Genomic DNA, 60,948 nt, shown 5'->3' with positions numbered 1-60,948 from the left:
CATCATAGTTTTGATTTGTATTTCCCTGATTACAAGTGATGTTGAACATTTTTTCATATGTCTATTGGCCATTTGCATTTCCTCCCTGGAGAAATTTCTTTTTAGCTCTTCAGCCCATTTTTTGACTGGGTTATTTACTTTGTTTTTGTTGAGTCTCATCAGCTCTTTGTAGATTTTTGTGATCAGTCCTTTATCATTAGTGTGTGTACAAAAATTTTCTCCCAGTCAGTGGGGGTATCCATAAGATTATTCACCATGACCAAGTAGGATTTATTCCAGGGACACAAGGCTGGTTCAACATCCTAAAATCAATGTAATCCAACATATCAACAAAAAGTAATATAAAAACCATATGATAATATCAATAGATACTGAGAAAGCTTTCAACAAAGTACAACACCCATTTATGATAAAGGCCCTTGAAATTCTCAGGATACAAGGAACATACCTCAACATCATAAAGGCCATCTATGACAAGCCCATAGCCAATATCATTCTCAATGGTGAAAAGTTGAAAGCATTTCCATTAAGGTCTGAAACAAGACAAGAATGTCCACTCTCACCATTGCTTTTCAATATAATACTGGAAGTTCTAGCCAGAGCAATAAGAAAAGAGAAAGACATACAAGGAATCCAAATAGGGAAGGAAGAAGTCAAACTATCACTATTTTATATGATAATATGATAATATACATAGAAAATGCCAAAAACTCCACAGAAAAACTAATCAAACTAATCATCCAGTTTAGTAAAGTGGCAAGATACAAAATCAACATGCAAAAATCATTAGCCTTCCTATACACAAACAATAAATCTGAAGAAGAACAAATCAAGAAAACCATTCCTTTTATTATTGAACCAAAAAAATCAAATACTTGGGAATAAACCTAACAAAAGAGGTAAAGGACCCATACAAAAAAAACTATAAAACAATGTTCAAAGAAATAAAAGAAGACACAAAGAAATGGAAAGACATACCTGCTCATGGATTGGAAAAATTAACATTATCAAAATGGCCATCCTACCAAAAGTAATTTACAGATTCACTGCTATTCCAATAAAAATTCAATGACATTCTTCAAAGAAATAGAACAAATATTGATGAAATTCATATGAAGCCACCAAAAACCACAAATAGCCAAAGCTCTCCTGAAAAAAAAAAAGAAGGGAATGGAGGTATCACACTCCCAGACTTCAAACTATACTACAAAGCCATAATAATCAAAACTGCATGGTATTAAAACAAGAACAGACATGCAGAGCAATGGAACCAAATAGAAAATCCAGAAATGAATCCACAGATTTGTGGTCAACTAATCTTTGACAAGGGAGCAAAGAATATGCAATGGAGCAAAGAAAGCTTGTTCAATAAATGGTGCTGGGAAACCTCGGTCGCTACATGCAAAAGAATGAAGTTTGACTATTACCTCACACCATGCACAAAAACCAACTCAAAATGGATTAAAGAACTAGACATAAACCTGAAACCATAAAATATATAGAAGGAAATATAGGCAAAACACTACCCGACATACACCTCAGTAACATCTTTAAAGACATATCACCCAAAGCAGTGATAGTAAAGGAAAAGATAAACAGATAGGACTACATCAAATTAAAGAGCTACTTTACAGAAGAAGAGACAGTAACCAAAACAAACAGCCTGCAGATTTAGACACATAAAGACAGCAGGTAAGAGTGACAGAGCCAGAAATCAAGCCGGGCAGGACCCTGTCCTCCCCAACCCCCCAGTGTGAACATCTTCAGTGCCATCTCTGTCCCTGCTTCCAGTCCCTCACTCAGGGTTTGGCCCTGAGTAAGCATCACCAAAATACACTGTGGGGCTTGCTGGTGGTGGTGCAGGGGCCCTCCACCCTCTCCCCTGCCTGCTGGGTCAGCCCACCCCTCTGGGGGTCCCCTGGCTGGCAAGGCTTTGTTTTCTGTCCACATCACCTGCTGGAAATAGGAGACCCTGTGGGTGATGCAGGGGTTAGGGGTGCACTCCCGGAAGTTACTCCTCTCCAGACCCCAGGTGAGGGGAAAGTCCCAAGTAGAGAGGGGGAAGTGGGTGCAGCCCAGACAGCCTTGCCTATAGGAAGGGGCCAGAAGGAGATGGGTGAGCAGTAAACAGCGCTCTACGTGAGGGCAGGCTGCCATAGCAGAGTTGTTTTATTAAGTATTAACAAATGAGGCCAGGTGCAGGTCATGAGCAGTTCGCTCCTACATGTGCAAAAGGATGCAGGGATGTGGATGTGCCCACTGGAGTGACTTGCTGGCATTGGTGCTGGCTATCTCTGGAAGGACAGCTGGTCCCCCACTTTGATTTTTTGACTTTGCAAAAACCGGGGCTCTCAGCAGAAGGCTAAGCTCAGGTGGACAGTAGGTTAGGCATATTAAGTGCATTATGACTTAGATGGTTTCAGTTTACGATGGGTTTCTCAAAACAGAACCCCATGGGGAGTAGAGGAAGATTTGAGCACAGCAAAAATTGTATCAGATTCCCCTGGGGAAGGGGAACTGGGTGCATAAGGGAAGGGTTAAAAGGATACTCATCTTCACCTTCTTCTGTGCCTTCTTGAGCATGAGCATGTGCAGATAATATCTATTCTAACAAGAATTACTGCTTTTATTTTTTTTAAAGATTTATTTACTTATGCATACAAGAGCTGGGGTACAGGCCAGAGATGCGGGGGTGGGGGGTGAGAGGATTCACCAGGGACAGAGCAGGGAATAGAACAGGCAGACTGACTGAAACACACTGCTGAGGGAGCAGCGGGCAAGACAGGAGAGTCTTCCTCGCCATGTGGGATGCTCTGTGGCCGGCCGGGGATTGAACTCGTGCTGCAGAGGCTGCAGATTGCTTCATAGTGAGGTGCTTAACCCCTTGCACCACCAGGGAGAGCCGAATTACTGCTTTTAGATGAAAAAGTTTACACCTTTTCCTATACGATGTGGATCAATTCCTTCCCTCTCTTCTCTGGGCTGGGCCGAGGAGGCCTCTCCCTTAAGGTCAACAAAGCCACCTAGAAGTGAGTTAGTCCTCGTCCCTGTGAGGTGGGAACAGCCACATCCATTGTGTGTGACTGCTTTCCTTTTCTTCTTCAGTAATAGGTTTCCAACTACAATACTGTAGAAATGGAAAGACCAAGGCCCAGTTCGTGAAATCCTGTGTCACCTTTGAGCTTCTGCTCGTGCTTTGCTTCAAACGCCCTTCCCTGACAAGTTTATTCTTTCAGTCCTAACACACTGCTGCCAAGAAGCTTCCCAGATGTCCCAGTTGGAAATGACCTCTCAGCATGCCTGGGGTACCCCTGCAGTGCTGTACACATTCCCTGCCCTCTCCAGTAGATGGGGGGTGCTTCCTGAGAACAGGGATGTGATCTTCTCTCAGACCCCATGCCTACTTCAGTGTGAAGCCCAGAATAGGAGTCTGATGTTTAAGAAGTGGATGAATATGGGCCTCCCGAGCAGTGGCACAGCGGTTGAGGCTGCACTGCGAAGCTGGCCGCAGCCTCTGCAGCGCCGGTTCAATTCCCCGCCGACCAGGCAGAACCCCACATGGCGCAGCAGACCTCTCCTGTCGCGCCCGCTGCTCCCCTCAGCAGTGTATTTCGTCAGTCTGCCTGCTCTGCTCCCCACTCTGGCTCTGGTGAATTCTCTCACCTTCCTGTGCTTCTGACCTGTACCCCAGTTCTGGTAAAAAATAAATAAATAAATATTTTTTTTTAAAAAAAGAAAGACAAAAAAAGAAGTGGATGAATAATGAGTGTGTTAATTCCTGCCTCTTCTGTGCTTCACTGAGACCTCTCACCTCATTTAGTACTATCTTCTGTATAGTGGACTTATTTGTAGGCATAGCTGCAGTGCACGTATCTCTTCCTCCTTCCCTCCTTCCCTCCTTCCCTTCTTTTCTTTTCCCAGAATCCATCCCCAGAGAGGCAGATTCCAGGAATCTTGTTTGAGCCCCTGGATCCAGTTGCACCTGAAGCTGAACTCTCTGTGATTCATCCATTGGATTATCTATTGATTCATTTATGAATCAGTAAATTCCCTTTTGTCAAGTTTCTACTCTTCTCCCAAAAAGTGGTATATGAGAATACCCTTAATTCTTTCAGAATGATGTGATTTCCTTTGCACGGCACATGCTACAATTGACTTGAACAATGCAGACTAGACTGCATTGGTCCACTTACACATAGATTTCTTTCAATAAAATATTGGAAAAGTTTTTTGAGATTTGCAACAATTTGAAAAAACTCGTAAACCATGCAGACTAGAAATAGTGTAAAGAAGAAAAAGTATGCCACGAATTCATCAAACATATGCAAGTAATAGCCCATTATATCATTTGCTACCATAAAATATGCACAAATGTATTAGAAAAAGTTAAAATGTATTAAAATTCACACACACAAACACTTAACGAACACATCTGGCTCCATTTGTTGTCAAGAGAAATGTAAACATTTTCAGTAAAACTTCTGGTCAACAGCAAGCAATTAGTTGTTAATTCTTGGGAGTCAAAAGTTATACTTGGATTTTGAGTGTGCTGGTGATGGGCACCCTCACCCACACGTTGTTCAAGAGCAGCAGAAAACCTGGGGCTGGTGATGGAGGCGAACAGACCCACGCCACACCATCTGTCCCCTAAAGCTCTCCAGGACCCTGCCCGAGTTCTGCCAGGTTCACAGAGCCCAACCCCCCTGCTGCCAAGTTGGGAAATGACAGTCGCTGCCACCTAGCTTGCCACTGGCACAGCTTGGTGAGGAACTTCACCTCCTGGTTCAGTTCCTCCCAAATCAATTACCTGCCCTTAAATGAGGATGCTGGGTTTGGAGTTCACCTACAGCAAGCACTTCAAAGGGAAACGATGGTGGCAGGAAATTGGTCATGACTGGGAGGTAGATAAATAGATAACCTCAGGAGACCAGGAAATAATAAAGAAACAAATTTGGCTGAGACAGGCTTGTGTAAGAAATGGATCCATGTAGTCACCAGTGTTTGGCACAAGGTGGTAGCATGTGGCAGTGACAGTGAGCACCTCAGTGTTTGTTGAGTGAATTGCAGAGGGCAGGATTTTTTGTCAGGTGGGGTTTGATTTTCTGTGGTTGTCAGTCGTGGGTTAACAAGTGGACCAGAGTTCCACTCCTATGTCTTAGATTTTGCCAGGTGCAAAATGCCCAGGAATGGGTGTGGGGGTGGCGGGGGCAGACGGTGTTGGACTTAGATGGAGGAGGGTGGGTCATGGATTTGCAGAACACTGCTTCCAACCCACTTCTAGAGTAGCTTCATCACGGCAGAGTCTAACAAGCTGAGAATGTTTCACAGGCTTCACAGGGTCCTTTCTGAAGGTCATCTGCTTGCTTCCTCATAGTAGCTAAGGGCGAACACCAGCATGTGGGTTTTCCTTCAGTAATCTTCATCACTCATATCATGGGCAGAATCATATCCCCTTCAAAATTCATAGATTGAAGTTGCAACCCCCAACACCTCAGAATTCTGCCTTATTTGGAAATGGGGTGATTGCAGATGCAATCAGCTAAGATGAGGCCACACTTGAGTAGGACGGCCCCAAATCCATCATGACGGGCGTCCTTATAAAAAGGGGAAATGTGTACATAGACACAAACAGAAAAAGGCCATGTTGACATAAACCCAGACGCCAGGATGCTGCATCTACCAACTAGAGTGGCTGACAAAACTGCAGGAGCGAGGAGGGAGGCCAGATGCTCCCTCACAGCCCTCAGAAATCAGCCCTACTGACACCTTGATCTTGGACTTGAAGCCTCCAGGGTGTCAGACAATAGTATGGTTCAAGCCCTTCAGCTGTGATGCTTTGCTACAGCAGCCGCAAGAGACTCACCTAAAGCCAGTGACAGTGGCCCTTGGCTGCCCTTTCTGATACCACCCCCTCCTGACTGCAGTAGTGCCCGGAGGGTCCACTCTGTGGTGGTGTCCCCCAGTCGTTTCCAGGGTCCCCGCCTAGAGCCGATCCAAACTCCCTACAGTTGTGTAAACTCCTCACTCCTGGGGCCTCCCTGGTGGCACAAGGGGTTAAGACACAGCTCTGTGAAGCTATCTGCAGCCACTACAGCACGAGTTTGATCCCCAGAGCCAGGGAGGTGACCCACATGGCACAGCAACCCTCTCCTGCTTCACCCGCTGCTCCCCTCAGCAGTGTGTTTCAGTCAGTCTGCCTGTTCTGTTCCCCACTCTGTCTCTGGTGAATCCTCTCACCCTCCGCACATCTGGCCTGTACCCTGGTTCTTGTAAGCATAAATAAATAAATCTTAAAAAAAAAAACTCCTCTCTCCTGGTAGAAAATATCTTTCTGCTTAAAATCACATAAATGCTTTCCTATATGTGAGCCCTGATGGCCCCCTCATATAATACTGCTCACTTTTTAATTTTGCCTGTTTGGCATTTGTAAGTTTTTTTTTTTTTAAGATTTATTTATTTGTGCACACAAGAACTGGGGTACAGGCCAGAGGTATGGGGAGGTGAGAGGATTCACCAGAGACAGAGTGAGGAACAGAACAGGCAGATTGATGGAAATACACTGCTGAGGGGAGCAGTGGTGAGTCAGGAGAGCATTTGTAAGTTCTAATGCAAAGTCAGTGGTCAAGAAGTTGTTGTTTATCTTTCTCAGAGTAGTACTGTCCCCTTTCCTGCTGACAGAGAAAATCAACAAATCCTCAAGGTAATTCAGGAAAAAAATCAGATGCAGAACACTACAGGGAAGTTCACCTAAATCAAGCACGTCCCGTCAGACACCGAGCAACATCTCCACACACCTGTGCACTCACATGCACACCCATCGTGTGTGACCGGGGTGTTCCTTTGCACAGTTCAGAGTGAATTGCACCCTGTGTGGCCCGGCTGATCCTAGAGTTCAAATGTTCAAGGCCACGTGCTGGTAAGAGCAGAGAAGAGTCAGGCCGAGCAGCCTCTCCTCGCGGTCCTCCTCCCTCCCTCTGCTAAAGCCAGGGGTCCTGGGTGGAGGGTGGCGTGCGGTCCCCTCTGGTGCTGTGCCAACTCCATGTGGAAGAAGGACGCCAGTGTTTGAGCAAAAGCAGGCCTTGATGAGTCAGATCCCCAGTTGTGGGTCAAGTTCACAATTTCCAAAGTGGCCACAGGGGAAGAAACTAATATTGTCTGTGCCCAGAGCAGCAAAGGGCTCCACATCAACCGCCCAGGGCCCCTCCATGCAGGCCTGGCCTATCCTATCAGCATTTGCCTGCAGGGGTCTACAGAGGTTGGCAGGACTGTGCAATCCCTCTTTCCCGACCCCACAGTCACCCGTCCTTCCCTGGTGAGCTTCTCCCAAGACAACGGGAGGCTCAACCGCAGGCCTTTCTCAGAGACACCCCCTTCAGGCCTTCCTGGGCACCTTGCCACATGCACAGCTACCCCCAACATGTCATTTTTTGAAATGATGGTAAAATATGCATAACATAAAATTGTCCGTTTTAATGATGTTCAAGTGTATGATTAAGTGGCATTAAGCACATTGCCCACGCTGCACAACCATCACCACCACCCATTTCCAGGACTTCATCATTCCACACAGAGACTCTCCCCATTAAATAGGAACTTCCAATTCCCTTTCCCCAGCTCCTGGCAACCACCATTCTGCTTTCTGTCTCTATGAACTTGTCTGCTTTCAGCGCCTCATATAGTTGGAACCTTCCAGAGTATGTGTCCTTTGTATTTGACTGCCTTCACGTAGCATGTTTTCAAGATTCATCCATGTGGTCACCTATGTCAGAATTTTAGGGCTAAATAATATTCCATTGTATGTATGTGTCACCTTTTGTTTCTCCATCCACCCACTAATACACAGTTGGCTGTTTCCACAATTTAGCTATTGTGAGTAACATTGGTATGAACATCAGGCGCTTGTTATTCTTACTGCTGTGAACACCCTAATGATTTTGAAGTGGCATGTCATTGCAATATTATATTATATAAGATGTTATATTATGGGCCTCCCTGGTGGCGCAGGTGGTTGAGTGCAGCGCTGTGAAGCTGTCCGTGGACTCTGCAGTGTCACTTTGATCCCGGCCAGCCGGCAAGGGTCCCGCATGCCGCGGCAGACCTCTCCTGTTGTGCCCACTGCTCCCCTCAGCAGTGTATGTCGGTCCGTCTGCCTGCTCTGCTCCCTGCTCTGTTCTGGTGAATTCTCTCACCCTCCTGCGCTTCTGACTGTACCCAGTGCTTGTATAAATAAATAAATCTTAAAAAAAAAAGATGTTATATTATATCAGATATCTTCTTCTGTACCAGAATTTTCAACCTCAATATTATGCCATACACAATGTTCTGAAATGGAACGTTGTTTTTGAAAAATTGATTTGATTAGAATTGTAAGCATTTCTTCATTAATAGTCAACCTCTCAGAATCAAACTCAATAAAATGAGAAGTCTTATGCTTATTAGAGAAGACACATGGAATTTGATTTTTAACTCAGAGGTTATAGCCCTTGTCAATATATAAGTGTCTCCAAACTGATCATGTCTGAGCTGTCTTTTGGGTCAAAATGGTATGAAGTCAGGGTTGGAGGTTCGGGACAAGCTGGGGGTAAAAAAACAAAGTGTGAGATAAAATCCTGAGATCTCCAGCCTCTGCTTATCTTCCTCCAGTGACAGAGAGCTCACCACTTTACCAAGACAGCCCATTAGCCTGTCTCATCCATGAGTAACTCCACTGATTAACAAGACCCTTCTTCTGTATTCTAAGCTCGTCATCCTGAAGGTTCCAACTGAACCAATTCTTCCTTGATCTCTCTCAGGGGTGCGGCAGCTCTCCCGGGCCCCAAGAATCCCCCTCAACCTCCTGGCTGGGGTGTCCCTTCCCAAGACTGCACACCCCCTCTGAGGACACAGAACTCACCAGGCACACTCTTACCCAGCTCCTAGCCAGCCCCCCAACCCCCCACCTTCCAAGAAGCCTTACACAGATGAGGCCAGACTCTCATTGATCTGCTGCCTTTGGGAGAGGAAGGATTTCAAGGCTGCCTCACCACAGTCTGAAACCAAAGCCACTTCACACGCTGGGTCGTGAACACAGAGCACTCATAACTCCCAAGAGAAGACATGGGAGGAAAAAGAAACAGCCTGGAAATGTTGAGACAGATTTATGGAGACTGAGTCATAAGGGCTGCCCTGTCTTTGGCCTTCAGAGAGACAGTGTGGGAGGACCTTTCTCCAGGTGGCTTAATTCCTTGTCTTGGCCTCTGGAGATGGGCTTTCTGATAGCTGAGCCGGTGGGTTCCCAGACAGCACCTCCCTGAGCGCCAGGCACAGAGTTCCTGGGTACTGAGATGATGGGTGTGTCTCTCCACAGCTTACACCACTAGTTTTTCTGTTATTCTTTTCTGTCTTGATAAAATAAAAAAAAAATCTCTGATGTTTATACAATAGCAGAAACAACAGAAGCATAATACAAATTTCACAATCTCCAGAGCAGATTTTCCATAATTTTGAAGGCTCCATGGGGCTGCCTGGGCGTGCTTTGGTGTGTTAACTGTGGATACTAAGAAGGGTGGGGAGTGGGGAGCGGGGGGGCATAGCCTGCCCTGCCCACCATCCTACCCCAGGGTTGGGCGGAATGGAATCCTCCTTCTGGGCTCAGGAAGGAAGGGGTGACAGTAATGGCACACCTGCTGTGCGTCAGGTCTGGAGCCATAATCTATAATCCTGTCTAGCGATTACTCACTTGTTAGTTCTCAAGCCAGAGCAGCCACCCTGTCCTAAGCGGCGTCTCACTCTGTCTTTATAGCACTCCTGGAAAGCGGGTGCTGGTTTGCATTGTCCTCTCCTAGGAGAAAAATGAGGTTCATAGACATGAAGTGCTTTCCAAGGCCCATCACGGGAGGTAGCAGAAAAAGCCCTGCCCAGTCGGCGCAGAGCCCGGCCTCCCCTGCCCCTTGACCCCTTGACCTTGGGGCAACAGCGCAAGGCTGGTTCTGCTGTCCCCATTTCACAAATAAAGAAAATGGGTCCGTGAAGTGGTTAAATGACTGCCAGACCGCAGAGCTAGGACGCATCCGGGGCGGGAACAGGCACCGTCTCTGGACCTCAAGAGAATTCTTTCTTCAGAAAGAATGTAGTGGAGGTGAGGATTCTCCAGCGACCATTTCAGGTTCAGCATCCCGTGCCCTTCTGGGTCACCTGGCCGGGCCCCACGTGGACCACACAAGGCCACACGCCCCGGGAAACCGGCCCGCGGGAGGTCCCGCAGCCTGGGCACAGCGCGCGGCTCGCCACTAGGGGGCGCCCTCCCCCGCGGGCGGCTTTCCGGCCATTCTGGGCGGCCACCGTGGGGAGCCTGGGGACCCAGACCTTGCCCGGGAGTCGCTCTCCTGGAAGAGCTGGTGGACAAGCGAGGAAACCCACGGATATGGAAAAATAATCGCAGCGCGGGGAACTCCTGGAGGGTAACAAGCAGGGAGAGGAGAGAATAATGGTGGACGGTGGGGTGGCCGGGCCTCTCCCACAGATGGCTTTTGAGTTGAGATCAGAAGCAAAAGGGACGGACTGTAGGATGCGCTGGGAAGAGGGTGCTTTGTGCAGCAAGAGCTGCAAGTGCAAAGGCCCTGCGACATGAAAAATGCTAAGGAATCTATAGGCCAACGTGGTCAAAGAATCAGAACAGGAAAGTAAAGCAAAAGCTGGCATTTCTCAACCATGGCTGCAGGCGAAAGCAGCCCAGGGGGGCACCCTGGCCGTCCTCCGCGCCTGCCCTCTGCAGCCCCCCGTGTGACTGACCAGGTCTGTCCCCACTGGCGCCCCAGGATCCCTGTGCACGGGGCGCCGGCTCTGTGTGGAGGGGATTTACTTCCTTACGGCCCTCTGCCCCTTGCCATTCCCACCATCCTTGGACCCCAGGACTGGTGTTTCCCACCATCCCTTGGACCCCAGGACTGGTGTTTTCCCCACTGAGGATTCCCAGAAAATCTCAGGACTTCACTCCTGTCCTTGGACACAGGGGCTGGGGAAGAGGAAGGAAATTCTCACACACAGCTCACTCCCAGGGAATTTGCTCCTGTTCCCAGGCTGACTGGCCGTCCTCAGACTCCGTCCCCCTCCGCCCCCCACCCCTTCCCTCCCCTGCCCTCCCCTCCCCGCCTTCCCCCCCCTCCCCCCCTCTTTGCCCTGCCTCCCCTCTCCCCCTACCCCCCTTCTCAGGCTTAATGACTTCCACATGGGCCTCTGGCGGCTGGAGCCAAGCCTCCCAGCATTGTCTGAAATCTCCAAATTTAGAAGAAATATGAAAATTGTCAACCACTCCTTCCTTAGGGGGTAAAAGCAACATTCGGCACTGGGGGCAGGTCAAGGCGAGGCGGTCACGTGGCGAGTGCCCGGGCCAATGGGGGGCCCAGAGAGGACTCAGCACCCGCCTCACCCTAACACCAGGCTGGCCTCTTCAGCTCATATAAGGTAAAAGGCAGAAGGGCCTCTGCGGCCAGGGAGTGTTGGGCAAGGGTCTAAGAGGAGGGGGACCCGGTGCCAGCGGTTTAAAAATGCTTCTGTGGCAATGAGGGCTACCAGAGGCCGGGTCAAGTTAGTTGAGAAGCAGTGACACCCCAACTGTCCCCCAAATGGGCTGGCCCCCATCTACGGACTGCAGGGAGCCATTCCTGGACCAGACCTCCAGAAAGGTAAGAACCACGTGGGGCCTATGAATGGGGGGGGGGGCCTCTCTGGCATCCTCCCCAGGGGGAAATTGGATTTTTTGGTGGGGGGGTGGGGAGTTGCCTGATCCTCGCTCTCTTGCTAACCTGCTCTGTGCCTTCTGCCTCCCTGGGCCTCAGTTTCTCCATCTTTACAGGGGCTGGACTGGATGATCTTTAATTGCCCACCCTACCCCACCAGAACATGCAGGATCTGTGGTCCTGTTGGCATCCAGGACTCCTGTCGCTGTGGTTAGACAAGGGCCAGGGCAGAGTTAATCTTGCCAGCCGAGCTTCACTGTCAGACCTGAGTCTGGGTCCATCTTTGTGACTTCTCTATAGATGTTTCTTCCTTGTTCTATGAGGTTTTGATTTCACAGCTCCAAGAGCCTGGGGCTCCTGGCAAGGAAAACTGTTTTCAAATAATAGATTCAAGAAGCAAAACTGGAAGAGAGGCAATGTCAGAGCAGGCTCCAGCACACAGCAGAGAAGCGGGAAGCTCGGGTGTTGGCTGGCTGTGGCGGAGGGATGGGCACACTGGCTGGGCAATGAGGGGCTCCAGCGTCACCTGGGCCAGTCGGACAGGTGCCCTCCCTGTCTGGGTCTGTTTCCCCGACTGTATGAGGACACCATTGGACAACGTGGTCTCTGCAGGCTGTGGCTTCTGAGCCCTATTTGAGCCTAAAGGGCAGTCAGGGTTGGGAAGTTCCCCCAGGAGGCCCTGAGCTGAGTCTGCCCCTTGACCCTGGGCTTAGCGCCCACACACATGGGCAGGTACCCGAAGTTCATGGGAGTTTTGGGGACATGGGGGGGTGAGGGTCTAGTGATAGAGAGGGAGTAAAGGGCCTCTAGCTGCAGGCCAGCTGGAGGGGTACAGGCCCAGCCACTGCGACACAGACTCTGGTAGGGAAGGGCTGCCCTCTGGATCCAGAGGTACAAGGCCTTGGAGAGAGATGGGAATGGAAAAGACAGCAGAGGGTTCTCGGCTGCAGTGGTGGGGACACAGCAGAGGGTAGGGGACTGCCTCATAGGCGGTAGGGTTGGTAGAAGCAGAGGCCTCGGTTCCAGGCTGGAAAATGCCCAGGCACTGTTACTCTTCTGAGCTTGTTCTGCCCTCATCTGGGGCCCAGAATGGACACAATCCTCCAGCACAGGCCTGCCAGCACCTCGCCCCCGCCCTGGTCACACAAGACCCAAAGCAGTCATGGCCCAAATGGAGACTTGGGAATTCAGCTGCCTGGGTCCAACTCTAGGTGGTTGCCTTACCCGTAACAGGTGACCCTGAGCAAGTTCCTTGCCAGCGCTGAGCCTCAGCTTCCTCCTCTGTAAAATGGGTATTGTCTTGGCTCTGCCTCCCTTAGCTGTCATGAATCGTCCTGAGCAGTCGGGGACATGTGCGCCTAAGAGCAGGGTGAACAGGGTTGGTGTTACTTTATGATTGGATCCCACTCCTCTCCGGGGACAAAAAGCCCTGGGCTATGTTTAGAGAGTGACCTAGGAGTGAGATGCAGCCGCCGAGCATCCAGTGTTGCTGAAATGAGAACAAGATCCAAAAAGAAGCAAGATGGATGAGTCCAGAGATTGGAATTTAAGGGGCACAGAAGAAGAATCCATATGAGATGCTGGAAGGGCTAGATGAGGTCTCCTTTTTTTTTTAAAGATTTATTTTTATTTATACAAGAGCTGGGGTACAGGCCAGAGGTGCAGGAGGGTGAGAGGATTCACCAGAGACAGAGTGGGGAGCAGAACAGGCAGACAGACCGAAGACACTGCTGAGGGGAGCAGTGAGCGAGACAGGAGAGGTCTGCCGTGCCATGTGAGAATGTCCCTGGCCGGCCAGGAATCAAACCTGTGCTGCAGAGGCTGCGGACAGCTTCACAGTGCTGCGCTCAGGTCTCCTTTCCTGCACCGTTAGGATGTGGGTGTGGACAATGTGTCCAAAGCACCGTGTCTGAACCACAGCACAGTCATCTGTGACAGGGGCTCTTAGGTACAGCCCAGAAATCTGCATTAGCCCCTACGAACACCCGAGCCCCCTAGAAATTCCCATGCATGAGGAAGTTTTGAGAATACTGTGCTGTGAACAGCCTGGGACCTCAGAAAAGACAGCTGAGGCCCTGAATCCATAGAACTCAGCCAACTGATGGCCAAGGTGGAACAGACCCAGCCCAGGACTCTAGCAGGGTGCAAATAGAATGATGTTGCTAGCATGATGCCACAACCACCCCGTGAGGTGGAGGCAATCCTTATCCCATTGCACAGATAAGGAAACCGAGACACAGGGAGGTTGAGTACTGGCCTACTCATGCATGTCGTGAGTTGTTAAGCCTGGAAACTACACGTGTGCTGGCTGCTGCCGCTGCTCTAAACCCTGGAAATCTCCTGCCCAGCCCCTGGGCCACCCTGGAGCTTCCCGGGTTTGTAAAAGGGGATGGAATATGGGTGGGAGGCACCCCATGGGCCAGGTACTGGGCTGAGTCGCTTGCATTTTTAGTTACTCCCGAATTACTGTGAGGCCAGCATCAGCCTCATTCAACCACCCCAAATTTACAGGAAAGGAAATGCCTGTAGTTAGAGTGGCAGAGGGGAGATGAACCCAGTCAGTGGCTCTAAGACACATGTCTGCCACTGCACCTCGGAGAGCAGCGAGGAGGGGGCCCACTCCACGCTGACCACCGAGGCTAAGAGGGTGGCCGTGCCGGAACTTGAACTCAAGTCTATCAGTTCCAAGGCCCTTCTCTCCTTTCAGCCCCGCCATTGCCCGGACAGATAGTTTGCTTGCACGGCTCCCGGGGAGCCACACCGCAGCTCTCCAGGCAAAGTCAGCCCTTTCCCAGTCTGGCCAGTTCCGGGGAAGAACTGACACACACCGTCCTCGGGAATAGAAAGGCCCAGGCCCTGCGCCTGCTCTAAGCCTCGGGGCTGCGTGGTTCCCTGCGGTAGTCTTGAGGGGCTGGGAGAGGTGGGCTGCGAGGCGCTCCCCATCTGGCTAAGCCAGGGCCAGCCCCTTCTGCAATTTTCCAGCAAAACACTCCTCAGGGGTCATGTGAAGAACCATGATAAAGGCTGTTCCCGATCATTGTTGGTATCTTGTCTACAGCCCGTGGTGCACAATGCCAGAGTTCCTCCTGCTTGGTGGCTAGAAAGGATTGTGGAGTTCTGGGGTGCAGGCCTTGAACTTTACAGGGCACACAGGTGACTCTCTAAAGCGACTGAACCAACTTACACTCCCGCCGGCAGTGTCTGAGGGTGCCCTTACTTAACAACACTCGAAATGATCAGATTTCTTGAAGCCTTCATGTTTATTTGGCAAGCATCAGATTTGTTTCATAAAAGAATGTAAGGAAGAAATAAGTAAAAATGTTGCTACACGCCTGTCCACATGGGTATATAGAAATTTGCCTTCCATGTGTCACATGGCAGGGAGCCCAAGCCCCTGGGGGAGCGGGCCCTGCCCGAGTGGCTGTGCCCCGTGCAGCAGCGGAGGCCAGGGTCCAAGCCAGGGTCGCCGGAGGGGTGATCTGCAGGAATTCAGGGGAAAGAACCCACAGTGGCTGCCACCTCCTAATGGCCTGTCTAGACAGACCCCACAGGACTTCACCACACACACGCAGGCAAACAAACACACACACACACACACACACACACACACACACACACACACACAGAGAGAGCCAGAAATGCAGAGGCGGCCCCTCCTCTCTTGCTAAAGAGGCTTGTTGGCAGCAACATTTCCCCACCAGAAACCTTTTCTCCAATTCCAATCAGGCATCATTTTGTTTGGATTAGGAAACCTGGCTGATCCGTGAGCCAGAGGGCATGCAGATGTGGGTGCATCCCTCTGCACAGGTAACGGGGGAGCAAGGGCCCCAGCACTGCCTCAGTGGGCTGGGGTGCTGCAGCCTGGCCGTGGAAGATGCTGGTCAGAGTCAGACTTTGATCATCAGATCTGCCTGTGGCCGTGATAATAGAAAGTAGCTGTCTTATTAGGTTATTGAGTTGTCTGGATTAAGGGAGTTAAAACTCAGGAAGCCCTTAGAACAGTCACCAGCACATTCTAAGAACTCAGTAAAAAATGACTACTAAAGTGTGAACGCTAAAGGCAGCTTCTTCTGGAGGGAAGGCACCATCTGGGGCTCCAAGTCCTCTCTCCAGCCAGGAGGTAAAGTGCCCCGTTCCTTCGACAATAGCAATTGCCATAGATCAAGTCTCCCCACGTGCCCGGCCCTTCACCCAGTGCTCTCTGAAGTAAGTGCCATTATCCCTCTGGGAACCCAGAGGCGCAGGGAGGTTTAGCTTTTTGTGCAAAATCCCTCTGTCAGCTCTGAAGAGGCCAAAGTGGGGCTGCAACCCAGGCCTGGCTGATGTCAGCACCTACACACTTACACCCCAACGAGTCTGCACCAGAGCCAGCTTCTGGTTTTACCCTGAGCAATAAGACCCACTTTTGACATTTGGGGGAGGGGGTACTTGAAGCCTGATGCACCCTCCCAGATTAGGCCCCCTTAAAGCCCCATCGGTCCCAGGAGCCCCTTCCCTGCCACAGCCCAGTGGAGATTTGAGGAAAGGACTTTCAGAGGAAGCAGTCCCGCCCTGGCCCCTACCTTAGAGCCCACACCAGCAGGGAACCCTCTGCAGGTTCCTTCTCTGACTGCAGTCTTGCTCTGAGGGAGATGGAAAGCCTCAAAGTGGACAACACACTGTACCCTGTCAGCTTATCAGGGTCCTGCTCGCTGCCACTGGGGCCCACCCCACACCCTCTGCCTCTGTCTCTAGGGAAACAGGCACAGGGTAAAGCGTCCAGAGGGAGGCTGCCATCGCTGGGTGGCATCCGTTGTGGCTAAGAAACCACCCCGACCGGGCTGCCAGGCTCAGAAGCCACTGGTTAGCCTGGTCAGAGCCCATGAAGGACATCTGAGGGAAGTGGAAGACGATGGGGAGAAAGGGAAAGAAACAGGCTAAGACTCTGGCCCTGGCTGTGCAGCGAACACCCACCTTCCAGCCCTGAGCCCATGTTTGGAGCATAAAGGGGACCTCCCAGATCACCCATGGGACAGTGGGTGTTTGCGAGGGTGTAAGGCATGACGGGCGAAAGCATTCCAGGTGAAGAGCTCTGCATACAAAGCTGTGAAGAGGGCACTGGGAAGAACTTTCCAGAACAACAAACAAGCCTGTCTTGCTGGGATGGAGGATTGGTCTAGAAGCTCAGTGGGATCTGAGGCTGGCGGAGTAGGGATGGCCTGGTGGTAGAGGGCCGTCTGTCTCTAGAGGGTGTCCCTGTCTAGAACCAGTTTGCCCCTTCCCCAAAACATAAACAGGCCGAGATCCCCAACACGGGGGAGAGCTGGAAACTTAGGCTTTGGTGATTGAAGATGTCAAGGAAAGAGAATAGGAGATCCTGGGGGGACTGGAAGGGGTAGGACTCTGGGGGCTGCAGTCACCACCTACAAACCTCAGAAAGCTTTCTGGGGAGCAGGGTCTTCAGAGAGACCATGTCAGAAGGATATTAGGAGGGAGTCTCCAAAGGTTTATCTAAAGAGGACTGGGTGGTTTAGAAGTAGGGAGGGCTCCATCACCAACGGTATGCCAGCTTAGCAGGGACATGCAAAGAGAAGTCAGCTAGAGGAGACTGGGCCTCAAGGTTTCTCCCGCCAGTTGCCTGAGACTCCACATCACAGCTCCAGCTGCCCTGGGACAGACTCAGGGGGCTGAACTCCTCTGCCTAGATGTCAGATTCCCAGCCAGGCAAGATATCAGCTCTGCCCTGACTTCACACAGGGGCCTCCAGGGGCCTCCCCTCCCTCCCATTTCCTTTCACCCCACTGCTGCCTTCTGCCCTTCCCAGGGAGCACCAGGCCTGGCCTGCAGACCTGGAGCCTGTTTGTGACATTGGGTCCCCAGGGAACACTCAGCCCACGGCCTTCCGCCCAGCAGGAATGAGGGAGAGGGGCCAGGGTCCCTGGGAGCCCTGTTCACACGCCCCAGAGTCCACATGGAAATTCCAAGAGGGCCACCAGGAAGCTTCCAATTTAGACCAAGATGCTTTATTTTTGTCCCCCTTTCTTTCCTGTCCCCCCTCTCCCCAGTGGTGGGAGGAAGTGTCACAGGAGGCTAGAAGAGGGAAGCGAGCCTCCTTGTAGAGTGGAGCCCCAGAAAGGCAGAGTGTGGAAAGAGGGGGATGTGGGGCCTGAGGAGCCGACTGGTGTGCAGGGAAGGGCTAAGTCAAACTGCTAACAGGGCCTGGCAGGGCCCTGAGCAGCGGACAGGGGCGTCCCCCAGGTCAGCGGGACTTCTGGACACTCAGGGCCAGAGTTGCCTGAGCCCCACTGCAAACTGTGGCCAGAGAGGCTGCTCCAGTTCCCAGAATAAAGAATGAAGGGTCTGGGAGTTGGGGCTTCCAGGAAACTTGGGCATGGGGACTCTGCCTCACACTGACCGTAAGCCCTTATCCACCTACTTCACCCTGATGACCCTGCTAAATGCTGAATAAATATTCCTGACATGGAGTCCTAATCCAATGACTCAGCCTCACAGTCCTGCTAGAGCTGAGGAGGACATTCGAAAGCGCCAGGCCTGCCTCTCTCCTCGTGTCACAGACGCAGAGCCCGAGGTGGGCAGCCCAAGATCACGCTGCAGCAGCACCCAACCCTGCACAACCTTTGTGCCTCTTCCCTGCTTTCCAGCCAAAGATGGGGACTGTTCCTTGCTGCCCAGGGTAGGGGACAGAGGAAGGGGGTGATAGCCAGTCAAGACGTGGCTATCTCCAAGAGGCAGTCAGATTGAGGCCCTGTCTTGAGTTTTGGCTGCTTTGCCTGGGAAGGCCTTTTTTCTGGGCAGAGCTGGCACCCAGAGCTGCCTGCAGAGGGGAGGCCTCTTGCTGAGAAAAGTGTGAGGCTGGGTGGGGAAGCCCTTGTTTCCATTCCTTGCTCTGCCCCAAGCCTTCATATGACCTTGAGAAAAAGGTCCTCTCTCTCCTCAGTGTGCAATCAAAGATCCCATCCATGGGCCTCCCTGCTGGCACAAGGGGTTAGGTCTCAGCACTGTGAAGCTTTCCTCAGCCACTGTGGGCCCAAGTTCAATCCCCGGCCAGGTTGCTACCCACATGGCCCAGCAGACCTCTCCTGTCTTGCCTGTTGCTCCCTCAGCAGTGTATTTCAGTCAGTCTGCCTGTTCTGCTCCCCACTCTGTCTCTGGTGGGTCCTTTCACCCCCCACACCTTTAGTTCTTGTATGCATAAATAAATAGAATTAATCTTTAAAAAAGGGGGAAAAAAAGATTCCCTCCATGATCCACTCTCCCATGGGGCCTCTCTCCCTCTGTCCATCTGAGCTGCTTCTGGAGGAAAACAGAAGTCTATATCCTCCCCTCTGCTGGGAGCAGCATCCAGTCTATCCAAGCTTTGCTTTTCAAGTCTGGAGAGCCCCAGAGAGGCAAAGAGCTGGGAGGGCCCATAGATCACCTAGGGAGGGAATCTGAGACCAGAGAGGCTCAGCAGGTTGTTCAAGGTCACACAGTAAGATGTGTACAAACCAGAACGGCCTGGGGTCTCCTAACTGTCAGACCGTACTCTCTCCACTAAGCACACTGCCCTCCAGGAAAACGGGCATGTGAGCCATGTGGGCAGGACACTGATTTGCTGTGGATACTTCAACCCATGTGGGAAACCTAGAAACTCTTCCCGACTCTGGAACTCAGTTTCTTCTTCTAGAAAGCAGGGAGAGAGGGGACACCAGATGTCTCTGGGAGCCCTTCTACCCCAACACTGGGGCTCTACAGGCCCTCAGGGATTTCCAGTGTGGCCCCTGCTGACACCCACCTCAGCCGGCTCCTCAGTGGGGGGGGGGGTGCGGGGGGGGGGGAGGGTGTTCCCCGGGCCAGGAACTCCCACTAAGGCACACACACCCGCCCCCAGACCCAGGGCCGGGCTTCATCCAGAACTGCAGGCTCTGGCCCAGCTCCCCCTCGACCGATCTGGATTTTTCTTACCATAAAAGGGCAAGCACGACTCTCGAGGTCCCTGCTGCCAGCCCCATTGGGGGAAAGACTGAGCTATTTTTAGAAAACTCAAGGGTTTGCTCCTAAGCTCAAGATGGAGCTTGTCTGAGCCTGCACCCAGGGAGCCCCTTCCCACTCCCTCTCCCACCGCCTCTCCTCCCCCGCCTCTCTGGTCTCAGATTCCCTCCCTAGGTGATCTATGGGCCCTCCCAGCTCTTTGCCTCTCTGGGGCTCTCCAGACTTGAAAAGCAAAGCTTGGATAGACTGGATGCTGCTCCCAGTTTCTCTCTCTGCCTCCTTCTGTCTCGCCCACTCTCCCTCCGTCAGTCTCTCTTCCTGTTGCTCCCCTCTCCGCTCCTGCTCCATCTGCTTGCTTCATCCGTCCCCCTCACTTCTCCCTTCGCCCCAAATCTGCTCATGGTCTGCTCCCCTCCCCCAGCCCCTCTCCCTGCTCTTGTTTTTTGGTGGCTGGAGAAAGTTACACATCTGCACCCCCACTCCCTTCCTAAACACTGTTTACAGCATGAACTCCAAACATCCGCCATCTGGTCCTAAGAAGGGCCAAAAGATATTTGGGAAAGGAAGTCATGATTATTCCATCTTCAAAGTCAAAGGAACGTGAAGGCCCTCCTCTCTCCCTCCTTCCTCGGGGCCCTTTGTTAAGATCTGACTGATTAGGCTTCCACAGTGAATAGAAGGGATCAGTCCCAGCTGGGCCTCTAGCTGACAGATTACTCTGGGCTCTGGCTTCTCCTCCCCAGGCCTCAGTTTCTGAGACCTCAAGTCCTGCTGGAGAACATCCACCAGGGCCCCAGGGCCTGCTCAGGGCTGAGCAGTAGCGAGTGGTTTAGGGCAAGGACAATGGGATGCTGGGGGTTGGAGGGTTCAGCTCCGTGCCCCATCTCTCTGGCTCCAGGGATCGACACGCACCACTGGCCTTTCTTCACATTGACCCTCACACTGGGGTTGAGCCCATTCTGGGAGGATGACCCCGGGAGGATGCTGGCTACCAGGCAGTGGTCACTTGTTGAGGAGGCCAGAGAGGGAAGGACTTGCCCGCAGTCACACACAGCATGTCTACAGGGGAGCTGGTGCATGGCCTGCTGCTCGTCCTTCCAACACAGTCCCGAAGAAACTCAACATCTGTATTATCCAGAAAGCGTTGTCAGGCCAGCAAAGCCCCTGGAGCCCTGGAAGCCCCATTTCTTTGCAAAGTGTGTTGTACTTTGCAACAGGACATAGGGAGACCAATTCCTTTATTATGGCTTAAAAAAAAACAAAAAAACAACACACCAGTGTGCTAGGGAGAAATACCGTGGGGAAAAAGTAGCAACAACTGAAATGGGAGTCCCCCTTGTTTTTGGAAACTAGTGGTCCCATGTAGTCCACGTAGCTTCCACTTATACTGAAAATGCTTTCTGTGTTCACAACCCCCTTTCCAGAAAACTACCACATGCTGACAAAATGCCAGGAGATATTGACTCAGATTGTAGCCCTGTAAAAATGACACCACAAATAGTAGCCCGGTCTTAGGGGGCTGGGGGGGGTGTGAGGATGCATCTCAGGCTGTCAGAGCCAATCCTGGTCTTGGTACTTATGGGCTGTGCAACCTTGAGAGAGAGTGCGGTCACCTCTGGGGCTTCGGGCTCCTCATCTGTTAAATGGGGATGCGAGTGGTACCTACCTCCTACGTGATTACGAGCATCAGGTGAGAAAAATCTACGCGAATAAACTTCCAGCCAGTGTGGGGAGCACCGTGGACGGTGCCAGTGTGTCAGCCATTGTTACGACCCCAGCGTGTCCCCGAGAGCCCGGGACACGGCCAGCTGACAGGTGGTGGCTGTCATTGCTGTCACTGTTGTCCCGGTGTTGTCCGCCCTGGACGGCCAGGGAGATGGGGCGCCACCGCCGTCATCTCAGAGCTGCAGCGGCTCCGGGAAGGACTTAGATTCTAGTCCTGGGCCCTTCCTTTCCCTTCTTCCCTTTTTTCTTGCCTCACTCTTGTTTCACCCTCCAGCAGCGTTCCCAGGGCTTGCTCAAAAGTCCCTCGCAGGACCTTCCCTGGGGAGGAAGTCAGGAGCGTGTGAGGCTGGTGAACTCAGCGGGTGTCCGTGGGGGTGGGAGGGCGCTCTGGGAACCGCAGCCCAGAAAAGCCGAGCAACGGAGGAGACAGGACGGGCCCGCATGATGGCGGCACCTCCTGCGTCCACATCTCCTCGTCAGACCTTTGCCCTCATCCTTGCTGCCTCTCCTCCACCCCCCGGGCCTGCGCCTCACTGTGGGGCCAGCCTGACGTCATGATGGAAATTGCCGCCATTCGCACCAGGCATGCTATGTGCCGGGCATACTGTGTGCCGGGCATACTATGCGCCGGATGCTATCCCTGCCCTTGATGTCTACCGCGTTGGACCTGGACAAACAAGCCCAGGTGGGGAGCAGGGCGTGGCCAGCCCTGGATGCGCAGCTGAAGAGCGAGGCATGGCATCCAAACGCAGGTCTGCTTGGCTCCAGAGCCTGGGTCTTCTTTATTCTTTCCAAACGGGTGGAAACCCTGGGGCCAGAGCCCGAGGGGAGCCAGGCTGTCCTGCCGCTCATGACAGAGCTCGGAGGAAGGCGTGCCGCGGGCAAGGAAGCCCCTGCAAAAGGAAGGGAGGGCCACGGGCGTGTGTGCTTGCCTGGCGCGCCAACCCCAGCCCCCTCTCCCACGCGGTGCCATCTGGCTCACAGATGTGGCCCATCCCCAGCCTCTCCTGTTTCTTGGTACTAACAAGGCCGGGAGAGGGCACCGTGGCTTTTGCAATGACCGTGACGACGTGTGCTTTGCTTTGTGCTCCTCCGGCTGGCCGCTGCTCAGCTCAGCAGACTGCACTGAGCCTGGGCAGCCCAGGGTGCAAGCTGGGCTCTGACAGCTGGCAGGGAGCCTGGCACACTGCAGCCTCTTGAAGGGAGTGAGCAGGCAGGAAGAGTTCTTCTCTCGCTGGCAGCGGTCTCGAATGTTCCTGCCACCATAGGAGGCATTTTCCCTTGTGCTGGGAAATGGGTCCCAGGTGGTCCCAGGGCTCTCCCCTCCGTGGCCTACATGTTAACTGCACGTTTCAATCAACCCCCAAATGGCTTCTTGCCAATCAGTGAGGCTGAAGGCGGGGGCCACAGGTCAGAGGGAAGTTTCCTTCCAGACCCATTCTTTCGCTGAGCAGGGCGGGTGTGCTCTTGGCGCTTGAGTCCCTTAGAAGTCATCCCCGTGCCACCCTCATGCATGCTGTGCCCCCTTGCTGGCCCCTTCCCACACTGGGGATGTAGTTTCTGAGGACGCAGCAGCAGCTCAGGCCCCCAATCCCTCGGCACCTCCCAGCCTGGCCAGGACCCCGAAAGACCAGGGTCTGGCCACAGGATGCCCCAGTATCCTTCTGGGGCACTCCGGTACCCAACTAACAGGTGGCATTTTGTTCCTTTCAGGTAAGGGCACCGGCCAGTGTGAGCCACCACTAGGATCCTGACGTGGAGGAACAAGCACCGCAGGGAGAGGCCCCCTGAGGACCAGCGGGGCTGGCACCGGCACCGGGGCCTGGAGCAGAACAGTGAGTGCCTCCCCGGTCTGCAGCCCACCCCACCCCAGTGGCAGCGGCTCCTGCAGTCAGCTGGTCCCTCAGGATCAACTCCCACCCCGATGCCCAAAACAACCCAGAAAAGGGGAAACCAGCCAGGAGCCCAGAACTCCCCCCACCGTGTGCGCCCTGCAGACTAGTCACGCAAAGCCCGAGCACCGCAGAACATAAAGGACTTGGTGTGGAGGGTGACAGCAGCCCTCCCTGGGAAGAAGGAGACTTTGGGAGGAAAGGACTCTGGGCACAGGTCGACCTGGGTCTGCGGGAAACCGCTGACAACAGAACCAGCTCACGGGGCTTTGGAAGGGTTCGAGGGTCAGGCGCGAGTCCCTGGGGCCAAGTGCTTGGCCCATGGTGAAGCTCAAGAAACTATCGGGGTTGTTTTTACCACGCTCCACAAGACAGGAGGAGAAAATGAGGCCCGGGGAGGAACGGGAATGTACTCAGAGGCCGCACCGCTGTTGTCGGGGAGGTTCTGGCCTCAGAACCTAAAAGAACGGAAAAAGTGGAGGATTTGGAGGTGAGCAGGGGTGAAAGGAGAGCAGGCAGGCTCCAGCACGGAACTGACACCCGGGGACGTGGGACAGGGCCCAGGCTTGGCTTACGTAACACGGCACACCTGTTCACCTCGGCTTGCCCCACACGTGTGTGCAAACGTGCACCCCAGCACGGCACACGCAGTCAGCCTCACTCGCTAACAAACGAGCCAGGCCTGAGCAAATTGAATTAAGGGGGCAGCAGACACCTCCTCCCCCCACTCTCCGGCCCTGACACTGCGCAGGGCTGCCAGCTGTGGTCTCTCGGCTACGCTGACAGCCGTCACGGCTCCCACACTCCACCCCGGCCCCAGGAAGAGGGCCCGGGTCTGAGAGCATGCCACGATGATGGATGGGCTGAGGGGGGTTCCAGGGCAGCTCAAGAGCCACAGGATGTTCATGCTTGTGCGAGGCTCAATTCCGAACTGTTCCCAGCAACCCTCCCCGCCTCCCCTCCGGTCCTCCCCTCCTGCAGGCTCTCCCACGGTCACTGTCGCCAGAGCCTGGGGCCCAGGCCCCTGCCTATCCACCCCTGATTGCTGTTCCACAGCTGGGGGAAGCAGGGACTAGTCAACTCGGGAGACAAAGGCCTGGGGATGAGATGCAGGTAGCACTTTTGAGACAAAGAGCTTGTGAGCAAAAAGACAGTGGTACGTTGACGGCAGCACCTCAGTGCTCTCTCATCCACTATCTTGTTTCATCCTCATCCTGCCTGGCATGTGGAGATTGTACCCATAGCACATATGTCACTACTGAGGCTCATTTCATGATGTTCCTTTCCTGAGTCTACCAGGGCCTGTGTGGGTCATAGCCACTGCCCCCATTGCTTAGCACGAGTCTCCTGTGGGCCGAGTCATGGGCCCTGGGGAACTCTGGGCCATTCTGGGCCTCTCTGGGCTTCCCTGGGCCTCCAGCATTCAACATAAGTACTGTCAAATGGTAACACCAAAAGAGGCCTTAGCAATCAACCCTTCGACCCCAGCTGCCAAAGGGAGTTCAATCCTGTCTTGATCCTTGGAAAGCTGGAGAGCTTCAGTAGAATTACTTAGCTTTTCCAGCCTGTTTTCCCTTCTGCAAAATGAGGACACAAAAGCCCCCACCTCATAGCCCTGTCTGTGAGGACTAATTTTACTGTCCATACATACTCTCATTCGACAGGCCCAAAGAGAGAAAAGGCCTGACCAAGGTCACATTGTGAGTTGGGGAGTAAGTCAAGGCTGGGTGGACCCCCTATCTTGGAGTGTTCCTCCTCCCCGACCCACCCTTCCTCCTAATATAAGCCCTCCTACCTGCCACACCCAAACAGCCCAGAAGCCAGCAGGTGGTGCAGGCAGTGCTGGGCCAGGTCCTAGGTCCCACCACCTTCAGCCCTGCCCCAGACTCGGCAGCGCCAGAGTCCCAGGTAACTGAGCAGTGGCCCCCAGTTCTCTGTGGCAGAGGGTGGGGAGCCAGCAGGTGGCGGCTCCCAGCCGAGAGCAGCCTGGCCATATAAGGGAAGGAGCCAGGGAGGCCTCCTTGCTCAGGCCTGGGGAGAAAACCCAGACAGACACTGTTTATTTTCTCCTGCCTAGCTTCTCAGTGCTTCCTGGCAGAAGGCAGAGGTTCCCAGGCGCTGCGAGTTCCCTCCAGAGGCTTCCCCCAGGCTGACTGGCCATTCCCCAGGCTGACCTGCCAGGTAAGAATCCCAGGCCACCCTCCACAGCCTCCTGTGACAGGAGGTAGGGAGCCACAGAGAGAGGGGCCGCATCAGTTGGTGACAGGACCTGGGTCTCCTAAGTGACCCCCATCTTCTGACTGGGAACCCAGAGGAAAGGAGCTTCTTATGTGGTAAGAGGGTGAGAAGGGCTCCCAATCCCATTCTTACGGAGTCCCTCAGTTTCAAAAGACCAGGAGTCAGGGCCTGCCCTGTGAGAACACCAGACCATAGAAAGTATTCCCCTGGCCAGAGAGCCAGAAGGTCACCCCTCCTGTACCTCTGCCCCTCCTCTCAGCTGTGCAACCTCCTCCTCCAGGAAGCCCACCCAGCTCTGGAAACAGGATCTCTTAATCTATGCCCTTGGCTTTTTTTTTTTTAAGTTTATTTATTTCTATAAGAACTGGGGTATAGGCCAGATGTGTGGGAGGGTGAGAGGATTCACCAGAGACAGAGCAGGGAACAGAACAGACAGACTAACGGAAATACACTGCTGAGGAGAGCAGCAGGCCAGACAGGAGAGGTCTGCGCCATGTGGGATTCTCTCCGGCTGGCCAGGATCGAACCCGCGCTGCAGAGGCTGCATACAGCTTCACAGTGCTGTGCTCAACCACCTGTGCCACCAGGGAGGCCCCTCTTGTTGGTTTGCTCTTGTGCCACTTCGGTCTGCCCCCTATTCACCTTGCTGGAAGTATTTCCTTCCTCCTCAGCTGACTGTCTTCCCAGGGCAAGGGCCCTATCACGGTCAGTTCTGTCTACCCTCAATGTGCTGGCTTTGCTGAGTGGACAGATGGAATTAGACCCTGTCCCAAACAGAAAGGACTGGTAGATTCGGCAGGGGATGGACCTGTAGCAAAAAAGGTTAAAATGATGGTCGTAGTCGCTTGTTCTGAGTCAGGAATTCCATCTTGGCTCCTAACTCTATGCTTGGAAGATCCCCTTCTCACAGAACGCTTCAGGGATGCAGGGGCAGGCACAGTTAAAGCACTCGATAAATGACCCTCCTTAGTACTTTCAGCATCCTGCTGATTTTTCTAGATACAAAGGAACAGAACTAGGCACGGGGGGGGGGGGGGATGGAGCAAATGCCATCCCCTAGCCGAAGGCCTCAACTCAGCCCCCTTCCTGGGTCAGCCGCTCCCACAGGAAGGGCCTGCCTCCCATCGCTTCCAGTTTCTACACCTTGGCAGCAGTATTTTAAGCCCAGATATATTGGAAACTGGCCTCAGCTCCCCTGGCTGGAGCCAGACTGGGGCCCTGGGACATCCCCTCCCTTCCCGTGGTGCAGTGGAAGAGAAGGGCGCCAGCACTGCCTGCCCTGGAGGGGCACCACTCCTCGTGGTGGAAGTGCCTGCACCAACTGCTCTGAAGTTTCATTGGGTACATTTTCCCCAGCTACAGTTACCCAGCTACCCCCTTTTTATTTGTTTGCCCTGTCTTCAAGCAGTCACGCTACTTAGACATTTAAGACGCTGTTTGTAATGCTGCAATATAAATAGCGACTGTCAGTGAAAAATTGACACTGTCCATAATGAGAAGGAAAAGGTAACGTCATTCCTCTCGACGCTGGTCCAGCGTGGGGTGTCAGAGTCAGGACCCCTCCATGCTGGGTGGGGGGTTTTCCCCGAGGAACCAGAGGGGCCAAAAGCAAACTGACAGGCTGTCCTCCATGTCCCTTGGTGCTAACTCTCTGCTCGCTCCTCGGAAGCCGAAGGCGGAGCGATGAGGGGCTTCGCGGACAGCCACCGGGGCAGGCGCGGCCTTACAGCAAGCATCACTTTTTCAGGACCACCCTCTCTGGCTTCGCAGTGGTTAGGCAACTGTTCCTCCCACATGTTGGTGGCGGGGGTGCAGTGGTGAGGGAGCCGTCCAAAGGGAGTAGGCAGCTGGCAGGCTGTCCCGGGACCCTCAAGTGGTCCTGATGCTGCAATCTCTCTCCTGCCAAGTGCAGCGTGAAGAGTTCCTGCAAGCACGCCTGGGCGGAGGGAGGCAATTATTGGTTGGGGATCCCTCAGGAAGGGGGCACTCCCCTCAGAGGCCGTAGAGACTGATTTGACCCAATGAGCAGACCAGTGGAAACCTCCCCCCACTGTTCCCACAATTCAGATTGGGCTGATTTCCGGTTTCTGCTGGGGGACACTTGATTTCTCAGGATGTGTGTGTTTTCCCTGCTCTCCTCCTGCCCTGAGGAATAGCTGCCCACCCCTCTTCACCCTCAGGCCCCCTTGAAAGGGAGGCCACCACAGTGAGCATCCAGCAAAGAAAGAGGGTCCCCTGAGGCTTCCCTGAGATCCAGGGGGAGCAAGAGGAGTGGAGGAGGACTCTGCTTGCCCACCAGAGGTGCCCACCCAAGCCAGGTTTCAGGAAGGAAGGCATGATCTCCGTGGCCCTTTGTTCATCCACCAGTGGCCAACCTCATGTGCAGAAGCCAGCAGCCAGGGTCTCAGCAAGACCCTGGATCTCTGCCCTCCCCCCAAAAAAAATTAAGGTGTAGGCGCTGTCCTTGGGAACCAGAGATCTAGTCCAGTCAGCCCTGATGCAAATAGCTCCAACACCAGAGAGAGTAAGGCGAGGAGCGATGCTGTCATTTCAGCTGCTGATTATTGGGTGTCTGCACCACCTGGCCCTCATTTCAGTGGTGAGTATGGGGTTTTTTTCCTCAGGGGGGAAGTGAGTTGCTGACAAGTGAGGGTGGTCATCAACAAAAACTATATCCTCAGCGTGGGAAGGGATTAGCAAGAGGGCACAGGATCCATGAGGACCAAGCTGTCTGAGGAAATCTAGGAGGGCTTTCCAGAGGTGGTGTTTATTCGAGTAGCAACTAAGCCTATGAAGAGGAGGCAGAAGGGGTGTAAGGTGAGGGAGCAGCATGGCACCTGGAAAGACCTGAGGTGACAGGCATAGGGACTCCCCAGAAGGGTGGAAGAACAGGGGGTGACTGCCGGGAAGAAATGGCTGGTGCCAGATGGGCCAGGCTGAGCAGCCTTTAGTGAGGGTTCCAGAAATCAACCAGAGGGCAGTAGAGCCCTTTTGAATTTTAAGCAGAAAAGACATATGATCATACTTGCATTCTGAAAAGTCACTCTGGGAGAAGGGGGCAAAGAGGGGGTTAGTGGGTGTGACTAAGGAGACCAGGAGGGGGCCAAGGCAAATGTTCAATGATATAAAATATCAGGTCCCCTGAAAGTGCTGTTTGGCGGGTGCGCACCAAGCATAAAGATGGGGCATGGGGTGACCCCAGAAGATGATTCCATCTATTGAAAAGTCTAGATTAGGCAACTTTCTAGAGACAGAAAGTGGTCTAAGCCCAGGGCTGGGGCTGTTGGGGGACCGGGAGAGGTTGAAGGGTGGGCAGTTTCTTTTTGAAAAGATGAAATGTTCTAAAATGGACTGAGGCTTCTCACTGGACTCGAAGCCATTCTACTACACACTTCAAATGGCTGCGCGCTGTCACAGTAAGCTGGGTTGTTTTTTTTAAAAAAAAAAAAAAGGGAAAGTTGAGGTTTGGCTGGCCCCAAGGATGGGAAGCACGGCGGGGTAGTTGCAGGGGTCTCTGAGCTGGAGGGGAGCCCCTCTAACACCCTTCTCTGCCTAGGGTGGCGTCCCTGCGTGGCCGGCCGGAGCGCGGCGCCCTGTCTCCCAGCCTGAGGTGCAGTGCTGCATCTCTGGTCAGCTGGGAGTCTGAGATGAAGCACTGTAGCTCAGGAAGGGAGAAGACATTCTGCGGCCGCAGGCAGCCTGGAAGCGGGAAGCAGCCGTGGTGCTTGAGGGCACCAGGAAGGACGGGGTGTTTCCAGTCTCCAGACCATCAGCTGCTACTTCTAAGCAAGTTCCCAGACTTGAGTCCTACCCCTGCCACCAGGCACCCTGCCTCTGCTTTCTCCTTCTGAGCCCATGGCGGGCACAGTAATTCTAGGCGTAAAGTGTTCAGATGCAGCTTCAGAATCCTTCTCAACACTAAGTCCTGGATAGCCACCGTTCATGGTCGTGGTGTGTGGATAGGACAATTCCTAAAATCCCTCTCAACCCTAAGGACAAAAGTCCTGGGCTTTGTTTTTTTTTAAAGATTTGTTTATTCATGCATACAAGAACCGGGGTACAGGCCAGAGGCGCGGGAGGGTGAGAGGATTCACCAGAGACAGAGCGGGAAGCAGAACAGGCAGACTGAAATACACTGCTGAGGGGAGCAGCGGGCGTGACAGGAGAGGTCTGCCGCGCCATGTGGGTAGCTCCGAGGCCAGCCGGGATTGAACCTGCACTGCAGAGGCTGCGGACAGCTTCACAGCATTGCACTCAACCGCCTGCACCACCAGGGAGGCCCAGAAGTCCTGGGTTTTGAGTAGGGCTCTTGCTCTTTGGGCTCCTAACCTTGGTAAATTCATCCAGGCATCTCACAAATATCTGGCCCCTCAGAGGCGTCAGATAGGCAAGGAGCAGCAGAGGAGGAACATAGGGCTAAGAACCACGTAATTTACCTGCCACCAAGCTTGGGAGGTGGCCACTCTTATTGACCCATTTTACAGATGGGAAAGAGGCTCAGATAATCAAGTCACCCAAGGACACACATTGATGGCATTGACATGGCATAGTAACCTAATCTGTCTGCTGCCAATCCGTGTTCTTACCCACTGCACCTGATTTTGGAAACTGGGGCTAGGGAGCAGGAGGAAAATATAATAAATCCTTCTCTGGTCTTGTCCTTACATCTTGGGTCGCTTTTAGCCAAGACAGGCCCAGACACTTTCCTTTAATCCTATGGACTTTCCTCCTCCTGAGCACTTACTGCCTCACCCCTCGCACCCTTCAAGTTGTGTCTCTCTCACCTTATCCAGTAGGTCACATATGGTCCCATTTTGAAGGTTAAGTGACTTGGTGGAGGTCGCCAGCAAGGAAGTTGCCAAACAGAGACTGGGAACCAGATCTATCTATCCAGATGGTTTAGAGGAAAATCCTCCCTTTGGCTGGGGACTCAGGAATCCAGCCGACCATGACTGTCCTGGGGAGGGGGTCCGGGAGGCCAGATAGTTTCTGATCAACATCATGACTTTTGATTACGGAGAAGGTACTTTCCAGGGCACTTGAAGTTCCAGCCACTCCTCCAGGAGCAATTAGCCACATCCCATGCTGACGTCCACATAGGGGCCTGGATGCAGGCCCCAGCTGGCTCTTAGGGCCATGGCAGGCCTTGGTGCTGAAGGCCACACTCTCACCTTGTCCTCACGGTCCAGTTTTCCCAGGAATCCCTTAGATGCTAAGATGGGGATTCCTGGAAATACTGTTCTTGAGGTCATGGTTTAACAGCTGGACGCACCTCCCCCATCCCAGAGCTGTCCCCGTGTGGCCTCAGCTCTAGCACGGGTGAGGGTCAAGCGGAAGACTGCGCACAGGAGGTAAGAGGGCTGCAGATTGTGTTCTTGACCTTTAAGTTGCTTTTCTTTCCATCTTGTCCATTTCGTAATGTCCCCGTGCGGCTGGATGTGGGAACGTCACCATTGTACTCTTGGGATTTGTCCAGGCTCTCGGCTGAGCAGTGGTTTCACCAGGACACAGTACCCATGAGTTTCTTCCTGTCTCCATCCTGCCCTTACCCCAAGTTCCAGTCTGCTGTGTGGCAGGGGCCACAACATCATGTCCACGCTGTTATTGATAAACTAAGAAACCTCAGGAATTTATTTAAAAGTTTATTAAATCAGTTAGGTAAACTGAAAGCCATGAATCTTAGTCGGATTTGGAATGCAGCCACAGAAAATGAAATGTTTTTTTAAGGGGGAGAGGATTTAAAAGTTCAGAGCGCCCTCTGGTGGCACCACCTGCTTTGACCCCCACCCCCTTTCAGGCACTTGAGCTGTCATGCGCACATATGCACACACACACACACACACACACACACACACCCCGCTGATTCCATTTGAGTCTGTGCCCACTTCAGCCCTTTTCTCACCTGCTAGCGATGGTGCCTCCATAGTTGACAGTCTTTCACAGTCTGGTTTCATCCTCAAAGCTTCCAAAAGGTCAGCCAGGTTGGTTTGAGGCTTGGGCAGGTGAAGTGACCAGCCCAAGGTCACTCGGGCATCAAAAGGTAGAGCCAGAATTGATTCCAAGGTCAGGCTCCTATGGCAGTTTCTTAGTCAAAGGCCAAAACTAAAAACATAAAAACAAGACTCTTTCTGAAGAATCCTAAGATGTGAGAACTGGCTATTGCTGAAGTTTGAAGTGGTCCAGGTACAAAACTGGAGCTTTTTGCAACACCTTCTCAGAGCTTTCATGGAGATGTAGACAGTCGGTGCCTGAACCCAAAATCCCAGACACAAGGTCGTGCCCGCACATGTTTCTGATGGTCTTCCAAAGGCTACCTTGAAAATATTTATGACGCTTGAAATCAAATATGGAAACCAGAGCTGGCCTGACCATGGAGAAATTGGATTTGCTAATAGTGATAGTAATACAATAATAGCTCCCCATCAGTGGCTGTTTTCGACTTGCCAGGCACTGTGCTAAACACTTTCATAGACACTGCCTCATTTAATCCTCACAGCCGCCCAGTGAGGTAGGTTCTGTCATTCACTGCAGTTACCAGATGAGAGAGCCAAGGTTCAGAGAGGTTCAGAGACTTGCCTAAGGGCACACAGCTAAGAAGTTGTGAAGCTGGGACCAAAATCAAGTCTGTGTTTATGCTTTCAACCATCACATTGGGGAACCTGCCCTCGCCCCCTTCCTCCCTTTTGGCTTCGCCTAGCAGAGGGGACTTACTCCCTGTGGCTTCCCTGAGGAGCAGGTATAACAAGCCTCAGTGATTCCCCCTGTGCCCCTGTGTGCTGTGACTATAATAAAGTGCTGGATCCTTCCTTGACTTGTGTCCTGTCTCTTCCTGGGAACGTGGGGAGAGTGGAGAGGAAGAGAAAGCAGGGAAAGAGCCTGAGCCTGAATCCTTTCTTTTTAAAAAAAAAAAGATGTATTTATTTATGCAAGCACTGGGGTACAGGCCAGAGGTGCAGGAGGGTGAGAGGATTCACCAGAGACAGAGCAGGGAGCAGAACAGGCAGACTGACGGAAGTACACTGCTGAGGGGAGCAGCAGGCAGGTCAGACAGGAAAGGTCTGCTGCACCATGTGGGAATCTCCCTGGCCAGCCGGGAAGCAACCCGGCGCTGCAGAGGCTGCGGACAGCTTCACGGCACTGCACTGCACCGCCGAGGAGGCCCCTGAGCCTGAATCCTTTCACTAGGGCTGCCTGACAAAGTACCACAGATGGAGCAACTAAAACAATGTATTTTCTCGTAGTCCTGGAGGCTGGAAGGCCAAGATCAAGGTGTCAGCAGGGCTGGGTTCTTTTGAGGCCTCTATCTGACTTGTGGATGGCCATCTTCTCCCTGTGCCTTCACTCCATGTGAGCCTGTGTCCTAATCTCCCTTTTTATGAGGACACAGTCCCATTGATGGAAGGTCCACCCTAATGACCTCATTTTACCTTACTTACCTCTTGTAAAGACCTTCCCCCAAATATAGTCAAAATCTGAGGTGGCCAAAGCTTAGGACTTCAGTGTGAATTCAGGGAAACAATTCAGCCCATAACACAGCCCAACTGAGGTAATCCTACTCCCCTTCCCCACCCCCAAACCCCTCCACCTCTACCCCCCCCCCCCCCCCCGCCCCACATGAGGCCTTCAACTTCACCTCCGGGCATTTCCAAAGGCCAAGGTCACTCAGACAGCAAAAGGTAGAGCCAGAATTGATTCCAAGTTCAGGCTCCTATGGCAGTTTCATAGATACCAATCAGGACCCACACAGGGGCAATCAAGTCCCAGGAAGCAGTCATGGCACAGGTAGTAGGGGCAGCGGGGAGCAGGATTGTGGGTGAGCCCCATGAGGTTAAATCCATTAGAATGGAGCCAAGAGGTCTCACCACAGCAGCCTGGCTCCTTCAATCTCAAGGGTGTGACTGACCTTGTCAGACAGGAAAGACAGTCTGGAGTCTGAGGTGGGTGCCCACCTATTAACAGGAGTTAATAGGTTCACGGTGAGCTCTGAATTCAGCTGTACCAGAGGCATTACGGCGAACACAAGGACATTGTGTTTTACTTGTATTGAGGTGGCATTGGTTTACAGCGCTGTATATGATTCAGATGCCCAGGTTCACACCTCTTCCCATGTGTGTTACTGCACCACACCACCACCAAGGCACCCCAGTCCTCTGCCATAGGCCTTTGGGCCCCCTCCCACCCTGCTCTCCACTCTCTCTCTCAGTGGCATGGCCGCCTCTGTTCTGCAGTTAGATTTCTAGGGTTTGGGTTTTGGTTTGGGTTTGTCTGAACCTTTGTTTTGCTTCTCTGTAGTCTCCATATCAGTGACACGGTATGTGCCTTTCTCCTTCTGACTTATTTCATTTAGCATAATTCCATGAGGGGATGTTCTACACACAATTACCCCACTTTTGGTACAATTCTCCAAGCTCTGCCACATTTTGAGGAGGGAAAAAAAAAAAAAAAAAACCTGACAACCTCTTACGTGATAATTCCCACAGACATGGGCAAAATAGGGCCTTCTCGAAGCTCACAGCCCTTGGCCTTGCCACATTTCCTTCTGGAATTCCCTCTCCACCCCCTCAGGGAACACATTGGCAGCTAATTCGGGGCATCCTGACTCCTCAGGGTTCCATACTGTGGTTTGGGATTTCAGGGGGGTTGAGGGGTGCCAAGGGGAGGGGTGGGCAGCAAATAGCCAATGAAAGGTGTGCCCTCTCTATTCACCTAATACAGCTCCACATCTTCGCCAGTGCCTCCATATGCCTGGTGCTGCCAGCACAGCAGCAAACAAGACAAGCAGAGAACTCGGTGTGAGGATAAATTCCACCACACTCAGATAGGAGATCCTCAGAATTTCAGCCTCCTGACCATTCCTTAACACAGCCCTTAAGTAGTTACAGTTGCAAACTCATCTCTAAATGTCTCACCACATGGGGAGAAGGAATTGGCAGTCCTGGTGACAATTTCAGTGACAGATCCCCTGGAAGATGCCCAGGCTTTTCCAGCAGTGCGGGTCTATCCTACTTTTACTGACTGTGACCAGGTCCCTCCAGGGACAAAGACTGAGGGGACAAAGGAAGGGAGAGGAGGCTGCCCTCTTGTGGCATATCCTGGAAGGACAACCTTCCTTGATGGGAAGGATTTTTTAGGATTATTTCTATTCTCCATAACACAGCAGTGTAGGATTTTGCATTGCAAAGTGCAGTCTGGAATGGAGGTGAGGAGTGTGAGATGGGGTCGGGGAGGCACCGGGGTCAGACCTAGGGAGGCCTGTGGGCAGAGTGACCAGCCAGATACACATCAAAAGATGGTCCTTAAAAAGGACAGGAGAGGGCCTCCCTGGTGGCACAAGGGGTTAAGTCCCAGCACTATCAAGCTATCTGCAGTCACCGCAGCGTGAGTTCGATGCCTGGCTAGGGAGCTGACCCACATGGCACAGCAGGTCTCTTCTGTCTCGCCGGCTACTCCCCTCAGCAGTGTATTTCAGTAGATCCACTGTTTTACTCTCCACTCTCTCTCTGGTGAATCCTCTCACTCCCCCCACCCCCACCCCTCTGGCCTACACCCCAGCTCTTGTATGAATAAATAAATAAATCTTTAAAAAAAAACAGACAGGGGAGTCCGAATGTTTTATGCTTTCTTTTATATTATAGTTTATATTTTCTTATAAATATATATATATCCCCTTTAATATTTATATATCCTTTAACCCTGGAAAAGTACAAAAGAACCTAATAAAAATAGCTACCTAGAAGAGCAAGACCTTGTAGTATTTACATCTTATGTCATCTTGACATTTCGACCATGTCTGTTATCGTGGCTGCCATAGCAACTGACCACACACTGCGTGGCCTAAAACAATAGGGACATATTCTCTCCCAGTTCCAGAAGCCTCTGAAGGCCCTAAAAGAGCGTCTCTCTGTTTCTTGCCTCTTGCTCCTGGTGGTGGCGTTATTGTTCCTGCCCCCATTGCGTCCCCTTCTGTCTGTCAAATCCAGCCCCGGTGCATCCCTTGTAAGGACCCTCGCCTTTGAACTTATGCCCCACCTGGAAAATCAGGATGTCCTCACCTCAAGACCCTCAGTCACATCTGCAAAGACCCTTTTTCCAAGTAAGTTCATAGTCACAGATTGCAAGAACTATGGTGAGTGCATGTTTGAGTGGGGGGAAGGCCATCTTTCAACCTATTGCAATACCTATTTCAAAAGACCAAATTAAATTTCAAAAAATTTGTCCTTGCTTGGTCTGGTTGGACTGTGGGGTCTCGGGATGGAGTCAGTTGGAGAGAAGGGCCTGGGGGGCTGGGTTCTGGGTAAAAGCAGAAGAATCTGAGGGGAGTGGTCAGAAAATAACACCCCCACCTCCCTGGGTCTGGTTCAAGCAAATGAGCAGATTTAGGGCACACTGAGGACATGGGGGCCTGAAGGAGGGAGAATTAGACATGGGCAGGGGAAGTTTTAGACATTTGGAAGTCAAAGGGCTGGTATGGAAAGCTGGATGTACTTTTGGTGAGTGGCGGGAAGGCAGCGAAAGCCTTTACAGGAATAAGAGCCCCAGGCGGAGGGCAGGCGCAGGCTAGAGAAGCACCTCCCTCGTTTGAAAGCTCAGCCTCTATTAACGCAGCCTTTCACAGAGGGGTTGTGATTCAGCTTGGAAATGTAGGCTTCGCCCACCCTACAAGCAGACAACCAACTCTGAATCTAAATGCAGGCAGAACTTCTCATCTCTGATGGAAATTTCAGGATTTCAATGACTAATCTTCCCATCTGACTCTGCCTCTAAACCAAACGAGACTGCTGGCACGGCGTGACCCTGTTTCTGCGGGGGGTCGGCTCTTTCAGTGTGTATGAAATGATAGCTAATCCTCACCGAGGCGTTATGCTGAGCTCTGCATACTTTACTTCATTTAATCCTCTCAAGGACACTTTGAAGTCCGCACTATCATTATTCTCATCTTACCGAGAAAAAAAAGCAGACTCAGAGAGGTTAAGTAACTTGCCCACAGTTACCCAGCCAGTAATTGTTTGACTGGCACTTGTCTCCAGGCGGTCCTGGCCTTGGTGTCTGTAGCATCCTGTCTCCTCCTCATTATGCCCACTGTGGCTGCCAACGCATATAAAAAGTTCAAGGAGATGCCTACAAAGCTGAGGGCGTGGGTACTTAAGAGGGTAGTGGGAGGGAGCGACTTAATGCAGTTCTACATTGCTGTGAATGGTCTTCAAGGAACAGTCTTCTTTAACTTAAAAATATGCATCCAGGCCTCCCTGGTGGCACAGCGGGTTGAGCACCGTGCTGTGAAGCTGTCCGCAGCCTCTGCAGCGTGGGTTTGATTCCTGGCCGGCCAGGGAGAAAAACCCACATGGCGTGGCAGACCCCTCCTGCCTCACCCGCTGCACCCCTCAGCAGTGTCTTTGGTCCGTCTGCCTGGGCTGCCCCCGGCTCTGTCTCTGGTGAATTCTCTCACCCTCCTGTGCCTCTGATCTGTATCCCAGTTCTTGTATAAATAAATAAATCTTTTAAAAAATATATGCATCCATTCATCAAAAGAAAACATCTGGAAGAACGTACAGCAAGATTTCTACAGCAGTTCCATCTTGGGAGCAGGAACCAGAGAAGCAGCCGACTTCTGCACCGGATACCTCTGTGTGGTGTGGATTCTGGGCAATGAGCATGTGCTGCTTTTGTAAGCAGAAAAAAGCAGTCAAGACTTTTGTTGAAAGAGGAAAAGAAGGTATAGAGAGGAGGAGGCTGACTCAGCAGCTCCTTTGGGATCACGCAGCTTCTAACAGAGGCCCCACCTACCTTCATAAGCCCCTTTTCCACTCCCCCACCACCACCCCCTTGCACACATTCTAACCAGAAAAACCTGTGCCTGGTCTGGGCCTCATCTGGCACCTCCCCCAGCCTCCCAACTAGGCCACCCAGACCTGCAGGGCTCTAAGATCCCCTCCCTTACCCTCCATCAGAGCTTTGTGATTTAAGGAATGCCTTCCCAAGCCAGCTCCCCTTTCATCCTCCCTGTGCGGTGGGTATTCTCAAGCCCATTCTTCAGATGCAGAAGCTGAGGCTTGGCGGAGCTAAGCTCCTTACCCAAGGTCCCCTAGCGAGTCTGCAATTGCGCCTGGGCTCAAGCCCCCAGGCCAGGCGTCTCTAAGACTGCATCTGTTCATGCTCAGTTCAGGAACCTGAGTTTCAGGACCTCAAATTGACCTGTTGCATCTTGTTGAATCACAGGAAAGAACAGCTGTGCACCCCCTATGCCCCATCCAACCCCCCCTCTCCTCTATGGAGCCCATCCCTGTAGCCTTCCTGGTGTGCTCAGCCACAGTCAGGCCGAGACTAGCCAGGCCTTGCCCTGAACTGCTGGAACTCTGGGGTTGATCCCCAGTGGCAGCAAAATGGTGGGGCCTTTGGGCCCAGACAGAGGATGGGGAAGAGCCCGGAAAGGCAGTCTGGGTGCCTACGTGGGAGGAGCAGGCAAACTACAGTCTAGGGCAATGGGCGGGCATGGGGAAGCCTGATATGATTCCAGTCAAATCACCTAGTGTCTCTGGGCCTCAGTTTACTCATTGAGAAAATGGGTCTTTATAATTAGAGTGGCACCACCTTCCGGAGGAGTTTTAAGGACAAAGTGAGGAATCCTCATAAGTCATTCAACACAGTGCTGAATGTAACACCTGCTGAATAAACGCCTCTGGTTGCTATTAGCAGGAATGAACTGGTTGGCTCAGACTTCACTATTCGTGTAGAAATAATGGCTGCAGTGGCGATGGGCTGGATGGTATGGGCCTGAGTGCCTCCTCTTGTCGGCCTGGATCCTCAGAAGGTCTGAGAGCAGGGACAGGCTGACCCAATAGTCTCACTTAGACATGGGATCTTGGTACCTGTGGCCTCCAGGCCCTGCACCATCATGGAAGCAAGCACAAAGGGGGGAAGCCAGTGGGGGGCGAGAGGGGACCCTCTCAGCTGGCTGGTGTGAGGGTTACAGGTGGAGCAGGGAAGTTCAGGGAGGGGCTCAGTCCCAGAGGAAGCTTCAGGGCAGAATCACTTTAGACTCAGTTCAGGAACCTGAGAGTTAAGGGGTCTATCTGGGGAATGGGCTCAATACTGGGGTGGTATCTCAGGCAATTTTGTTTTCTTTCTGCTTTTCTGTGTTTTCCGTCTTTCTACACTGAGTAGCTAAAGAGAAGGGACAAGTTGTCATTATTTGGGAACCCTGGATGGATCCAGGTGTTCCTGTCTGATCTAAAGGGTTTGGGAGCAGCTTCCAGGTAGCTGGAGAACAAGCAGGGCTCCCAGGAGAGCTGCAGGGAGACTGGGACAGGCCTGGACATGCAGAGCTGTGGCCATGGACAACGCTGGCCCCTCTCACCAGATGGGTGCCTCATCTCTGTCCAGAGGGGATAATGATGCCATGGAGGACGCAATGGGTAGAGTAGAGGCTTCTGTCCACCTCCCTCCCCCTTCCCCCCACCCCCAACAAAGACACACCCTCCAGCCCAGGGTGTGTCTGTGCCTCGTCATCTTCGCCCCAGGGCGGCCAGCTCAGCACAATCTGGCAGGACCAACCTGGATGCCAGGCAGAGGCAGGCTGGTTTCCCAGCTCTGGCCTCCCACCCTGTTTGGGGACAGCTGTTTCTCCTGGGACAGTCCAGACAGCTGAGAAAACCTGGCTAATGAAGAGCAGGGAGAGAACAGGACTCACTCCCAGGTGAAGCCATGACCGACCGGCCCTGGGCACTGGTATCAGGTCCACACGTGCAAACAGCTCCTGGGCCTCAGTTTCCCCTTTGCCTACGACCTGAACGAATCCATGCATTCTTTCTGCCTGGGGAGGCATCTAGTGAGCATCAGCCTGCACTAAGCATCGCAGACAGTGAACTCCAATCCCAGGCTTTGGAGAGCGTTCCTCTGTGGCCCCTGAGAAGCAAAAAAAGCAGGGGCTCCTCTGCTCTGCGTGGGCGAGGGCTTGGGGGAGGGGACCCACGCGCCGGGGCGGGGGGGGGGGCAGCAGAAAGCCGGACCCGAGCGCCAGGCGGAGAAGCCCTGACCTCGGCCGGCGCGGGGGCGGAGTGCGGCCTGGGGAATTTCAGTTTCACTGCTGTCAGGGCAAAGCTCCGCGGGCCTGGCTGGCACATCAGCATTCTCTCGGCCCTGAGCCCCCGCGCGGCCGACACCCCCACACTCGCCAGCACCGGGAGGAGCCGGGCCAGGGCCGCCTTTGGGCTGCGGCAGGCGGTCTGGGCCGGAGGGGGACGCGCTGGGGCCCGAGGGCGAGGGGGCGCTTGGCGGGCAGGGAGGTGGCCCCACACCTGGGGCCCGCGGTCACCGCGTCCCCGGCGCAGTCTGTCCTCGGAGCTGTGGGGCTCCTGCGCGGGCTTTGGTTAGGCCATGACTCCTCACCTGGATGTTCCAGAGATCATGCTGGGGCTGTGGGGAGAATACACACGGAGACACGCTCAGGTTCTAGCTCTCACACCTGCACATTTTCAGACTCACAGACACGTCCAGTTTCACACAAAGCACACCTGACTCACACTTATTCAAATACACACTAACACACTCTCCAGGACGACGCTCACACTAACACATCCATACACGTCAATGCAAACCCATTTCTCACAGCTCACACACTCACACTTTTGGACACACACAACTCACAATTCACCCTCTCAAGCACACCCATTTTTCACACAAGTACTCACATATCTAATTCTTGCATACATTCATTCGCACACTCTCCCATGTGCTCACACTCACACACAGAGACCTGCAGGGTCAGGCCAGTAGAGCCAGGAGGACTGGAGCCGGGTTCTGAACCCCAGCGGGGGTCTGCTGCGGTTTGAAGGTAATCCTAGCTCTCAGGCCTCTGGGCCCACCTCCTCCCACCCACTTCCCAAAAGGGTTTATGATGGTTTCGAAGGTTAAATCACAAATGAAATAGGGTACCGAAAAAGAAAATAGGAAAATAGAGCATTAAAAGCATAACCTTGTTTCTCCAAGCCCTGCCAGCTTGCCCAACTCTCTTGGGGTGTTTGGGTAGACAGACCTCTGCTTTTTTTTTTTTTTTTTAAAGATTTATTTATTTATTTATACAAGCACTGGGTACAGTCAGAAGCGCGGGGGTGGGGGGGGATGGGGGGAGAGAATTCACCAGAGCCAGAGCGGGGAGCAGAGCAGGCAGAAGGACTGAAGTACACTGCTGAGGGGAGCAGCGGGCGGCAGGAGAGGTCTGTGTGCCATGTGGGACCCTCCTCCGGTGGCCGGGGAGCAGCCGGGGATTGAACTGGTGCTTCAGAGGTTGCGGGCAGCTTCGCAACCCAGCGCTTAACCGCTGCGCCACCGGGGAGGCCCTGACCTCTGCTTTTCTATTCCCCTCCACCACCCTGCTACCCCAAGTGCTGGATGGAAGTCACTTGAAAAACAATCTCCCTTAAGGTGTTCCCCATCCACCTGCAGTCAGGATGCTGAGCTGAGGGCTTGGCTTGGAACCTCTCTCTTCTTCCAGGTGAATTCCCAGCCCCCCAGGACCCTTAGCACTGAAGCAGAGAGATCCTTCCCTCAGTGTCCCAGAGTCTCTGTCCTGATGCTCCACTAGTCTGACCCTGGTTCCCAACACTATTCATCACCATTTTCCAATGAGGCCTCATTCAGACATGGCCTGATACTCCAGAGTTGCCCAATGTATAGTTCAGTCAGCTATGGCTGCATGACAAATCAACTAGGAACTTAGTGCTTAAAACAGCAACTTCTTATGACTCTGTGAGTTGGCTGGGTTTATCCAGATGGTTCTTCTGCTCCACGTGGTGTTGGCTGGAACTCCAGGGCAGCTGTGTTCAGCAGGGAACGTGACTGGGGCTGGAATGTCCTGGCTGGCTTCCCTGATGTGCTTCTTACCTCTGTGGTGGTTACTGGAACATCTGGGGGCTACCCAGGCCTCCTCCCCACCAAGGCAGCTCAGGGCTCAGGAAGAACAATAGCAGAAGCCAGGCCTCTAAAGCCTTAAGCCTAGAATTAGCACAGCTTCACCTAAGTCACACACTATTGGTCAAAGCAAATTACAAAGCAAGTCATGAGTCATTATTTAATGGAGGTAAAATGGACATCACTACCCCCCACCTCCAATTGGGAAGAGCTACACATGTGCATAGGGGTGAGTGGAATCTTTGGCAACCACTTCTATAGGCATTGCCACAGTGGGCAACCTCGGTGAGCTCCCAACACATTTCCTATGAAAGAATCTGAAAAGCAGGTATTTCAGGTACCTGGGACAATGTAGATCCTTAATCACAAAGCTCTCAGCTTCCGGGTGGAATTGTATTTTGATTTCTGCATTGGGATTATTTCATTGGCAAATGATGGGAACTCAATTCACAATGTGACTAGTTCTGGCCAATGAGACGTAGGTGTGACCATCACATGGAGGCTTTGGCATCTTCCATTGCCCATCTTTGGTTTAAACAAAGGAGAATGGCCTCCCTGATGGTGCAGGGGCAAAAGTCTCAGTGCTATGAAGCTCTCACCAACCACTGCTCTTGAGTTCAGTTCCTGGCCAGGGAGCTACCCACATGGCGCAGCAGACCTCTCCTGTCTCGCCCACTGCTCCCCTCAGCAGTGTATTTCAGTGGATCTGTTCTGCTCCCCACACTCTCTCTGGTGAATCCTCTCACGCCCCCCCCCCCACACACACACCTCTGGCCTACAACCCAGTTTTTGCATGCATAATAAATAAAAAATAAATCTTTAAAAATGAATAAACAAAAGAGAATGTATTGACTTATATATTGGGAAATTCAGAGGTCCAGGAAATTCAGAGATAATGACCTCGGTCATGGCTGGATCCAGCAGCTCAAATGATATCATTAGGAATATGTCACACTTTCCATTCTTTGTTCAACTGTCCTCTGTGTTGACCTCATTCTCAAGCAAACTCTTTTTACAAGGTGCAAAGGTGGCCACCAGCAACTTCGGATTTATCTTATCAGTTTGGCACCCCACCGCTTAATAACTTTAGCCAAAGTCCTGGAGGTGTCATTTAATGGCCAAAAAAGGACCTTGAGCCAATCTAGGAACCAGTCACCATGACTCTGACTAGCCAGGCATGGGCATGGTGCCCGCCCCTGGAGAAGAATTCAGAACCACATGAACTGAAAGCTGGGGAAGGGCAATGTTCCCCAAAAGAAAAGCAGGTGACATTATCAAAAGGAGGAAGGGGAGTCTAAATGTAAGAGTAAACACAACAGAGGACCACTGCTTTGTTCAATGTGTTCACGGAAAAGAAAATCACATGAGCTCAGCTGGAGATAAGCATTTTCCTGATTCAGAATTCCAGAATGAATCCTTCACACAAGCAATTAAATCCTGGGCATTTCCTGACACATTGGACAAAAGCTTTACCTCCATTGTACAGAGATGCGGAAACATCCTTCAAGCTTACATTTCACAAATCGCCTGCCTGTGAAAGCCAAGGACAGAAATGTTCATTGCTCCACAGAAAGTTTGTTGGCTGCCGAATGCACTTATTCCAGGGAGAACGTGCAGATACCGAGATGGTTCTCCGGCAATGCGGAGAAGAGTGGGCCATCGCCACTCTAATATCAGGCCTCCTTGAGACCTCCCCCTTCCTTCCCTTCCTGTCCCAGCATGTCCTGCTCTACTCATGTACCCACTTTGGGTCAAGAGCATGTGATTAGGCCTTGGCTATAGTGCTAGAGGATCATCACAAACTCATGGTCTTTTACAACAGAGTCCTCAGAAATATGATGGTTGTTCCTCAGTAGCCATGCTCCCCTTCCACAAAGATGGACTTATTAGCTGAAACTGTGTCTACCCAATGTAAAGACTAAATTTCCCATCTTCCTTAGCTTTGATCAATGAGATGTAGGTATAACACTCACATGGCGGTACCTGAGTATTCCATAGCCCATCTTTGTCCTCTCACCTTCTTTTTTTTTTTTTTTAGATTTATTTATTTATGCATATAACAACTGGGATGTAAGCCAGAGGTGCAGGGGGTGAGAGGATTCACCAGAGAGAGTGGGGAGCAGAACAGGCAGATCTACTGAAATACACTGCTGATGGGGAGCAGTGGGTGAGGCAGGAGAGGTCTGCTGTGCCATGTGACTTGTTCCCTGGCCAGCTGGGAATCGAACTTGTGCTGCAGTGGCCGGCAAGAGCTTGATAGCGCTATCTTTAACCCCTGCTCCACCAGGGAAGCCCTGTCCTCTCACCTTCTAAATCAGCCCCTTCTTCCATCTGTGTCCTACGATGTGGGTATGATGGCTCTATTTTGTACCCTGAGGATGAGGGCCTCCCTGTAGAGAAAGTGGATGTGAACCCAAAGGGTTAGATAAACCGGAGCCATTGCACCAGCCACGGACTACCCATCTTTATGCTTTTATGAGAGGGAGAAAGAAGTTTCCATGTTGTATAAGCCATTGGTCCAGACTTCTCTTTCTTGTAGTCAAATCTAATCCTAATTGATGTTATCCTTTCCCACTTTCACATTCCCTTCAGTACCCACCTAGATACATATATTTTCCATCCATGGCTTGAGTTGTCTCCAAACCATTGTCTCAAGAATAGCTGTACAGATCACACAACTAAAGTGACAGGGCATGTACTGCCTGTCAAGGTGATTTCACCTTTGGAACAGAGTGGTGAGGAAAATGTCAGAAAGTTCTTCTTTGTCTTCATTTATCCAGCCTGCCTACAGCACATTTCTCTTCCTCTGGCTGGCCCACCGCACCCCCTCTACCTGTGCTCATGGGCTCCCAGTACTTCCCTGACCCTCTCCCTGCCTCGTGGGGCCCGCCTCCTTTCAGCCTTCCTTCATGCCACTTCCCAAAGCCCCGTGGGAAAAGAGGTCCAAAATCCACAGTTCCCCCACACATGGGTGAGGCTGCAGGTTTGCAAGGAGCCCTTGATTCTGTGATGCAATATATTATGTATCAAAGCAACTCAAAGACACTTGGAATAGGTGATAAGAATTCCTCACATTTGCATAGCAGCTTGCACGCCTGAAAGCTTTCTCCCACACTTTCATCTTATTACTATCGGTAGTAGTAATAATAATCGAAAAAATAATGAGCCCTACATAAAAATGTAAAGGAATGAATAAAACATACATAAAGTACAAATTAAAAATAGGAGCAAAAGCATACAGAAAAACAAAGAGAAATACAAGCAGACCATAGATATGCATGGAGTGTGGCCCAGAGTATAACTAGATACTTCGCTGCCATTCACTGAGTGACTGTTCTTCATAAGGCCTGAAATAAGCAGGGGGCTCTAGTCATTAAGTCCTCATGACTATTTGAAAGTTAGATGTGATTGCTAATTTGCAATGATGACATTGAACCTCAGAGAGGCTGAGGGCTTTTTCTAAGGCCCCATGCCCTCCCCCACTGCCATTCCCCCTCTCTCCTTCAGATGGCCTTGCCCCTCCACCTGGACACACTTCCTGTACCTTTCTTGATGACACTGGCATGATCTTCTCCACATCTCAGTCCAAATATCACTTCCTGGAAAGGCCTCTGCTGACCACCATCTAGCACACTCAACCCCTGAGAGTTCTTCATTTTTTTTAAGATTTATTTATTGATGCATACCAGAACTGGGGTACAGGCCAGAGGTGCAAGGGGTGAGAGGATTCACCAGAGACAGAGTGGGGAACAGAACATGCAGACTGATTGAAATACACTGTTGAGGGGAGCAGCGGGCAAGTCAGGAGAGGTCTGCTGCACCATGTGGGTTGCTCCCAGCCCAGGGATGGAACTCATGCTACAGTGGCTGCAGGTAGCTTCATAGTGCCGAGACTTAACCCCCTGCGCCACCAAGGAGGCCCCTCCCCCAGATAGTTCTTCATAAGAAGCCTCCTTTCTACAACACACCGCCAGGCTGGCTGCTGCTCAACACCTGTCTCCCTCATCAAGGCCAGAAACATCCCGTTTGAGGCAGGATTTGTGGCACCTACAACAGAGCCCGTCACATTCGGATGACGAACCCTTTGAGACAACCATGCCCAGCACCCTCGGGTCACCCTGTCTCCCCTGGAGAACTCACAGGGTCTCTGACTCCTGAGACGGAAGAGTTTCTCAAAGTGCACCTTATCCAACCCCATCATGATAGATAGGAAAGGAAAGCTGCAGCCAAGGGGGCTGGTGACTAGTCAGGCCCTCACAGTGGTTAAACCAAAGGTTTTGGAGAAATGTCCTGGTACAGTTGTGGACAGAGACAGTGAGGCAGGAGAGCCCTGAAATGCTGCTGGGGGCCAGGGGGCTGCCTAGAACAATATGGTGAGCCCGGGGGAGGGGCCATGAGACCTGCTGGCCTGGCCGGGAAAGAAGCCAGCGGAGGCCTGGCTGGGTTTCCTGCTTGCTCAGGGGGAAATAAACACATTCCTCGGCATGCAGGCGTCCTGGCTCCAGCCTCGCCATCAGTGCCAAGGCTGCAGGACACTGGCCAGTGGCCTGTTGCATGACAAGAGGAGGGTCTGACACCCCCCAGCGTCAGAGCAATCTGGGGCTTCTCCCCTTGCCAGGCTACCTCCTGTCCTGATGCACAGACAGGACATCAGTGTCCCCCCACACACCCCAGTCCCAGATTGGGCCACACAGAGGCCCAGAGACAACTGGGTTGGGATCCTCTGGGGATCAACATTTGGTCCCCTCTGCTGGTAGGATAGGGAGGAGGAAGGCGCCGGGGATTCCTGACAAGGCAGGCACAGCCAGCAGTGAGCACTTGACCCTGCTTCCCTGCTATACAGATTGGGAAACTAAGCCCCAGAAAGGGCAGGGACTTGATCCTGGCACCACAGCCAGCTGGTGACTAAGCCAAGACCAGAAGCCAAGTGTGGTGGGTAATCACTTCACAAGTCTCTGCCGTCTCCCAACCCCTTCAATCCTCACCTCAGCCCCTTTCCTTTTAGTGTCATCTGGTCCTCTACACATGCTAATTTTTCTGCCCAAGATTCCTTACTTGAGCTTTCTTGACAGGGCAAACTCCTACCTATACTTCAAAACCTTTCTGGGCTTTCCCACCACACAACCAACCCAGCTTAGAGGCAGGGTGGGTCTGACTGCTGTGCCCAGTGCCAGCACCAGGGCTACAATTGCAGCAGCTGCAAAAGCTGGTTCTTGGCAGCAGCTAGAAATGATTCATAGGGAGTGGAAGGGCAGGAAGCCTTGGGTGTCACCTCTGTGGAGAAAGTATAAATGTCATGTGAAAGTACCTGGGGTCTGGATGGGGAGGCTGGCCCTGACCTGCCTCTCTTCAAGTTGTGCGACCTAGAGGGAGCACTTCAAACCTTCACGGAAGATGTCACCTAAGCTCAGATTCCTGGGCCTGGTTGAAAGCACAAGGCAGTTTTTGACTCTCTTGTGCCAGCTCCAGTCAATGGATAGTAACTATGGAGGGAGCTGTCTGAGCTGTCTGCTTGTCTGAGATCCCTGGGATGAGATGTCTCTTAGGGGCCTCCCTTCCTGGATAAACACACCCTTATGATCTAAATGTGCAACTCCAGAGCTCAGCAGGGCCAAAGGAAAGGTGAAAATGCTGTTCCCACCACTCAGAACCTCTGGTCCCCACACATAAGAGAGCCCAGCCCCTGGGAGGAGATAAGCAGGCCTCTGCTCCAGGCTGCAGGCCTCTTCCTCTGTTGACCCCAGATAAACATTCTTTCTAGCTTGTTCCAGCTACTGCTTTGTCTCCTGGGTAGCTGCTGGCTCATTCCAGCCAGGTCAGCGTAGAATAGATCTCAGCAAAGCAGTGGGCTGAGACACCTCCTGGCTGCTGCCTGAGGAAGGGGGGTAAATTGGGGGGTGAGTGGGGAACAGGGACAGTTGGAGCTGGAGGAAGGGAGAAGGGCGGAGAGGCTGAAGTCAAACCCCTGGTTGATAAGAAGACTGGGACATTGCCCTGAGAAAGAATTTCCTGTGCTGCTTCCTTCTTCCTCCTAAGTGCAGCTCCAGTCCCTTCACTGTCCTGCAGCGTCTAGTATGATCAAGTTAGGGGTTCAGCAGCCTTTTGTAAGCCATAAAGCTAAGTTTGAAGACCCACTTGCTGTGTGGCCTTGGGCTAGTCTGGCCTCAGTGCTCTTGTTTGTAAAATGATGAGATCAGCACCAAATTCATTCTGATAGGTGATGTCTAAGGGATTGAACTGAGTTGACTAGCATGCCCTCAACATCCATGTCATCTGAAACCTGAGAATGTGACTTTATTTGGCAATAAGATCTTAGCAAATGTAATCAAGTTAAGAGGAGGTCAGACTGGACTAAGTGGGCCCGGAGTACAGTATGACTGGTGTCCTTGCGGGAATTTATTGCTAAGCCAAGGACAGAAGCAGACCAAGAGAAACATGTCTACAAAGCAGTCATGTTTTCAATGTGATATGGCAGGCACTACTGGACTGGACATTTCAGGGGGAAAGGATGTCCTGAGCAAACTCCACACAGGTTTTGTGGACTCCACCCCCACTCCAGACCAAAGCCATCAAGACATTGGGAATTGCAAATTCCGTCATCACTGAAGGGAGGGTTGCTGGGACCTGAAGATGGAGGTAAGCAGCCAGGTTTGGTATAAAACCAGACATGTGGGCCTTGGGGGTCCTCTCGGCCTCTTGGCTTTTCGCCAACTCTCAGCATGGCATTGGGATTCCAGCTCGGAGGAACTGGTAGGACGCTTTCACCAATTTATCTCCCTCTCTTTCTCCCTGAGTTATTCATTTCTTCATTTCCCCTTCTTTTGTAAATAAACCCTTTTTGTATGTGCCTGCGGTTGAGTCTTATAAGTCCCTTTAAGCGCATGTGTGAGGACCCACAGTCAGGCAACCCATTTCCTATCAGGGCTGCCCTGTAACAGACACAGCCAAAGCACCTGTGCTTGACACAGCTTAAATTTGTGCGCCATCCACTTGTGATTCCTTGTAGGCCCAGCTTGCTGCTTCTCCAACGTCTCCTCTTAGAATTGTACCTGCTTTTATTACCAGTTTTCATCTGAATCAACCGGGGAATGGACAATTCTGTTTTTATTTCTTGCCCAGGAATCACTTGGTCCTGAAACTCTTGTGAGAAGAGATGGCGAAGGGGCCTCCTCTAGTGGCACAGCGGTTGAGCGCTGGGTTGCGAGGCTGCCCACAGCCTCTGCAGCGCCGGTTCAATCCCTGGCACGCTAGCAATGGTCCCACATGGCGCGCAGACCTCTCCTGCCGCGCCCGCTGCTCCCCTCAGCAGTGTGTTTCGTCAGTCTGCCTGTTCTGCTCCCCACTCTGGCTCTGGTGAATCCTCTCACCCTCCCGCACTTCTGACTATACCCGGTGCTTGTATAAATTAATTAATTAATTAAAAAAAAAAAAAGAGATGGCGAGGAAAAACCACCCACACAGCCTGAAGGCAGAGGAGAGGAGTCTCCTTATGGGAACTCTGCACACAGAAACAAAACACAGATACCCAGAGAGAGAAGGCCACGTGAAGATGCAGGCAGAGGCTGCCACAGGCCAAGGAACCAGAAGCTGCCAGAGACGGGAGAGGCTGGGAGGATTCTCCTTACAGCCTTTGGAAGGAGGGTGAGTCAGCTGACACCTTCCTTGATTTTGGACTTATGGCTTCAGGAGTTGTGACAGAATACATGTGTATTGTTTAAAGCCACCAGTTGGTTGTAGCCTGTTCCAGCAGCCCTGGGAAGTGAGCGGGAGGGCCATAGGCATGTGTCTGCCACGCTGTGCCGCTCTACAGAGGAAAGACCTGCTTTCTCACCTGGCCTCTCCCCCCCATCCCTGCAGGGGTCTTCCTGACATACTGCCCTTCAGGTCTCCCTCCCTTGCTGCCAGACCCCAGTGCCACACCAACTGTGGGACAGGCCTGCAGACTGGGTAGGAGGGTTGAAGCAGCCTCACCAAGGTTGGCTGAGATGAGGCCCAGCAAAGACCCATGGGACACAGAGGTGGGCAGAGGCCCTGGGAGCCTCTGAATTCTAGCTCGTAACATCCATGAGGGCAGAAACCTCCAAATCCATTCGTCTCATCAACACCAGGCACAGGATCTAGGGCTGCATAGTACTTACTCTTGCTTATATTTAGCACTCACAACAATCCTGTGGGTTGTCATTATCCACCTCTCAAGCTGAGGAAATGAGGCACAGCCTTTCTTTATGCCCAAAGTCATACTATATGTAATCAACAGAGCTAGCTTCAAATCCAGTGGTCTAGTTGTAGAGCTCCGGCTCTGTCTAGTCCCTATCAATATTTGTTGAAATACCGGATGTCTAAAACCAGACCGGCCTGTCATGAATTTATACGTGTTCTCTTAAGGGGCAGTCTCCACCCCAAAACAGACCTGTTGTTAGCAACTGAGGGCAGGTGTCCAGAGTGGATGACGTAATCTCCCACAGTGGCTGCCCCCATGCCTGCACCCCAGAAATGTGTCCAGCATGAGTTCTAATTGAAGTGGGACTTCACTTTATTGAAACCCATTCTGAGATCTTGAGGACACATCCTCTGGAACCGCCGTGAGAGCCCCAGCCCCAGGTGAGATCCAAGCAGTTCCAAAGGGTAAGCCCCAGCCCTTGGCACAGGGAAATTCCCTTTGGCCAGAAGCCTGTTGGTGTGTGTGGCCATGCCAAGCTGAACATGCCTGATGCCAGAGTTAAGCAGGGTCAGATCTGGTTAACACCTGGTTGGTAGAAACAGAGTCAGCAGGTTTTGGGGACCATGTTATCGATAAGTCAGCAAGGGTCACTTTGTCTTCTCACACCCTCTCCCAAGGGACTCCCAGGAAGCAGGAACTGGGGGTTATCACTCCAGATGTATCATTGACCCCACCCAGCTTCTCTCCTCCTCTGACAGCTTCTGTTCTGGTCCCTAACTTTTGAATTCATATTTCTCAAGAGTCTCTACCTGTAGAGTTTATTTTTCTACTGGCTACTTCAAAGGCTTGTGAATCTGCTTAGAGATTGAGTCCCCACCCGTAGCTGCAGCCAGGAGCGAGGAGCACAAGGAAGGACTGCTTTGGTGAGGAAGGCCAAGGGTGTGGCCGGCATGCTGAGGCTGGACTGACAACCCCAGAAACCTCCCTGCCTCCGCTCCCTGTATAAACTGTAGAGTCCAGTTCCCTCTCCTGGGCTTCTCTCAATGCCAGGAAGGAACTGGGAACTCACCTCAACTCAAAAAAGCCAGGATGTCAATTTGGGATAAATCCACCACTCTTTCTTTTCTAGCCACAGCAGGCATTGCCAATCCATCATAGCACTCTGTCCTATTTGCTGAGCTGAGCACGAAATCAGGCAGACTCAGTTAATGGTAGGTTCCAGGAGGCCATTGCCAAGCAATTCCCGTTGACATGAAGAACTAGGCAAAGCGGCCTCCCTGGTGGTGCAAGGGGGTAAGTCTTAGCGCTATGAAGCTATCCACAGCCACTGCAGCAGAAGTTCAATCCCCAGCCAGGGAGCTACCCACATGGTGCAGCAGACCTCTCCTGTCTCGCCTGCTGCTCCCCTCAGCAGTGTATTTCAGTCAATCCACCTGTTCAATTCACCACTCTGACTCTGGTGAATCCTCTCACCATCACCACCCCCAACCCTGGCCTACACCCCAGTTCTTGTATACATAAATAAATAAATAAATCTTAAAAAAAAAAAAAACAAAACTAGGCAAGTGGAATGGTCTCTAGACCATTGCTTTGGGCGCTGACGTGGCAAAGTCTGAGTCAACACTCAGACTTAAGCAGAATATGCATCCTGGGAGGGGCCTCGAACCAGCGGTCAGCGGTACCGGGGGAGAGGTTTTAATTACCTACAGTGCTTAGGATGTAGGCATCAGCCAGGCTTTGGAGGACACCCAGGCCAAGGGCAAGGCTGGGGGAGAGACACTGACTCACTGGCTCCGGGTTTGAAATTCGTCACCAGCTTTCCTTTTGTCTCTGTCTTTTCAGTGAGTCAAGCTGGCAGCTCCCCCTTCATCACAGGAGTGCTCCTCAGCCAGTTGACTGAGACCTGCCCAGGACTTCCAGAAGCTAGCAAAGAATCCAACCTAGGGGACTTTCCAACAAGGGCGTCCATCTGTGAGGCATCCGCTGTGTCCTGTGGGGAACATCATGCTTTGGAGATTGCAGGACTTGTCAGAACCTTACCAGGTTCATGCGGACTGTGAAACTCAAGCAGGACAAAATATATGTGCCTTCCTCAAATGATGGGCTTGTTTTGACAGACAGGTTACCTAGGATTTTAAAAAAATGCCTCTGACAGAGGGAATCAGAAACAGAAATGAGGAAAGAGGGTTTAGTATAAGGAAAATGGGCCATGGTTTAAAGGACCCTGAATGAAGAACTCGGGCCTAAGTCAGAGCAAGGACCCCACTCCCACTAAGTTTTACCACATGAGGCACAGGCCCAACAGGGGCAGGTTTTCCAAATTTTCAACAGGAGAGGAAAATCCAGATTTTTTGTGTGAAATGCTTTTACTTTCACATTGTGGCAACTAATTAGGAAGATTCATTTTTCATTTGAGGTATTTAATTTGTGCATCTGCTTTATATCCTTGACGGCAGAATCCCAGGTCTTCCAGTCCAGTTTCTTCCATAACCTTCCTTCACCATGAGGCTGAAGATGTCAGCTCTGGGAAGCTAATTGGCCAGAAGGCAGAGATTCTCTTGTCCTCTGCCCAGACTCTGAGCTGCCAAACCACAGGACAGAGAGGCTTTCCCAGAGCTCTGCTTGGCCAGGCCTCACACTCCCCAGTGCCACCTGCTCTGTCATCACAGAAACCAGAAAGCTCCTGACCAACCCAGGGTGCAGAGTCTCTTCTCGGGCTCTTCAGAACCTGAGTGACCAGCCAGGATGCCCATAAGCATCCCAGTGGCAGAGACATCAACAAGTGGTCTGGGGAGAGGGTGGCAGAAGGCCAGCACAGAGAATCCTGATGAACTCAAATATTTTGGATTTTTGTTTGTGTGTGTGTGTGTGTGTGTGTGTGTGTGTGTGTGTGTGTGTGTGGGACCCTTGCCGGCGGCCGGGGAACAAACCAGCGCTGCAGAGGCTGCGGGCAGCCTCGCAGCCCAGCGCTCAACCGCTGCGTCACCAGGGGAGGCCCTGAACTCAAATATTTTGGAATAGTTACGAAAGTTCCAAATGTGAACCAAGCACACATGCAGGCTGACGAATGTGGCTCTGGACACACCCTGAGTGGAGTCCACAGTAGAACCTACTCTAGACTGACTGGGCCGGGCCGGCCGGGCTGAGCAGGGACCAGACAGCAGATGCACCCCGGGTGCCGGGAAAGGCCTTTTGGAAAGCCCACACCTGGTCGTGTCAGAGGGACTCGGGAGAAAATGGTGGCAGGTAAGTAGGCTCAAGGCCTTAGGCGTTGGAAGTAGTAGACAGTCAAGGCCTGCGATCAGGTGAAATTCCTTCCATGGGAGGCCCGGACCTAGGAAATCAGAGCACCTGGTTGACCCTGTCCAGGCAGTGCCTGGGGTAACAGTGTCCCTTTCTCCTGGAGAGGGTGTGGCTGGCTCCTCAGAACAGCGTGGAGTGGGGGCAGGGAAGGAGGGAGTGGTGAGGCAGCACCCACAGAAAAGGGCCCGCCCTTAACTACCTTCTTCCCTGCCGAGTCATGGCTTTGGCACAGCTTATCCCCTCTGGTCCTCAACACCATCTTTATTAGTTAATTGGACAGGAGGCCCTTCTGGAGAATGTGCCAGTGGGTGACAGCCCCAGCCCAGTGCCCTGTGATGTGTGAGGAGGACAGCGATGACGGCTGGGCCGCGGCACGTTCTCACACAGCACTGTGAGCATAAGCACCATCCCTGCCAGTGGGACTGTGTGACCTCTGGCAGCCACACGCCTCTCGGAGCCCTGTGTCCTCGTCTGTGGAGAGTGGGGAGTCACACCTCCTGGAGGTGAGGTTTAAAGTGGTAACGCAGGTGAAGACTTTGCCCCCTGACACCCAGAAATCACTAAGTACTTACTGTCGTCTGAGGTAGGAAACGGAACCCATACTATCACTGGGCAGGAACAACCTATTAGTTACAGGTGGGGAAACAGAGACCCAGAAGGGCAAAGTCCAGATGAACCAGGACCCAGGACACCTGCCCATCCAGCCCCTCCCACCACACTCATTTGGTAACAGGCCGACCCCAGGAATGACAACTCCTGGAAAACTCATCTTTCCAGCACTCGGAGGAAGGCCTCTGCCATTCGTCCAGGTGGCCCCTAAGGCTCCATTCAGGTCCTGGATGCCCACACAGCCCTGGTGCTGGGGGTGCATATTTGAGAAACAGTAGAAACTCCCCCTGCCCCAGATGAGGTGTGTCTCCCAGGTGATCACTAGGAACGGGGCTGCAAGGCAGGGCTCCCACTCGCCACCACCCTGCCACCTTCCCGGATCTGCCCAACCTGCCCCTCTGCTACTGCCCCTAGCCCACGTGACACCCCTCTACTTTACACGATGATTCCACCACCATCACAGGCTCAGTGTCATTACCGCAGTCTCTGGGCAGCCATAGAGGTGGGCACACAAAGGAATGATAAGCAGGGGTGTCCAGTGCCTGCCCGAAGCCACCAGGCCAGGCGAGCACGCTCGGCCTGTTAGGACCAGAGTGTTCAGGACCTGGTGCTGGGAGGACTCTTCACCATCTGAGGAGCCCCCTCACCCCACCCAACCCTTGCACTCACTGCAGGGGGTACGTCTGCAGCAGAAGCAGTGCGACAGTTCAGAGGAAAAAACGGTGCACATCTTTGGGACCCTGGGGCAGGAAACCAGCAACATGTCCAGCGGGCCTGGAACAACAGGCTGTGGGATGCGCATGTTTACTTGTCCTTTTCGTAAACGGACAACCTCATCTTATGGTCACAATAGATACGGCACAGTGCTGTAAATCTGGGTTTCTCTTTATTATGATCTTACTAACATTTTCTTTTCTTTAGCTGACTTTTTGTAAGAACACAGCTAGAACATCGAGTACCTATGACATTTAAGCTTCACGTTGACTGATAACATTATCAGTAAGGCTTCCGGGCAACAGCAGGTTCATGGATGTTCGTCAAGTTTTGGGAGGAATAATAAGTTCTACTTAGATTTTCTACTCTTCAGGGGGCATGGATGCCCCAAACCTCCCACTGAAGAACACCTCAAGAAACGAGAGGCTCAGTGAGAAGTCTGCAATGTGAAAACTGAATAGGACCTAACACAGAGAACACCCATGAACACCAAGGGGAGCACGGGAGGTGGGTGTCATCTCACTGGGACCAGCTGAGAACCCTGACAGGCCCTCTTGCACCCTGACCCCTGAGCCTCACCAGTCTGGCACACACCATTGAAAACTCCACCTTCAGGTGATACCTGGTTATCTCTTAGCCCCACAAATTATGGAAATAAAGGAAAAGGAATCCCTTGGGGACCACTTTCTCTGGGTGCCCTGCAACTCCCTTTAGATTGTGAGAAAAAAGAATCAAAGTGTCACCTTGTGCAGAAAAAGGCCAGGCAAGTGCAGGCCCCTTGCTCCCAGTGACCCCTAGAACTGAAGGCTCTGCTACCCATGGTACCTGAGGGGTGCAGCTCCCTCCCTGCTCTGGACACATCCTTACTGGGAGCAGCCCCCCCCCCCCCCCCGAGAATGCTTAGCTGACACTGCTCGGCTCTCAGAAGCCAGCAAGTAGAGGGCAGCATGGGTAAGGTATCCAGGGGACTTTTGATGTGATGAAGCCTTTATAGCAGCTCATCCCAGGTCAGTTTTCAGAGGATGAAGCCCCTCCCTCTTTATTACTCACTTGGGGAGCACCCTGACTTTCCTGGACTTGATGCACACGCTGGGATACAGATAGCACATCACAACTTCTATAGCACTGGATACTGATAGATTTCTAGATTGACGACGTAGAGCCTTAGGGCTAGTGTTCATTCAGCATGGGTTTCCCGAACAAGTCCTGGGGTGCTGCTGACCAAGGAGGGCTGGAGTGGGTCAGACTATGGACCCCCAACCCTCTTCATCTGGCAAGCTGTCTCCTATATTGGGTAACACAAACTGTTCTACTTCTGTTTTGTTTTTTTCCCAAAGAAAAGGAGGGGACTCCCTGGTGGTGCAGGGGCTAAGTCTCAGAGCTATCAAGCTATCACCAGCCACTGCGGCACAAGTTCAATCCCCGATGCCTGGCCAGGGAGCTAATACACATGGCGCAGCAGACCTCTCCTGTCTTGCCCGCTGCTCCCCTCAGCAGTGTATTTCAGTCAGTCTGCCTGTTCTGTTCCCCACTCTGTCTCTAATGAATCCTCTCACCCCCTGCCCCCACACCTCTGGCCTGCACCCCAGTTCTTGTATGCATAAATCTAAAAAAAAAAAAAAAGGAAAAGTAAAGATAAGAATAAAAAAGAAAGAAAGCCTCTGATTGGGTCCCTCCCCTTGGTTAAATCCTAATTCTGAGGCCAATCCCCCTTCTTCACTCAGCCTCTGACTATGGAGACTGCAAAAGCCAAATGCTACACACACACACACACACGCACACACACACACACACTCCAATGCCCTAGAACTCACTCATGTTCACCCTGGGAGGTTGTGACAGAGCCGGGAGGGAGCTGGGATGCAAGGTGGACAGATGTGTGGAAATACCAGCAGCTGTCAGCACCATGCTGTACCTTTCTGTCCAGAACACACGAGACCTGCTTTTGTTCACACCAATTTTATTCTCAGAATTGGTTCAGGGTCATATCTATAATAACAATCACTAACATTCATTGTGTACTTACTGTGTACCAGGGCCTGTGTTATTGCCACTGCTTTATAAGGAAAGGTTGTAATATCATTATTTCCATTTTCCAGATGAGGAAATTGATGCTTTCTCCACCAGGTCTCTACATCCTTCCACTGTGGCAGTTCTTTCCATTTCTGGGGGACCCACACTGCTCCCCTCTGTGGTCTTAGTGGGGTACCCACCACCACCAGAGGTGTATTCAGGACTTGGAAGAAGGAGAGGTCTTGGGGGAAGGTGGCTGCTTCAACCTCAAGCCAGACCTGCCCCACATGTGTCCAGACCCAGTTCTCTGCATTGCAGCCTTTAGCCTGTGCTATTTGCAGTTCCTCCCCTGACCACTGACTCAGCGCTTCCTTCTGTCAGCCTTCAAGGATAGGAGGGAGCAGAGACAAGATGCCAGATTAGGCTTGGGTGTGCCATTCCCTGGATGCCCGCTAGGGGCGGAAGGAGGCACCTGCCCAGCAGTCAGGGAACCAAGGGCCTCCTTGAGCTCCCTTAGTCCCTCCGCAGAGACTCTGTCACTCTGCTCTGTCTCTTTTGACAGACACTGGTCTCATGGCATCAAGATCCACCCCAATGACCTCATCTCAGCTTAATCATCTGTAAATATCCTATTTCCAAACAAGGTGGCTTTCACAGGTAGTGGCAGTTAGGACTTCAAAATCTTTTGCAGGGCACACAATTCAACCCATTAACCCCCCTCCCCACCCTGCCCAGTTCAAGAATTGATGAGTGGATTAAATGAGCTAATGCATGCAGCGCCGCTACAGTTTCATCACTGGCAAATGTCCTTGATGCCCGTGACGTCATTTCACGCGGTGGGTGCTGGTGTGCTGCAGCGTGTGCGGTGGGGTGGCCACTGCGGGGACAGTGTGCTTGTCCTTGGAACGTAGCCTGTGGTGGCTCCAGAATTTCACTGAGGAAGGTGGGGCCTTAGTATGCCCAGGTGATGCTTCCACAAAGACAGCCAGGGCTCCTGAAGACCTTGGAGTCTCCCTTAAAGTGTGACTGAGAAGCTGTCGATGGTCACCTGTCTCAAATACTGCTGCTATTGTTATCAACCTTTGTGATGTTTCTTGGGGATGTGGTGGTGATTAAGAGCTCCCTAGGCACCCCGATACAGCCACTGATTGTGCCATTTTGCGGTGGCCAGGCTCAGATCCCCAGGAGCTGAGCCATCAGGCCGTGGAGCCCCACCTGCATGCAGGACCCCTAGGTGGGGCTGTCTCCCGCACAGCGTGTCGGTGGGATGGCAGCTTTCTGGCTGGGAGGCGGTGAACCATCAAGAGCGGGTGTGAGCAGCTCGCTTCCCCGTCTGGGAGAGCAGATTGAATCTCAAATTGGTGCCTGCCTTCTGTACTTAAGCTACTTCTTCACTCAGCACTTTATGAAGCTCAAGTTCAAAGTCCTGAATGAAGGATCTGATAATGAATCTTATCCGAGCAGGATACAAAGCTTTCATTATGATGCTCGTAAATATATCGTGTGCTTCCTCATATTTCTCCCGGGTTCCGGTTGCTCCCTTGTGCCTGTCTATAAAAGTGTTTTGAAAGCCAGGGAAATTGAGGCCCAAGCAGGCAGCCTGTAGAGGTGAGGGGAGAAGACCAGGAAATAGCTGCGGATTGGTCTGTTGGGCAAGGATCCCCATAAAGATAATAATGCAGGGTGTCTGGTAGTCTAAGCCATAATAAAAGTAACCAGCATTTCTCCAGGGTCTACCGTGCCGGGTGCCTCAGGCACAGATCATTTGCTTTCATGTTCACAGTGATGCCACTGGATCAGTAATATGGTTATACATGCATTTTGCTGATGAAGTAAATAAATGTGGGGCTAGTGACTTGCCCAAGGTCACCTAGCCCTTGCCCAGCTGCTGGTCTGCCTCCTGGGGACTGCTGGGGTCCCCAAGGCTGAGGCAGAGTAACCAAGTCTCTGTCTAGCCCCAGGAAAGTTTAAGACCAGAGGACAGGGCAAGCATGGGACTCCCCCTCTTTGTTAGTGCTGGAATTCAGATGACCGGGTGTCGAGTGTGATTCTTGGGCCCCTCTGAGAAAGAATTCAACAGATGTTCCCACTCAGCACATGGCAAGTTTATTAAGAAAAGAGAACAGGGCCTCCCCGGTGGCGCAGCGGGTTGAGTGCAGCGCTGTGAAACCGTCTGCCGCCTCCGCAGGGCTAGTTCGATTCCCAGCCGGCCAGGGAGATTCCCGCATGGCGCGGCAGACCTCTGCTGTCTCACCCGCTGCTCCCCTCAGCAGTGTATCTCAGTAGATCTGCCTGTTCTGTTCCCCACTCTGTCTCTGGTGAATCCTCTCACCCCTTGCACCTCTGGCCTGTACCCCAGTTCTTGTATGCATCAATAAATAAATCCTGAAAAAAAAAACAAAAACGAAAAGAGAACAAGAGAGATGCCCGCATAAATGCAGACGTCTTAAAAGATAAGGCTGTGCTTTGCCAGGGCAAGTGGTGGTGTTCTTTTATAATGTTCTTTGATGAAATTACTGTAGAAATTATCACCTTGGGGTCAGGTTGGGCTGGTCTTCTAAGATGGATGGTCCCCGCTGCCCCCACCTCTGGCTGATATTCTTTTCTGACCCCACCTCAGATTCCTGGAAACTTCTGTAGCTGGGTTTAGTCTAGATTCGTTAATCATCTCTACTCCCACCTCTAGTGTTTGTCCTTGTGAGACCTTCCATCCTAAATGGTGCCACCATTAGGTTCGATGGAAGACCTGGTCCAAGAAGTGAAGAGAAGTATAAACCTCAATAAAAAAGAGCAAACTCCAATGACACAGGGAAACAAGGGAAAGTCACAGACACGCTGCTGGGCACAAGGAGGTCACGGGTGCACACAGACTCCTCCATCAGGTGGAGACCTAACATGTACAGCCAGGTGGTTGTCACCTTTGGGAAGACCTTCTGGGGTGACAGAAAGTTCTCAGCTCTTGAATTGGGGGTGATCACCAAGTGGACACATTTGCACAAATTCCTTGCACAGCACACTTTAGATTTGTGCCGTTTATCATGGGTCATTTGTGGGGCCTCCCTGGTGGCGCAAGGAATTAAGCACAGCACTGTGAAGTTGTCCGCAGCCTCTGAAGCATGAGTTTGATCCCCGGCCAGCCAGGGAGCTACCCACATGGCGCAGCAGACTCTCCTGTCTCATCCTCTATTCCCCTCAGCAGTGTATTTCAGTCAGTCTGCCTGTTCTGTTCCCCACTCTGTCTCTGGTGAATCCTCTCACCCCACATAACTCTGGCCTATACCCCAGCTCTTGTATGCATACATAAATGAAATAAATCTTTAAAAAAGAAGAAGAAAGAAAAAAGATGTGAAGAAAACGGACAAGTAAAGAGTGATAAACGGGACTAGAGAGGTAGAATAAGCCTCCTTTACAAAATAAAGGAAGCGTGACTGGAGGACTGGAGTGAAGGTAGTATTTGCCTCTGAACAAGACTTGATCCCCCCAGTCTGGTCCATTCATTCCTAGCGAAGTCCAGATCTGGTACTTGATAGGATTTTCCCAGCTGGGAGGGAATTTTCCCCATCAGGGGGGTACAGTCGCTTCTTGCTGTGCTCTTGATCCACTTAGGCATTTCCTAGTATGTCATTCCCAAGGTCTGCAGGCCCTGGGGTGCGGGTGAGCAGACCTGCAGGCATACCTGCTGGGGTGCTGCTGATCCACTTGCCGGGATTGAGATCACCACAACTTTAACACAACAGGTAAAGAATACAACAGGAAACACAACAGGAAAAGGGGCGAGGAGGGAAGGGCATTTTGGAACAGGGTGGCCTGGGAAGGCTTCTCTGAGAAGAGGACATTTCAGCACAGACTAGAAGGTGTTTCTGTTTCAGGGATGCTCACGGCGGGTGGGCGTGTGTCTGGCAGGACAGAGGGGCTGGGTGATTGGAGGAGATTGAAGGGGAGTCAAAGAATCAAGGTCTAGAAAGAGGCTTGTTAGATGTAGGGGTCATCCAGACTGAGGTGGGGTTTGAGTGGGGTGGGAGGTTGGGGGGGCTGATATGACTGGCTGAATATTTGCAAAGGAAGGAGATTTGCCCAGGAAGAGAGGGCAGGGAGCCAGGCACTGCCCTAGCTTCTGCCGCTTGGCTCTTGGCCTCTGGGCAGTGGAGAAAAGAGTCTCTGCCCTCTACTAGCGCAGGCTGGAAGAGGCTAAGGAGAGTCCCAAGGCTGTCTGGATAAGGAGGCCTTCGGAGAATACAGAATGCAGATAGGCGTGCTTTCCTTATATTTCTTCTGGAGGCTTTCCAAGGTGGCAAAGGTTGCCTGGCAAGGAGGCTGTGAGCTGTCTCAGCCTCCCTCCCCTGCCTGGAGAGATGCTGACCTTGCCTCCCTCCTGGAGGCCCATTCGCTGTGGGGGAGGGGGGTGGAGCTGGGGCCCTGGGGACACAGGACAGAGCAGCCCTCCCCTACAGCTTGGCCCCTTCTGCTTGGGAAGGGGCGTTGGGGGAGGTGTTTATCCATGCAGATAGAGTGAAGAGAGGAGCCCCTCCATCTGTGTCCCTCTCTCTCCTCCCACCACCCCGCTTATGCTTGAGCTCCAAGTCTGGGCTCTGCTCCATCCTGCGAAATAAAGCACTATATTTTCTTCTACTCTACAGCCACATCCAGAGAGCCCACCTTGCCTGGTCTCGCTTCCTGGGGAGCTGGGCCTGGAGGAGCT

The 60,948-nt window shown here is 52.3% G+C and overlaps 1 long non-coding RNA gene across 1 annotated transcript; it reads left to right on the top strand.

Moving 5' to 3' along the window:
• Positions 1 to 11,358: 11,358 nt before the first annotated feature.
• On the top strand, positions 11,359 to 33,114 carry LOC119243284 (uncharacterized). The gene is made up of 3 exons (XR_005124680.2): positions 11,359 to 11,663; positions 23,127 to 23,248; positions 25,383 to 33,114. It is a non-coding gene; the product is annotated as an uncharacterized LOC119243284 (long non-coding RNA).
• The last annotated feature ends 27,834 nt before the right edge of the window (positions 33,115 to 60,948 follow it).

Source organism: Talpa occidentalis, unplaced genomic scaffold (genome assembly GCF_014898055.3).
Source record: "Talpa occidentalis isolate TD23 unplaced genomic scaffold, MPIMG_talOcc4v2.1 talOcc4.13, whole genome shotgun sequence".
NCBI lineage: Eukaryota > Metazoa > Chordata > Mammalia > Eulipotyphla > Talpidae > Talpa > Talpa occidentalis.
This window is presented reverse-complemented; position numbering and strand designations above follow the sequence as displayed.